The sequence below is a fragment of the Pristiophorus japonicus genome, unplaced genomic scaffold (genome assembly GCF_044704955.1).
Source record: "Pristiophorus japonicus isolate sPriJap1 unplaced genomic scaffold, sPriJap1.hap1 HAP1_SCAFFOLD_61, whole genome shotgun sequence".
In the NCBI taxonomy this organism is placed as follows: domain Eukaryota; kingdom Metazoa; phylum Chordata; class Chondrichthyes; family Pristiophoridae; genus Pristiophorus; species Pristiophorus japonicus.
In genome coordinates this window covers 1,298,007-1,359,769 of record NW_027254520.1, presented here as the reverse complement: position 1 = coordinate 1,359,769, position 61,763 = coordinate 1,298,007, and the positions used below count along the sequence as shown (strand labels likewise).

The window sequence follows — 61,763 nt, the reverse complement described above, 5'->3', positions numbered from 1 at the left end:
TGCATTAACCTCCTCTTTAAACATTAAAGCTAACCCACATACTTTTCCTTTCTGGCTATCCTTCCTGAATATTGCATACCCCTGGATGTTATGTTCCCAGCTTTGGTTACTCTGGAGCCATGTCGCTGTAATCCCAATTACATCATATCCGTTAACAGCTATCTGTGCAGTTAATTCGTCCACCTTATTAAGAATGCTTCTCGCTTTGAGAATCAGAGCCTTCAGGCTTGTTTTTTTTAACACTCTTTGTCCTTTTAGAATTATGTTGTAATGTGGCCCTTTTTGATACAGAATGAAACCCACAGGCAATTACCAGAAATTGACAGGTACAGGATAAATTCCACCTCTCGTATCAGAAACTACAGAGTAAAACATACAGAGTAAAACCCTCATCCACATACCAGAGGTGGACAGATCCAGTCAAATCCACACTCCCGTGCCAGACACCTACTATATAAGAAAATAAGAACATAAGAAATAGGATCAGGAGTAGGCCATACGGCCCCTCAAGAGTGCTCAGCCATTTAATACAATCGTGGCTGATCCGGTCATGGACTCAGCTTCACTTCCCTTGCCCGTTCCCCATAACCCCTTATTCCCTTATCGGTTAAGACATTGTCTATCTCTGTCTTAAATATATTCAATTCCCAGCTGACACAGGTCTCTGAAGCAGCGGATTCCACAGGTTTACAACCCTCTGAGAGATTAAATTCCTCCTCCTCTCAGTTTTAAATGGGGGGGGGGCCTTATTCTAAGATTATGCCCCCGAGTTCTTGTCTCCCCTATCAGTGAAATCATCCTCTCTGCGACTACCTTGTCAAGCACCCTCATAATCTTATACGTTTCGATAAATCACCTTTCATTCATTCTTCTGACTTCAATGAGAAGAGGCCCAACCTCCTCAACCTTTTCTCACAAGTCAACCCCTCATCTCTGGAATCAACCGAGTGAACCTTCTCTCAACTTCCTCCAAAGCAAGTATATCCTTTCATAAATATGGAAACCAAAACTGCATGCAGTATTCCAGGTGCGGCCTCACCAATAACCAGTATAATTGTAGCAAGCTCTCTCTGCTTTTATACTTCAGCCCCTTTGCAATAAAGGAAAATATTGCATTGGCATTCCTGATCACGTGCTGTACCTGCATTCTAACCTTTTGTCTTTCATGCACAAGTACCCCCAAGTCCCGTTGTACTGCAGCACTTTGCAATCTTTCTCCATTCAAATAATAACTTGATCTTTGATTTTTTTTTTCTGCCATCGTGCATCACTTCACACTTTCGAACATTATACTCCATCTGCCAAAATATTGCACACTTACTTAGCCTGTCTATGTCCTTTTGCAGATTTTTTGTGTCCTCCTCACACATTGCTTTTACTCCCATCATGGTATCATCAACAAACTTGGTTACGTTACATAGAAACATAGGAAATAGGTGCAGGAGCAGGCCATTCGGCCCTTCTAACCTGCACCACCTTTCAATGAGCTCATTGCTGAACATGCAACTTCAGTACCCCATTCCTGCTTTCTCGCCATATAGCTTGATTCCCCTCGTAGTAAGGACATCATCTAACTCCTTTTTGAATATATTTAGTGAATTGGCCTCAACTATTTTCTGTGGTAGAGAATTCCACAGGTTCACCACTCTCTGGGTGAAGAGGTTTCTCCTCATCTCGGTCCTAAATGGCTTACCCCTTATCCTTAGACTGTGACCCCTGGTTCTGGACTTCCCCAACATTGGGAACATTCTTCCTGCATCTAACCTGTCTAAACCCATCAGAATTTTAAACATTTCTATGAGGTCCCCTCTCATTCTTCTGAAATCCAGTGAATACAAGCCCAGTTGATCCAGTTTTTCTTGATAGGTCAGTCCCGCCATCCCCGGAATCAGTCTGGTGAACATTCGCTGCACTCCCTCAATAGCAAGAATGTCCTTCCTCAGGTTAGGAGACCAAAACTGTACACAATACTCCAGCTGTGGCCTCACCAAGGCCTTCTACAACTGTAGCAACTCCTCCCTGCCCCTATACTCAAATCCCCTCGCTATGAAGTCCAACATGCCATTTGCTTTCTTAACCGCCTGTCTACCTGCATGCCAACCTTCAAATACTGATGTACCATGACACCCAAGTCTCGTTGCACCTCGCATTTTCCTAATCTGTCACCATTCAGATAATAGTCTGTCTCTCTTTGTTACTACCAAAGTGGTTTTCCTCACATTTATCCTCATTATACTTCATCTGCCATGCATTTTCCCACTCACCTAACATATCCAAGTCACTTTACAGCCTCATAGCATCCTCCTCGCAGCTCACACTGCCACGCAACTTAGTGTCATCCGCAAATTTGGAGATGCTACATTTAATCCTCTCGTCTAAATCATTAATGTACAGTGTAAACAGCTGGGGCCCCAGCAGAGAACCTTGCGGTACCCCACTAGTCACTGCCTGCCATTCTGAAAAGTACCCATTTACTTCTACTCTTTGCTTCCTGTCTTACAACCAGTTCTCACTCCACGTCAGCACATTACCTGCAATCCCATGTGCTTTAACTTTGCACATTAATCTCTTGTGTGGGACCTTGACGAAAGCCTTCTGAAAGTCCAAATATACCACATCAACTGGTTCTCCCTTGTCCACTCGACTGGAAACATCCTCAAAGAATTCCAGAAGATTTGTCAAGCATGATTTTCCTTTCACAAATCGAAGTTTATTTGGACCTATCGTGTCACCTCTTTCCAAATGCGCTGCTATGACATCCTTAATAATTGATTTCATCAATTTACCCACTACTGAGGTCAGGCTGACCTGTCTATAATTCCCTGTTTTCTCTCTCCCTCCTTTTTTAAAAAGTGGGGTTAAATTGGCTACCCTCCACTCGGTTGGAACTGATCCAGAGTCTATGGAATGTTGGAAAATGACTGTCAATGCATCCGCTATTTCCAGGGCCTCCTTAAGTACTCTGGGATGCAGTCCATCAGGCCCTGGGGATTTATCGGCCATCAATCCCACCAATTTCTCCAACACAATTTCCCGAATAATAATGATTTCCCTCAGTTCCATCTTCTTACTAGACCCTCTGAGCCCGTTTATATCCGGAAGGTTGTTTGTGTCCTCCTTCATGAATACCGAACCAAAGTACTTGTTCAATTGTTCTGCCATTTCTTTGTTCCCCATTATGACTTCCCCTGATTCTGACTGCAGGGGACCTACGTTTGTCTTTACTAACCTTTTTCTCTTTACATATCTAACGAAACTTTTGCAAGTCCGTCTTAATGTTCCCTGCAAGCATACTTCTCGTACTCCATTTTCCCTGCCCTTATCAAACCCTTTGACCTCCTCTGCTGTGTTCTAAATTTCTCCCAGTCCCCAGGGTCACTGCTATTTCTGGCCAATTTGTATGCCACTTCCTTGGCTTTAATACTTTCCCTGATTTCCCTTGATAGCCACGGTTGAGCCACCATTCCCTTTAATATTATTTTTACGCCAGACAGGAATGTACAATTATTGTAGTTCATGCATGCGGTCTCTTAATGTCTGCCATTGCCCATCCACAGTCAACCCCTTATGTATCATTCGCCAATCTATCCCAGCCAATTCACGCCTCATATCTTCAAAGTTACCCTTCTTTAAGTTCTGGACCATGGTCTCTGAAATTACTGTTTCATTCTCCATCCGAATGCAGAATTCCACCATATTATGGTCACTCTTCCCCAAGGGCCCTCGCAAAACGAGATTGCTAATTAATACTCTCTCATTTCACAATACCCAGTCTAATATGGCCTCCCCCTAGTTGGTTACTCGACATATTGGTCTAGAAAACCATCCCTTATGCACTCCAGGAAATCCTCCTCGACCTTATTGCTTCCAGTTTGGTTAGCCCAATCTATATGCATTTTAAAGTCACCCATTATTACTGCTGAAGCTTTATTGCATGCACCCCTAATTTCCTGTTTGATGCCCTCCCCAACATCACTATTACTGTTTGGAGGTCTGTCCACAACACCCACTAACGTTTTTTGCCCTTTGCTGTTCCGCAGCTCTACCCATTTAGATTCCACATCATCCGAGCTAATGTCCTTCCTAACTATTGCATTAATCTCTTCTTTAACCAGCAATGCTACCCCACCTCCTTTTCCTTTCATTCTATCATTCCTGAATGTTGCATACCCATGAATGTTGAGTTCCCAGCCCTGATCATCCTGGAGCCACGTCTCTGTAATCCCAATCACATCATATCTGTTAACATCTTTTTGCACAGTTAATTCATACACTTTATTACGGATACACCTTGCATTAAGACACAAAGCCTTCAGGCTTGTTTTTTTAACAGCCTTTGTCCTTTTAGAATTTTGCTGTACAGTGGCCCCTCGGTCCCTTCTTCCAAGCTGTTAATATAGATTGTCAATAGTTGAGTTCCCAGCACTGATGCCTGCGGCACCCCACGCATTACTGATTGCCAACCCGAGAATGAACCATTTACCTAGACTCTCTGTTGTCTGTCAGTTAGCCAATTCTCTATCCATGCTAATATGTTACCGCCAGCCTCGTGAAATTTTATCTTGTGCAGTAACCTTTTATATGGCACCTTGTCAAATGCCTTCTGGAAGTGCAAATACACCACACCCACTTAATCCACCCTGGCCCATGATGTGAAGTGGAACATAATTCATCGAAAGCACCTCTGACAGTGTTGAGGAGAAAATGACCGACCAAATGTGAAAAATGAATTCCTGAATGTTTGGTATTGTGCAAGACACAAATGGAAAAAATGCATTTCTTCCAAATGTCCAGGCCTGGTCTGAATGATGGATTCGTGATTTTGAGATGAGATAAAATTATAAATTTTGCATACTGTTTAAAAATAGACTGATATTTGAGGATAAAATTATTTAATTTCAGACTATTTTTCAACATGGTACAAACAGAGAAGGATTTTGATGATGTATGCCATTGGCTAATAGAGAACTGATTTAGTTGTCTACTATTGCATATTTTCACTAATTTTTTTAAGTTTTGATTTGCTGTGTATTTCCACCTGTTTTCAAAAACACCAAAAATGAAAATAATCATTGCATTTAGGATAAGTGGTAGGCCATTTAGGACTGAGATGAGGAGAAACTTCTTCACTCAAGAGTGTTGTTAACTTGTGGAATTCCCTGCCGCAGAGAGCTTTGATGCCAGTTCACTGGATATATTCAAGAGGGAGTTAGATATGGCTCTTAAAGTTAAGGGGATCAAGAGGTATGGAGAGGAAGCAGGAAAGGGATACTGAAGGAATGACCAGCCATGATATTGAATCGTGGTGCAGGCTCGAAGGGCCGAATGGCCTACTCCTGCACCTATTTTTCTATGTTTCTATGTTCGTTGCATGCTCAAACAATTATAGCAAATTTGTTAAACTTAACTTCCCCTTCATAAATCCATGCTGCCTCTGCCTGACCGAATTATGTTTTTCCAAAACTCGTGCTAATGCTTCTTTAAGAATGAACTTTTAAAAATTTTCCCAACGACAGATGTTTGGCTACACTGGTCCACAGTTTCGTGCTTTTTGTCTGCCTCCCTTATAACCGAATATGGCTCTCAGTCCCCGGGCAACCCCGAGTGCGGCTCTCAGTCCCCGGGTAGCACCGAGTGCGGCTCTCTGGCCCCGGGCAGCACCGAGTGCGGCACTCCGGCCCCGGGCAGCACCGAGTGTGGCTCTCGGGCCCCGGGCAGCACCGAGTGTGGCTCTCAGTCCCCGGGTAGCACCGAGCGTGGCTCTTGGGCCTAGGGCAGCACCGAGTGCGGCTCTCTGGCCCTGAGTCAGAGCCACCGGGCCCAGCCCCTCCCACACACCAGGAAAAAAACAACTTACATTTATACAGCAGGCCCAGCCCTCTGTATCAGAGTGGGCGCTGGATGTGGATGTTACTCCCTAGCCTTCTGTTTGGGTTTGTTTGTTACATCAGTTTGAGCTGGATGGAGTGGGGGAGAAGCTGCTGGGTTTCACACCCAGTACTTCTGGGCGCAGTGGGACCAACAATTTCCCATGTGGGCCTGTCGAGGGAGGTGGGTTCCCTTCACCGAAGGACAGCAGTGACCCAGACGTGTTTTTTTACGAAAATCCGGCAGCTTTCATGTTCACTTTTTTCGCGTGTCGGCCCCACAAATGACCAGATTCATTAAGCTCAATATCACAACCTGCCTTTGTGTTTTTGTGGGTTCTCTCTCTCACTCCCATTTCCTGTTTGAAATTCACTTTATAGGGTGTTGCAAGGGGAGGATTTGTAGACTGGAAGCTCAAACCAAACATCACCTCAAGATCTGACAGTCACTCGCTACATCATGACTGGAATATGATCAGCTTTTGAACATGGAAGCAGAAGGCAGCGGTCACAGCGGGGAGAAACGGTACACGTGCTCTGTGTGTGGACAAGGCTTCAGCCGATCATCCAACCTGGAGAGACACAAGTGCAGTCACACTGGGGAGAAACCGTGTAAATGTGGGGATTGTGGGAAACGTTTCAACTACCCATCCCAGCTGGAAACACATCGGTGAGTTCACACTGGGGAGAGACCGTTCACCTGCTCCAACTGTGGGAAGGGATTCATTCGATCATCCGACCTGCTGACACACCAGCGAGTTCACACTGGGGAGAGACCGTTCATCTGCTCCGAGTGTGGGAAGGGATTCACTCGGTCATCCCACCTGCTGCAACACCAGCGAGTTCATAATGAGGAGAGACCTTGTAAATGTTCTGACTGTGAGAAGAATTTTAAAAGCAAAGAGCAACTGATGAGACACAAGCGAGTTCACACCGGGGAGAGGCCGTTCACCTGCTCTGAATGTGGGAAGGGATTGACGACATCATCCCAACTGCTGAGACACCAGCGAGGTCACACTGGGGAGAGACGGTTTACCTGCTCTGAGTGTGGGAAGGGATTCACGCGGTCATCCAACCTCCTAACACACAGCGAGTTCACACTGGGGAGAGGCCGTTCACCTGCTCTGAGTGTGGCAAAGGATTATCTCTGTCAGGCAACCTGTTGAGACACCAGCGAGTTCACAAGTGACTGCAGGGGTTGGATTCTGCTGTTAATCACATCCCGGACTGAATCGTGTTCTTTCTGACAGTTGGGGTTTACAATTCCTGTAACACTGATGGTAATATCTCCTGAAATCGACTGGAGTTTAATATTTAGGATATAGAGAGATAAATTAATTTTGCTTTCAACACATTGCTGTGGATCACCTGCGTGTTTAGCATCACCTGGCTGGAGCTGAGAAAGGACATTCTGTGGGGAGGATCTTACAGGAGGAACAGAACTTCAGCCTGGACACAGTCCTTCAGGGCCACACTTAGATCTCATTCTTCTCAACTTCAATGTGTATAGGCCCAACCTACTCAACCTGCTCAACCATAAGTCAATGAACTCATCTCTGGAATCAACTCTGGAATCTGCAGCAGACATGAGCAAGGACCTGAGGCTTATTAAAATGCACATATTTCATTACAGACAAGGTTAGACTGGGAGAAATGTTCAGTTAGATCATAAGAAATAGTAGCAAGAGTAGGCCATTTGGCCCCTCGGGCCTGACCCGCCATTCAATAAGATCATGGCTGATCTGATCATGGACTCAATTCCACTTCACTGCCCACTCCCCATAACCCTTTACTCTCTTATCACTCAAAAATCTGTCTATCTCCGCCTTAAATATATTCGAAGACCCAGCCTCCACAACTCTCATAGGCAGAGAATTCCACAGATTTACAACCCTCAGAAAATAAATTCCTCATCTCAGTTTTAATTGGGTGGCCCCTTATTCTAAGACTATGTCCCCTAGTTTTAGTTTCCCGTGTAAGTGATAATATCCTCTCTGCCTCCACCTTCTCGAACCCACTCATTATCTTATGTTTCGATAAAATCATCTCTCATTCTTCTGAACTCCAACGTGTTTTGGCCCAGCCGACTCAAGCTATCTTCATAATTAAATCCCCTCATCTCCAGAATCAACCTCGTGAACATTCTCTGAACTGCCTCCAATGCAGGTATATCCTTCCTTAAATACGAAGACCAAAATACGGAGCCAATCAAAGGCAGAATTCCAAGCAACCAGCAGCACACTGGTACCTTAACAGTGTCTCAATGGCCGACATGTTTTTCTTAAATAGATTTGCTGAGTGGATATAAACTTAAACCAGGTTTACAGGCGTGATGCTCTATTCACATATTGAAGGTAGAAGAGATGCTGTGAGACACATGCTAAGTCCAGTAGCTGAAAGTGATTAACAGACTGGGTTTTGTGTTTAGTGATTCCAGGCGTGTTACCAATACCAGCAAAATCGAAGCCCATGGAATAACGGGGACAGTGGCAGCATGGATATGAAAGTGGCTAAGTGATACAAACAGAGTAGTGGTGAACGGTTGTTTTTCAGACTGGAGGAAGTGGTGTTCCCCAGGGGTCGGTATTGGGGCCCCTGCTTATTTGATCGATATTAATGACCTAGACTTGGGTGTACAGGGCACAATTTCCAAATCTACAGCTCACACAAAACTTGGAAGTGCAGTGAACAGTGATGAGGTAGTGATAGACTTCAGAAAGTCAGACAGACTGGTGGAATGGGCAGACATGTGGCAGATGAAACGTAACGTAGAAAGGTTCAAAAGTGATACATTTTGGTAGGAAGAAAGAGGAGAGGAAATATAAACTAAAGGGTACAATTGTAAAGGGGCGTGTGAACAGAGAGACCTGGGAGTATATGTGCACCAATCACTGAAGTTGGCAGCACAGGTTGAGAAAGTGGTTACACAAACTAACGGGACCCTAGGCTTCATGAATAGAGGTATAGAGTACAGAATTGTGGATATTCTGTTGAACCCACGTAAAACTCTGGTTCGGCCTCAACTGGAGTCATGTGTCCAATTCCGGGTCATCATCATCATCATAGGCACTCCCTCGGTTCGAGGAAGACATGCTTCCACTCTAAAAATGAGTCCTGAGGTGGCTGAACATTCCAATACGAGAGCCACAGTCCCGATTACAGGTGGGACAGATAGCCGTTGAGGGATGGTGCGGGTGAGACTGGTTTGCTGCATGTTCTTTCCGCTGCCTGCGGTTGATTTCTGCATGCTCTCGGTGATGAGACTCGAGGTGCTCAGCGCCGTCCCGGATGAACTTCCTCCACTTAGGGCGGTCTTTAGCCAGGGACTGCCAGGTGTCAGTGCGGATGTTGTACTTTATCAGGGAGGCTTTGACGGTGTCCCTGTAACGTTTCCTCTGCCACACCTTTGGCTCGTTTGCTGTGAAGAAGTTCTGAGTAGAGTCCTTGCTTTGGGAATCGCGTGTCTGGCATGCGAACAATGTGGCCTGTGCAGCGGAGATGTTCAAATGTGGTCCGTGCTTCAATGCTGGGGATGTTGGCCTGGCTGACGACGCAATCGTTGGTGTGTCTGTCCTCCCAGGGAATTTGTAGAATCTTGCAGAGACCTCGTTGTTGTTATTCCTCCATCAACTTGAGGTGTCTACTGTACATAGTCCATGTCTCTGAGGGTGGGTATTACTGCAGCCCTGGAGACCATGTGCTTAGTGGTAGATTTGAGGGCGTGGTCTTCAAACACTCTTTTCATCACACGGCCGAAGGCTGCACTGGAGGTGGTGTTGAATCTTGTCGTCAATGTCTGGTCTTGTTGATAAGAGGTTCCCGAGGTATGAGAAATGGTCCACGTTGTCCAGGGCCGTGCCATGGAGCTTGATGACTATGGGGGGGTGGCTGGAGGGAGTTCTGTGTGGCGAGGACAGGCTGGTGGAGGACCTCGGACTGACAGATGTTTAGTGTTAGGCCCATGCTTTGGTACGCCTCAGTAAATACGTTGATTATGACTTGAAGTTCAGCCTCTATATGTTCGCAGACGCAGGTTTTGTCCGCGTACGGTAGCTCGATGACAGAGATTGGGTGATCTTGGACATGGCCTCGAGACGACGACGGTTGAACAGGTTCCCACTGGTTCTGTAGTTTAGTTCCACTCTAGCGGGCAGATTGTTGACTGAGGTGGAGCAATTCTGGCTTCCGCATTTTAGTAAGTATACAAAGGCCTTTTTAAAGCGTGCAGAAAGATTCCAGGAATGAGGGACTTCAGTTACGTGGATAGTCTGGAGAAGTTGGGGTTGTTTTCAGAACAGAGAAGATTGAGAGGAGATTTGACAGAGGTGTTCAAAATCATGAGGGGTCAAAACAGAGTAGCGAGAGTGGGATTAGTAGAAGCTCTTGCAGATAGCCGGCATGGGCTCGACGGGCCAAATGGCCTCCTTCCATGTTGTAACCAGTCTCTGATTTTAAGATGTTGAAAAGTGTGCTGCCCAGGATGCTCCATCTCCCGGGCACTGGGATCCAGTTGGAAACAGACACCCTGAAGCCCCGCCTACTCTCTGTTCCCAAACCAAGATGGCCGCGCATGCGCCCTGATCCCGCCATGTGCAAGATGGCGGCCAGTGACCCCTCTCACCAGGGCCTGTCAGCACGGGACCTGTGGGCTCTAATTAGGGGCCTGAGATTTAATCTGTGTCAAAGCCGTGCTGTACCTGCCCTGGGCTTGTTTAATGAGATAGTGCAGAGGGAGCTTTACTCAGAATCTAATCAGTGCTGTCCCTGCTCTGGTAGTATTCGACAGGACAGTGTAGAGGAAACGTTTTAATACAAATGACCTACAGGTAAAGACCATCTGGTCCATCAAGCCTGTCCCACACAATTGCGATATATCACAGCGTATCCACTGCCCTCCAACCGAATCCATGCGATTTCCTGGGAGAGGCAAAAATACAAATTTAAAAAAAAAAACCTAGGACAATTTGGGAAAATAAATTCTATGAAATTCCTCTCCAAGCCATCTCAGTGATCGAAACTAGTTCAGGAGATCACTCTGGCCATTAAATGCCCTGCAGTGCCGACCTTCTGTAAGTGTTAATCTCCGCCGCAGCCAGAAACAAATCCAGCTTTTACTTGAAGGAATTCAGTGAGTCTGCATCCAGCACATGAGAGGGCAGCTTTTTCCAGAGGTCGACTGTTCTCTGGGAAAAGTACCATCTCCTGATGTCTAACCTAGATCTAGCCTTGTACATCTGAAATTTGTATTCCTGGTGCTGTCTAACCTATTTAATTGAAATAAACGGTCAGATGGAACACTCTCTTTCACCTTCATTATCTTATAAACCTCAATCATATCGCCCTAATTCTGCACTGCTCTAAGGTAAAGAGTCCCAACTCTTTCAACCTATCTTGGTAACTAAGATGCTTTAGACTTGGAATTAGTCTAGTGACCCTTTCCACAACCTCAATATCACCCACCATGTGAGGTGGACACAGTATTCCAAGTGTGGCCTGACTAAGGTCTTGTATAAAGACAAAACAGGATGCGTCGTCTTATACTCAATTGTCCTATGGATACACCCCAACACCCTATTTGCTTTAGCTGTCGCTATACTGCATTGCTCGTGTACCTTCAAGGATGTATTCATTAGAATGTCTAAATCTCTTTCTATCTCCACTATCTTTAATGCCTTTCCCTGGAGGGTATATGAATGTTGAGCATTTGCCCTGCCCATATGCATAACACTGAACTTTTCTCAGTTATACATTATTTTACAGTCATGAGGCCAGTGTCCCAACACATTCAGATCTGCCTGAATCAGACGTGCCTCTTCTACAGTTCGAGCACTCGCACAGATCTTGGTATAATTTCAAAATTTGCAAATTGTGCCCCGAAACCCAAAATCCATATCATAAATCAAAATAGTGAAAAGCAACGGTACCAAAACTGATCACTGCAGGACATCACTGGTGACCGATTTCCAAACAGGTCCAAATCCATCTATAACTGCTCTTTACCTGCATCCTGCAGCCAGTTCAGTATCCAGCTCAATATATTATCCGTACCAGAGGCTCCGATCTAATAGAGAAGCCTCTTGTGTGGTACCTTGTCAAAAGGTTTTTGGAAATCTAAGTAGACAATGTCTACTGCGCTTCCCTCATCCACCAACTTTGTACTTCTTCAAAAATTATAATTGGAGTTGAGAGACAAGAACTATTTATAATGGGTTGTGGTGTCCCTAACATGTTCCTCCCTATCCAAGTATTCATATATTGCATCCCTTATTATTCTTTCAATCATCTTACCTATATCTGATATTAATCTGATGGGCCTGTGGTTACCCGGGTCTGCCTTGTCACATTTTTATTAAAATGGGGACTTCATTAGCCTCATTCCAATCTGTAGGAACTATTTCAGAGTGAGCTATTAAACATACATGCCAGGGGCTCGCACAACACAAGTCCCATCGCCCAGAGGACCCTCAAACAGCACATGTCCCATCTCCCGAAGGGGCTCACACAGCACATGTCCCATCTCCCGGAGGACCCTCACACAGCACATGTCCCATCTCCCGGAGGACCCTCACACAGCACATGTCCATCTCCAGGAGGACCGTCACACAGCACATGTCCCATCTCCCGGAGGACCCTCACACAGCACTTGTCCCATCTCCCGGAGTGACTCTCAAAACACATGTCCCATCTCCCGGAGGACCCTCACACAGCACATGTCCCACCTCCCGGAGGACCGTCATACAGCACATGTCCCATCACCCGGAGGACCCTCACACAGCACATGTCCCATCTCCCGGAGGACTCTCACACTGCACATGTCCCATCTCCTGTAGGGGCTCACACAGCACATGTCCCATCTCGCGGAGAACACGTGCACAGCACATGTCCCATTTACCGGAGGACCATCACTCAGCACATGTCCCATCTCCCGGAGTACCCTCACACAGCACATGTCCCATCTCGCGGAGAACACTTGCACAGCACATGTCCCATCTCCCGGAGGACCATCACTCAGCACATGTCCCATCTCCCAGAGGGTCTCACGCAGCACATGTCCCATCTCCCAGAGGGGCTGACACAGCACATGTCCCATCTACCGGAGGACCCACACACAGCACATGTCCCATCTCCCGCAGGACCGTCACACAGCACATGTCCCATCTCCCGGAGGGCCCTCACACAGCACATGTCCGATCATCCGCAGGACCCTGGCACAGCACATGACCCATCTCCCAGAGGGGCTCACACAGCACATGTCCCATCTCCCGGAGGAACCTCACACAGCACATGTCCCAATTCCCGGAGGACCCTTGGATTGATATCCTCCAGTCCGGCTGCTCTATCTCTTTTTATGTTCTGAATGTTTTCTAAAACAATATGTTCATCTATGTTAATGTTACTGATAAAACTAGTATTATTAAATTCTAATATTTGAGCACGAATTTAAAGTGTGAAGACTGATGCAAAATACTTACTAATGTTCCCGCCATAATCAGTGAGTCCTGTGTAACCTGTCCTTGAACACCCTTCAGTGGCCCAATAACGACTTTGCTAGTTCTCGGACTCAGCACATAACTGAAAAAGCTCTGCCCATGACGGCCAGTTGTCTACAATCTTTTTATACCCAGAGACTTTTTGCTGATCAAATAGCAGCTTTCGTTTTCTTTAGTTGTACCTTGTATTCACCCTATTGATTAAAGTATGAAATGTATTTAATTTGTGAAAACTTTTCTGTTTACATCTTTGTACAGAGCCAGTCAGCCACCTCGGCTTTTTCCTCCCACATATCTATCTTTTGATTTTGACTATGTTTGTTACCACATTTTTAAACTTGTTCTTAAAACCTTTCCATTTATATCCAACATCGGTCACATCACCACCGAGGAGGGTTGACCAATTTACCTGTTACAATCCTCTGACAGTTTGGAGAATTTTGCCATGAAATGCGGTCCGTGTCACGGGGTCTCAGTCCCTTTGTTTCTCCCGGCCAATCGGGACGGTATAATGTGATCTGTGTTGCTCAGATTTTCCCCACACGGAGGCCTGATCCCAGGTCAGGCTCACTACTAAACACGAGATCCAATCTCTGGTTTTCACGTGTTAGTGCATTAACATGTTATGTCAGGAAACAGTGCTGTATATTGTCACTCAATCTTTCAGCTGCACTGCCCCCAGCAGCAGCTAAGGGCCCCTGGCCCTAAATGTCAGGCCAACGACAATGATCTTCCTCAGCTCCATTCTCTCTCTCCCCCCACACAACACTGCCTGAGCTTTCAGGCTGACTGTTCCCAGCACCTTCTCTCTTTATTCTCTCACATTGCAGCATTCCCGCTGCTGGGCTCAGGGGCTGTGTGGGCGGGGCCCTGAACTCACACACGGTGGGCGGGGCCATGTCCTGCACGTTGTGTGGGCGGGGCTGTGACCTCACACACGGTGGGCGGTCCCTCTCTCAGACAGGAATTGAGAGCGAGTTGAATGTCCATTGTTGTCTCTCCTGACACAGAGAGAGCCCCAGACAGTGGGAGGGAGAAAGCCCTTGTTAATCAGTGTCATTCAAGCTGGCCAATGCTCAAGGGAAGTTATGAGTGTCTGAGCAGAATATATTGTCTGTCAGCTCGCTCTCTGCCTGAGGTGTCACTGAGAGAAAGCAAAACACGAGGGAAAGACAGACAGGTGGAGACTGGGCGGATGTGTCCTGGATGGGCTTCAGCCAGGAATATAAAGGAATGGGCAGTGATTGTAGATAGCAGAGAAAGCATGCTGGCCTTCATAGCGAGATGATATGAGTATAGGAGCAGGAAAGTCTTCCTGCAGTTGTACAGGGCCTTGGTGTGACCACACCTGGAGTATTGTGTGCAGTTTTAGTCTCCTAATCTGAGGAAGTACATTCTTGCTATTGAGGGAGTGCAGCGAAGGTTCATCAGACTGAGTCCGGGGATGATAGGACTGACATATGAGGAAAGACTGGATCGGCTAGGCTTATACTCACTGAAATTTAGAAGAATGAGAGGCGATCTCATAGAAACATATAAAATTCTGAAGGGACTGGACAGCTTAGATGTAGGAAGAATGTTCCCGAGGTTGGGGAAGTCGAGAACTAGGGGACATATCTTAGGATAAGAAGTAAGCCAATTAGGACCGTGATGAACAGAAACTTCTTCACTCAGAGAATTGTGAACCTGTGGAATTCTCTGCCACAGAAAGTTGTTGAGGCCAGTTCATTGGATATATTCAAAATGGAGTTAGATGTGGCCCTTTGGGCCAAAGGGATGAAGCGGTATGGCGAGAAGGCAGGGGTGGGGTACTGTGGTTCAATGATCAGCCACGATCTTATTGAATGGCGGTGCAGGCTGGTACGGCCGAATGGCCTGCTCCTACACCTATTTTCTCTGTTTGTATCTTTAATAATTGACCTACTCCTGGAAAATGCACGGCCGGTATATGAGGCTCTCTAAACGCGGAATATTAAAAATTATTTTTACTTCAATGTTTTGTTTCGACCAGTAACTACAAGCTAGGTTCACATCGCACTCTATTTCACACCAATAATATTGTTCTCATTTTCTGTCCTGATTAGATGTCCCAGTGAATGCAGGAGTGCTTGAGAAAATACCAGCTGTGGACCTAACAGGGATTGTAGACTGAGGAACAACACCAGGTGAACCAGCCCAGGATTGTGAGAGCACCAAACAGAGAAAAGTATTGATTCAAAGAGCTTCCATACATCGATAGGGGCGAAAGCTAAGAGAGAGTCCCATTGATTCAGATACGACCTGGTCCTGGGGATGGACTGGGGAGAAAGGTCAGAGATGGTGTCCCATTGACTCAAATACACACTGGTCCAGGGCGACTGGGGAGAAAGGTCAGAGAGGGTCCCATTGAATCAGATACACACTGGTCCTGGGGGTCTGGCGAGAAATGTCAGGGAGTCCCATTGACTCAGATACACACTGGTCCTGGGGATAGACTGTGGACAAAGGTAAGCGAGCGTCCCGTTGATTTAGATACACACTGGTCCTGGGGGTCTGGTGAGAAGGGTCAAAGAGGGTCCCATTGACTCAGATACACACTGGTCCTGTCGGTCTGGGGAGAAAGGTCAGAGAGAGTCCCATTGACTCAGATACACACTGGTCCTGGGGGACTGGGGAGAAAGTTCAGAGAGAGTCCCATTGACTCAAAAACACACTGGTCCAGGGCGACTGGGGAGAAAGGTCAGAGAGGGTCCCATTGACTCAGATACACACTGGTCCTGGGGGTCGGGGGAGAAAGGTCAGGGAGTCCCATTGACTCAGATACACACTGGTCCTGGGGATAGACTGGGGAGAAAGGTCAGAGAGAGTCCCATTGACTCAGATACACACTTGTTCTGGGGGAGTGGGGAGAAAGTTCAGAGTGTCCCATTGACTCAGATACACACGTGTCCTGGGGGACTGGGGAGAAAGGTCAGAGAGAGTCCCATTGACTCAGATACACACTGGTCCTGGGGAATGGGGAGAAAGCTCAGAGAGAGTCCCATTGACTCAGATACACACTGGTCCTGGGGATAGACTGGGGAGAAAGGTCAGAGAGAGTCCCATTGACTCAGATACACACGTGTCCTGGGGGACTGGGGAGAAAGGTCAGAGAGAGTCCCAGTCCACGTCAATTTATCAATATTTATCGAATTTTCTGCCTCGCATAATTAGATCTCGTGTAAATGATGGTGTGATAGAGAAAGGTCTACAGCTGGAAGTGAACAGGGGTTGCAGACTGAGGAACAACAGCAGGTGAACCATCTTATGCTAAAAAACTTACCTCTGCCTTTGCTACCTCTGGACTTGAATATTCCATCATTCTCCTGGTCGGTGTCCCTTCTTACACCCCCCGTAAATTTGCACTCTTCCAAAACCCTGTTGTTCATTTCCTAACTCCTCACAAATTAATGCCAGAGAATAACTTCAACAACTTTTTGGAGAAATTCCTGATTCGAGACTGAATCGCTTGCATTTCCACAGTATGGAAAGGACGTTGACAGTTAACGTACATGAGAGTTTGTCTGAGAATTGTGATTGTAAAACAGCAGCTAAATCTACCAGTTATATATTTATGGTCTCTTGAGATTGTAAGACACCTAAAGAAAATGAAACAAATCAATGTTATGTCTCCCCTTACTTGGAAGGTACACAATTCATTCTACATTATGTTATCTGTGGGAAAGTGGGAAATGTCCTCACCCGCTAATGTGCTCATTCTTGATCATCGCAGGCAGTCTGTCAGAATCGAGGTAAACTTGCTTTCACTCTAAAAGCGAGTCCAATATGAGAACCACAATCTCTGTCACAGGTGGGACAGACTTTGGTTGAGGGAAGGGGTGGGTGGCGCTGTTTTGCCGCACGCTCCTTCCGCTCCTGAGCTTGATTTCTGCATGCTTTTCGCAACGAGACTCGAGGTGCTCAACGCCCTCCCGGATGCACTTCCGCCAATTAGGGCAGTTTTGGCCAGGGACACCCAGGTGTCGGTGGCGATGTTGCATTTCATCAAGGACGCTTTGAGGGTGTCCTTGAAAAGGTTCCTCCGTCCACCTTGGGCTCGTTTGCCGTGAAGGAGTTCCGAGTACAGCGCTTGCTTTGGGTGTCTTCTGTCAGGCATGTGAACAATGTGGCCCGCCCAGTGGAGTTCATTTGTCGGATGCTGACACCATGAGATATGGTCAATACATTCAAATAGAAGCAGCAACCAGTTCACATCTCCCTGAACACACGGACAATATAACTGCCCATAGAGACCAGAGAAATTACACCCAGCTATATGTTGTGTATGTGGATAGAATTAATATTCATAAAATGCCATAAATTAATACCCAACTCAAAAATATTAAACACAAATCTGTGAATAAAAATAATACAATACCGCCATTAAATGGCGGAGCAGGCTTGAGGGGTCAGATGGCCTACTCCTCCTATTTCTTATGTTCTTATGCCAGACTATGTACAACTGAGTAAAGGATCATTTAATTTATCAATGATCACCCGCTCCACATTTCACTGCTGAATATTCTCTACCTCGGCAATAATAGTTTGGGCCTGCAGTATGAGTAAATCTCACCAATGGTCGCTCCCAGTGCGGAGTCTCGGCCGACTGGAGCCCGTCTGGAACTGGGTTGTGGAGATCAGTGGGACTCACTGGATTTCATTGGGCAGCTGTCTGTGTCACACCTAATGTGGAGAGTTGATCGTAACACTCGGGAAATGCTCGATCACAGAGCTAACCGCTGTTGTACTGGTGGGGGAGGATGGACTGGGTATCATCTTTAACAAGGCAATGCCCTCATTCCCATTTTAATATTTCCCTCTGACCGTTCTATTAATATTATGTTTATTACAGAGCATCAGAACCAGGGAACGCCTGTCACCGCCATGGCTGAAGGTCCAAACAGGGGAGAAGATCCAACATCTTCAACAAGAATGAGAATGGACACAGCTCGGTTCACATCACCAATCCCAGAGCAGGTACAGCACGGGTTATATACGGAGTAAAGCTCCCTCTAAACTGTCCCATCAAACACTCCAAAGGCATGTACAGCACGGGTTAGATACAGATCAAAGCTCCCTCTACACTGTTCCATCGCACACTCTCGGGGCAGGTACAGCTCGGGTCATATACAGATTAAAGCTCTGTCGACAGTATCCCATTAGATTCTCTCAGCACAGGAACATCACGGGTTGGATGCACAGTAACGCACCCTCTACGCTGTCCCATCAAACATTCGGAGGACAGGTACAACATGGGTTAAATGCGGAGTAAAGCTCCCTCTGCACTGTTGCATCAAACAACCCCAGGGCAGGTACAGCACGGACTAGATGCAGGGTAAAGCTCACTCAATGCTGTCAAATCAACCAACCACAGGGTAGTTGCAGCCTGGGTTAGATGCAGAGTAAAGCTCCTTCTGCACAGTTTCATCAATCACTACCAGGGGCAAATATAGCACGGGGTTAAATACAGAGTAAAGCTCCCTCTACACAGTCCAATTCCAGGTACAGGTACAGTATGGGGTAGATACAGAGTAAAGTTCCCTCTACACTGTCTCATCAAACACCCCCAGGCATGTACAGCACAGGTTACATACAGAGTAAAGCTCGTTCTATACCTTCCCATCAAACACTCCCAGAGCAGTACAGCATGAGTTAGATACAGAGTATAGCTCCCTGAACACTGTGCCATCAAACACTCCCAGGCAGATGAAGCACCGGTTAGATACAGATTAAAGCTCCCTTTATACTGTCCCATCAGACACAGCCAGGGCAGCTGACGCATAGTAAGGCTCTATCTGCACTGTCCCATCAAAAACGTCCAGTACAGGTACAACATGGGTTAGATACAGAATAAAGCTCCCTCTAAACTTTCCCATCAAAAACTCCCACGGCAGGTACAGCAGGGGTTAGAAATAGAGTAAAGCTCCCTCCACACTGTCCAATCAAACACTCACATGGCAGGAACTGCTCGGGTTTGGTACATAGCTCTGTCTACACGTTACGATGAATCACTCCCAGACCAGGTATAGCATGGTTAAATACAGAGTAAAGCTCCCTCGACGCTGGCCCATCAAACAATCCTAGGGCACCTACCGCAAGGGTACCGTGCATAGTTAGGCTCCCTTTACACTGTCCCAGCGAATACTCCCAGTACAGGTACAACATGGGTTAGATACAGAGTATAGTTCCCTCTACATTATCCCAACAATCACCCCCAGGGCAGATACAGCACGGGTTAGATGCAGAGCAAAGCTTCCACTGCACTGTCCATCAATCACTCCCAGAGTAGGTACAGCACGCTTCATACAGAGTAAAGCTCCCTCGAAACTGTCCTGTCAAACATTCCCAGGACAGGAACAGCACGGATTAGATACACAGTTAAGTTCCCTCTGAACTGTACCATCCAACAGTCCCACGGCCGGTACAACACGGGTTAGATACAGAGTAAAACTCCTCTACACTGTCCCATCAAATACTTCCAGGGCAGGTACAGCGTTGGTTAGATACAGAGTAAAGTTCCCTCTACACTTTCTCATCAAACATTCCCAGGACAACTACAGCACGGGTTAGGAAGAGAATAAATCTCCCTCTACACTGTCCCATCAAACAGTCTCAGGGCAGATGCAGCAGCTGTTGGATACGGAGTAAAGTTCCCTCTACAGTGTCCCATTAAACACTCCCAGGGCAAGTACAGCACGTGTTAGATACAGAGTAAAGCTCTCTCTACAATGTCCCATCAAACACTCCCAGGCAGGTACAGCACGGGTTAGATATCGGGTAAAGCTCACTTAATGCTGTCAAACCAAACAACCCCATGATCGTTACAGCCGGGGATAGATACAGAGTAAAGCTCCCTCCATACTGCCCCATCAAACACTCAGGCAGTTACATCACACGTTGGATATAGAGCAAAGCTACTTCTGCACTGTCTCACTAAACACACTCAGAGGCAAATACAGCTCGGGTTGGATACAGAGTCAAGCTCCCTCTACACTGTCCAATTCCCAGGACAGTTACAGCAAGGGTTAGATACAGAGTAAAGCTCCCACTGCACTGTCCCATCAAACACTCCCAGGGCAGATACAGCACGGGTTAGGTGCAGAGTAAAGCTCCCTTTATACTGTCCCATCAAACATTCCCGAACACATACAGCAGAGGTTACATGCTGAGTGAAGCTCCCTCTACAATGCCCCATTAAACAATCTCGGGACACCTACCACATGGGTTACATAAATAGTAAGGCTCCCTCTTCAATAACCCATCAAATACTCCCAGTACAGGTACAACATGGGTTAGATACAGAACAAAGCTCCCTGAAAAGTAGCAATCTCAGGTTTGCTATCAGTGACACGTGCTCGTCAGAGTCTGAATCTCAGGATAGCTCAGATGAATACGTGGCTTGAGGAGTGGTCCAAAAGGGAGGGAATCATATTCCTGGGACATTGGAACCTGTTCTGGAGGAGTTGAGGCCAGTACAAACTGGTCGTTTGCACCTGGGCAGAACTGGAACCAATGTCATAGGGGGAGTGTTTGCTCTGCTGTTGGGGAGGAGTTAAACTAATATGGCAGGGGGATGGGAATCTATGCAGGGAGAAAGAGAGAAGCAGAATGGGGGCAGAAGCTAAAGATAGATAGGAAGAAGAAAAGTAAAAGTGGAGGGCAGAGAAACTGAAGGCAAAAAGGGCCACAATACAGCAAAATTCTAAAGGGGCAAAGTGTCTTAGAAAGACAAGACTAAAGGCTCTGTGCCTCAATGCGAGGAGTATTCGGAATAAGTTGGACGAATTAACTGCGCAGATAGCAATTAACTGGTATGATGTAATTGGCATCACGGAGACATGACTCGAGGGTGAGCAAGGCTTGAAACTCAACATCCAGGGGTGTTCAACATTTAGGAAGGGTAGACAGAAAGGAAAAGGAGGCAGGGCGGCATTGTTAGATAAAGAGGAAATTAAAGCAATAGTAATAAAAGGACATTTGCTTCGATGATGTGGAATCGGTATGGGTGGAGCTATGGAATATCAAAATGCAGAAAACGCTAGAGGGAGTTGTGTACAGTCCACCAAACAATAGTAGTGAGGTTGGGGACAGCATCAAACAAGAAATTAGGGATGCATGCAATAAAGGTACAGTAGTTATCATGGGCGACATTAATCTAAATATAGATTCGGCTAACCAAACTGGTAGCAATGCGGTGGGGGAGGATTTCCTGGAGTATATTAGGAATGGTTTTCGAGACCAATGTGTTGAGGAACCAATTAGGGAGCTGGCCATCCCAGACTGGGTGATATGTAATGAGAAGGGACTAATTAGCAATCTTGTTATGCGAGGCCCCTTGGGGATGAGTGACCATAACATGGTAGAATACTTTATTATGATGGAGAGTGACACACTTAATTCAGAAATTAAAGTCCCGAACTTAAGGAAAGGTAACTTCGATGGTTTGATGCGTGAATTGGTTCAAATAGACTACTTAAAGGATTGACGATGCATCGGCAATGGCAAACATTTAAAGATCACATGGATGAACTCCAGCAATTGTACATCCCTGTCTGGAGTAAAAATAAAACGGGAAAGGTGGCTCAACCGTGGCGAACAAAGGAAATTAAGGATAGTGTTAAATCCAAGGAAGCGGCATATAAATTGGCCAGAAAAAGCAGCAAACCTGAGGACTGGGAGAAGTTTAGAATTCCGCAGAGGAGGACAAAGGCTTTAATTAAGGGGGGAGGGGGGGAATTGAGCTTGCCGGGAACATTAAAAACTGACTGCAAAAGCTTATATAGCTATGTGAAGAGAAAACGATTAGTGAAGACAAACGCAGGTCCCTTGCAGTCGGATTCAGGTGAATTTATAATGGCGAACAAAGAAATGGCAAACCAATTGAACAAATACTTCGGTTCTGTCTTCACGAAGGAAGACACAAATAACCTTCTGGAAGCACTAGTGGACAGAGTGCCTCGTGAGAAGGAGGAACTGAAGAATATCCATATTAGGTTGGACATTGTGTTAGGGAAATTGATGGGATTTAAGTGCGATAAATCCCTAGGGCCTGATAGTCTGTATCACAGAGTATTTAAGGAAGTGGCCCTAAAAATAGTAGATGCATTGGTGATCATTTTCCAACAGAATATCGACGCTGGATCAGTTCCTATGGACTGGAGGGCAGTTAATGTAACACCACTTTTTAAAAGGGAGGGAGAGGGAAAGTGTATAAATATAGACGGGTAAGCCTGACATCAATAGTGGGGAAATTGTTGGAATCAATTATTAAAGATTAAATAGCAGCGCATTTGGAAAGCAGTGACAGGATCAGTCCAAGTCAGCATGGATTTATGAAGGGGAAATCATGCTTGACAAATCTTCTGCAATTTTTTGAGGATGCAACTAGTAGAGTGGACAAGGAGAACCAGTGGAAGTCGTGTATTTGGACTTTAAAAAGACTTTTGACAAGCCCCACACAAGAGATTGGTGCAAAATCAAAGCACATGGTATTGGGGGTAATATACTGACGTGGATAGAGAACTGGTTGGCAGACCGGAAGCAGAGAGTCGGGATACACGGGTCCTTTTCTAAATGGCAGGCAGACCAGTGGAATGCCGCAGGGCTCAGTGCTGGGACACCACGCTTTACAATATACATTAATGATTTAGATTAAGGAATTGAGTGTAATATCTCCAAGTTTGCAGATGACACTAAAGTGGGTGGCAGCGTTAGCGTTAAGGGGGATGTTAAAAGACTGCAGGTTGATTGGACAGGTTAGGTGAGTGGGCAAATGCATGGCAGATGCAGTATAATGTTATAAGAGGTTATCTATTTTGGGGGCAAAATCGCGAAGATAGAATATTATCTGAATGATGGCAGATTACGAAAAGTGGAGGTGCAACGGGACCCTGGATGTCATGGTTCATCAGTCATTGAAAGTTGGCATGCAGGTTCAGCAGGCGATGAAGAAGGCAAATGATATGTTGGCCTTCATAGCTAGGGGATTTGAGTACAGGAGCAGGGAGGTCTTACTGCAGTTATACAGGCCCTTGGTGAGGTCTCACCTGGAATATTGTGTTCAGCTTTGGTCTCATAATCTGAGGAAGGACGTTCTTGCTATTGCGGGAGTGCAGCGAAGATTCACCAGACTGATTGCCGGGATGGCAGGACTGACATATGAGGAGACATTGGATCACCTGGGCCTTTATACATTGGAATTTAGAAAGATGAGAGGAGATCTCATAGAAACATAAAATATTCTTACAGGACAGGATAGATGCGGATAGAATGTTCACAATGTTGAACCAGGGGACACAGTCTTAGGATAAGGCGTAGGCCATTTGGGACTGAGATGAGGAGAAACTTTTTCACTCAGTGAGTTGTTAACCTGTGGAATACCCTGCCGCAAAGAGTTGTTGATGCCAGTTCATTGGATATATTCAAGAGGGAGTTAGATATGGCCCTTACGGCTAAAGGGACCAAGGGGTATGGAGAGAAAGCAGGAAAGGGGTACTGAGGGCGTGATCAGCCATGATCATATTGAATGGGGGTGCAGGCTCGAACGACCGAATGGCCTACTCGTGCACCGATTTTCGATGTTACTATGAATGAGAGGTGATCTTACAGAAACATATAAGATTATGACAGGGCTTGACAAGGTGATTGCAGAGAGGATGTTTCCACTGATGGGGGAGACTATAACTAGATGGCTTGATCTTAGACTAAGGGGCCGCCCATTTAGAACTGAGAAGACGAGAAATTTCTGCTCTCAAAGGGTTGTGAATCTGTGGAATTCATTGCCTCAGAGAGCTATGGAAGTTGGGACATTAAGAGACTGTCTATTTCTGACTTCAATGTATTTAAACGATAAGGGGATAAGGGATTATGGGGAGCGGGCAGGGAAGTGGAGCTGAGTCCATGATCGGATCAGCCATGATCTTATTGATCGGCGGAGCAGGATCAAGGGCCTTATGGCCTACTCCTGCTCCTATTTCTTATGTTCTTATTTATTGAAAATATACAGGAATGTTTCCTGACTCAACATGTTAATGAAGGAACTTGGGAAAATTATATATTGGATGTGGTGTTTAGCAGTGAGCCTGGCCTCCTTTCAGCCCTCCTTTTGGAGGAACATCTGGGCAACAGTGATCACATTGTCGGGTACCAATTGGCCGGAAGAACCAAAGTGACTGAGAACTTGCAACTCGCAACGCATTTCATAAGGGCAAACTTCTCCAAAATGGCAGAGGACTTGCAACAGGTAAATTGGCTAACCCTACTCGGTGGTGATGTGATCGATGTTGAATATAAATGGAACGTATTTGAGAATTGAAATGTGGAAAACTACAATAGCCAAAATCTAATAATGCAAATGTGGTAAGAAAAAGCCAAATTGGCTGACTGGCTCTGTACAAAGACAAATAACATGTAAACAGAAATGTCTCTATAAATTAAAGAAATTTAACAATCAAATAAATAGCGTTGAATACAAAGATCTAAAGAAAACGGAAGCTGCTATTTGATCAGCAAAAAGGTTATTTTGAAAAAAGAATTGTAGGCAACTGTGGCATTCATGGGAAAAGCCTTTTTTATTTTTGTAAAGCGTCAGAGAACTATTAAAGACTGTTTTGGGTCACTGAAGGATGTTCAAGGACAGATTACAAAGGTCACACTGAGTATGCCGGGAATAGAAACATAGAAACATAGAAAATAGGTGCAGGAGCAGGCCATTCAGCCCTTCTCGCCTGCACCGCCATTCAATGAGTTCATGGCTGAACATGACACTTCAGTACCCGCTTCCTGCTTTCTCGCCATAACCCTTGATCCCCCGAGAAGTAAGGCCTTCATTTAACTCCCTTTTGTATATACTAAGTGAATTGGCCTCAACTACTTTCTGTTGTAGAGAATTCCACAGGTTCACCACTCTCTGGGTGAAGACGTTTCTCCTCATCACGGTCCTAAATGGCTTACCCCTTATCCTCAGAATGTGACCCCTGGTACTGGATTTCCCCAACTTTGGGAACATTCTTCCTGCATTTAATCTGTCCAAACCCGTCAGAATTTTAAACGTTTCTATGAGGTCCCCTCTCATTCTTCTGAACTCCAGTGAATACAAGCCCCGTTGATCCAGTCTTTCTTGATAGGTCAGTCCCGCCATCCCGGGAATCAGTCTGGTGAATCTTCGCTGAACTCCCTCAATAGCAAGAATGTCCTTCCTCAAGTTAGGAGACCAAAACTGTACACAATACTCCAGGTGTGGCCCCACCAATGCCCTGTACAACTGTAGCAACACCTCCCTGCCCCTGTATTCAAATCACCTCGCTATGAAGTCCAACATGCCATTTGCTTTCTTAACCGCCTGCTGTACCTGCATGCTAACCTTCAATGACTGATGTACCATGACACCCAGGTCTCGTTGCACCTTCCCTTTTCCTAATCTGTCACCATCCAGATAATAGTCTGTCTCTCTGTTTTTACCACTAAAATGGATAACCTCACATTTATCTACATTATACTTCATCTGCCATGCATTTGACCACTCACCCAACCAATCCAAGTCACTCTGCAAACTAATAGCATCCTCCTCGCAGCTCACACTGCCACCCAACTTAATGTCATCCGAAAATTTGGAGATACTGCATTTAATCCCCTCGTCTAAACCATTAATGTACAATGTAGACAGCTGGGGCCCCAGCAGAGAACCTTGCGGCACCCCACTAGTCACTGCCTGCCATTCTGAAAAGTACCCGTTTACTCCTACTCTTTGCTTCCTGTCTGACAACCAGTTCTCAATCCACGTCAGCTCACTACCCCCAATCCCATGTGCTTTAACTTTGCACATTAATCTCTTGTGTGGGATCTTGTCGAAAGCCTTCTGAAAGTCCAAATATGCCACATCAACTGGATCTCCTTTGTCCACTTTACTGGAAACATCCTCAAACAATTCTAGAAGATTTGTCAAGCATGATTTCCCTTTCACAAATCCATGCTTACTTGGACCTATCATGTCACCATTTTCCAGATGCACTGCTATGACATCCTTAATAATTGATTCCATCATTTTACCCACTACTGAAGTCAGGCTGACAGGTCTATAATTCCCTGTTTTCTCTCTCCCTCCTTTTTTAAAAAGTGGGGTTACATTGGCTACCCTCCACTCCATAGGAACTGATCCAGAGTCAATGGAATGTTGGAAAATGACTGTCAATGCATCCGCTATTTCCATGGCCACCTTCTTAAGTACTCTGGGATTCAGTCCATCAGGCCCTGGGGATGTTTCGGCCTTCAATCCATCAATTTCCCCAACACAATTTCGCGACTAATAAAGATTTCCCTCAGTTCCCCCTCATTACTAGACCCTCTGACCACTTTTATATCCGGAAGGTTGTTAGTATCCTCCTTATTGAATACCGAACCAAAGTACTTGTTCAATTGGTCTGCCATTTCTTTGTTCCCCGTTATGGCGTCACCTGATTCTGACTGCAGGGGACCAACGTTTGTCTTTACTAACCTTTTTCTCTTTACCTACCTATAGAAACTTTTGTAATCCACCTTAATGTTCCCTGCAAGCTTCTTCTCGTACTCCATTTTCCCTGCCCTAATCAAACCCTTTGTCCTCCTCTGCTGAGTTCTAAATTTCTCCCAGTCCCCAGGTTCGCTGCTATTTCTGGCCAATTTGTATGCCACTTCCTTGGCTTTAGTACTATCCCTGAATTCCCTTGATAACCACGGTTGAGCCACATTCCCTATTTTATTTTTACGCCAGCCAGGAATGTACAAATGTTGTAATTCATCCATGCGGTCTCTAAATGTCTGCCATTGCACATCCACAGTCAACCCCCTAAGCATCATTCGCCAATCTATCCTAGCCAATTCAAGCCTCATACCTTATTAGTGAGTACCTTGCATCAGCCTTTACCCTTGAAGAGCATGCTCAAATATTAGAATTTAACAATACTAGTTTTTCTCAGTAACATTAACATAGATATGAATATTGTTTAAGAAAAAATTAAGAACTTAAAAATATATAGAGCAGCCACCCGAAGGTCCTCCGAGAGATGGGACATGTGCTGTGTGAGGATCCTCCGGGAGATGGGATAAGTGCTATGTGAGGGTCCTCCGGGAGATGGGACATGTGCTGTGTGAGAGTCCTCCGGGAGATGGGACATGTGCTGTGTGAGCCTCTGGCATGTATGAATAATAGCTCACTGCACTCTGGAATGGTTCCTACAGATAAGAAGGAGGCTGGAGTCGTCCCCATTTTTAAAACAACGTGACAAGGCAGACCTGGGTAACTAGAGGCCCATCAGCTTAATATCAGTAATAGGTAAGTTGCTGCAAAGAATCATAAGGGATGCAATATATGAATAGTTGGATAGGGAGGGACATATTAGGGAAAGCCAACATGGCTTCATTAAAAAAAAGTTAATGTCTCACAACTCTAATTGTATTTTTTGAAGAAGATACAATGTTGGTGGATGAGGGAAGCCCAGTAGACGTTGTCTATTTAAATTTCCAAAAATCTTTTGACAAGGTACCGCACAAGAGGCTTCTCTATAAGATCGGAGCCTCTGGTATTATTGAAATATATTAAGCAGGATACAGAACTGTCTGGCAAGATGTAAGTAAAGAGCAGTTTTCGATGGATTTGGATCTGTTTGGAGACCGGTCACCAGTGGTGTCCGCAGGGATCAGTGTTGGGACTGTTGCGTTTTACTATTTTTATTAAAGATCTGGGTTTTGGGGTCGGGGCACAAATTTGAAATGAAACCAACATCTGTGCGAGTGCTCGAACTGTAGAAGAGGCTCGTTTGATTCAGGCAGATCTTACAGTGTTGGCACACTGGCCTCATGACTGGAAAATGATGTATAACTCAGATAAGTTTACTGTTATGTATGTGGACAGGGCGAATGCTCAACATTGATACACCCTCCAGGGAAAGGCATTAAAGATGGTGGAGATAGAAAGAGATTTAGACATTCTAGTGAATACATCCTTAAAGGTACACGAGCAATACAGTGTAGCGACAGTTAGAGCAAATAGGGTGTTGGGGTGTATCGAAAGGGCAATTGACTATAAGACGAGGAGTACTGTTTTATCATTATACAAGACCTTAGTCAGGTCACACTTGGAATACTGTGTCCAGTTTTGGTCGCCTCACATGGTGGGTGATATTGAGCTTCTGGAAAGGGTCACTCGACTAATTCCAAGTCTAAAGCATCTTAATTATGAAGATAGGTTAAAAGAGTTGGAACTCTTTACCTTCGAGCAGCGTAGACTTAGGGCGATATGATTGCGGTTTATAAGATAATGAAAGTGAAAGAGAGTGTTCCAGCTGACCGTTTATTTCAATTAAGTCGGTGAGGCAGGACCAGGGACCCAAATTTCAGTTTTACAAGGCTAGATCTAGGTTAGACATCAGGAGGTGGTTCTTTTCCCAGAGAACAGTAGGCCTCTGGAACAAGCTGCCCTCTAATATGGTGGATGCAGACTCACTGAATTCCTTCAAGAAAAAGCTGCATTTGTTTTTGGCTGTGGCGGAGATTAACACTTACAGAAGGTAGGTATGAAGGGAATTTAATGGCCAGATTGATCTCCTGGACTAGTTTCCATCGCTTAGATGGGTTGGTGAAAAATGTCCCAGATTTTATTTTCCCAAATTGTCCTAGGTTTTTTTTAAATCTGTTTTTTTTGCCTCTCCCAGGAGATCACATGGACTCGGGTGGAATAGAGTATAAACGATGTGATAAATCGCAATTGTGTGGGACAGGATTGATGAACCAGCTGGTCTTTACCTGTCCGTCATTTTTCGTATGTATTAAAACTCTTCATCAACACTGTCCGGTCGAACACCACCAGAGCAGGTACAGCACTGATTAGATTCAGAGTAAAGCTCCCTCTACACTATCTCATCAAACAATCCCAGGGCAGGTACAGCACGGCTTAGATACAGAAAAAATCTCAGGCCACGAATTAGATCCCACAGGCCCCGTGGTGACAGGCCCGGTGGAGCAGGGTCACAGGCCACTTTCTTGCACATGGCGGGATCAGGGCGCATGTACGGACATGGTTCAGAAACAGAGAGTGGGCTAGGCTTCAGAATCTCTGTTCCCAACTGTGTCTCAGCGCCCGGGAGATGGAGCATCCTCATAGAATCAGAGACTGGTTACAACATGGAAGAAGGCCATTTGGCACGTCGTGCCCATGCTGGCTATCTGCAAGAGCTTCGTCTAATACAACTCTATCTATTCTGTCCAGACCCCTCATGATTTTGAACACCTCTGTCAAATCTCCTCTCAATCTTCTTTTTTTTTTGACAACATTCCAACTTCTCGAGACTATCCACGTAACTGAAGTCCCTCATCCCTGGAATCATTCTCGTAAATCCTTTCTGCACGCTCTCAAAATGCCTTCGGATACTTACTAAAATGCGGAAGCCAGAATTGCTCCAGTTCAGTCAACAAGCTCCTCGCTGGAGTGGAACTAAACTACAGAACCAGTGGAAACTTGTCCAACCTTCGTCGTCTCCAGGCCAGGTCCAAGACCACCCCAATCTCTGTCGTTGAGCGACCATACACGGACAATACCTGCATCTGTGAACAGACAGACGCTGAACTCCCACTCATAGTCGACGTATTTACTGAGGCGTAGCAAAGCTTGGGCTTTACACTAAACATCTGTAAGTCCGAGGTCCTCCACCAGCCTGTCCTCGCCGCACAGCACTCCCTCCACTCACCCCCACACTGCAGTCACAAAAATCCATGGCGCAGCCCTGGACAACGTGGACCATTTTCCACAGCTCTGGAACCTCTTATCAACAAGAGCAGACATTGATGACAAGATTCAACACCGTCTCCAGTGCAGCCTTCGGACGCTTGAGGAAAAGAGTGTTTGAAGAACATACCCTCAAATCTACCAGCAAGCTTATGGTCTACAGGGCTGCAGTAATACCCATCCTCAGAGACATGGACTATGTACAATAGACACCTCAAGTTGCTGGAGAAATAACACCAACGAGGTCTCCGCAAGATCCAACAAATCCCCCGGGAGGACAGACGCACCAACGTCGTCGGCCAGGCCAACATCCCCAGCATTGAAGCACGGACCATATTTGATCAGCTCCACTGCACAGGCCACATTTTTCGCATGCCAGACACGAGACTCCCAAAGCAAGCACTCTACTCAGAACTCCTTCACATCAAACGAGCCAAAGGTGTGGCAGAGGAAACGTTACAAGGACACCCTCAATGCCTCCCTGATAAAGTGCAACATCCCCACTGATACCTGGCTAAAGTCCGCACGAAGTGGAGGAAGTGCATCCGGGAGGGCGCTGAGCACCTCGAGATTCACCGCCGAGAGCATGCAGAAATCAACCGCAGGCATCAGAAAGAATGTGCGGCAAAACTGTCCCACCCACCCCTTCCCTCAACGACTATCTGTTCCATCTGTGACAGGAACTGTGGCTCTCGTATTGGACAGTTCAGCCACCTAAGTACTATTTTTTAGAGTGGAAGCATGTCTTCTTCGATCCGAGGGACTGCCTATGATGATGATTACCCAGAACTGCACACAATACTCCAGTTGAGGCCGAACCAGACTTTTATGCAGATTCAACATAATATCCAAACTTCTGTACTCTATACCACTTTTCATGAAGCCTAGGATCCCGTAAGTTTTTGTAACCACTTTCTCAACCAGTGCTGCCACCTTCAGTGATTGGTGCCCATATCCTGGGTCTCTCTGTTCACGCACACCTTTACAATTGTACCCTTTAGTTCTATTTCCTCTCCTCTTTCTTCCTCCCAAAATGTATCACTTCTAAACCTTTCTATGTTAAGTTTCACTTCCTCCAGTCTGAAAACAAAACCATACTCCTGTTTGTGTCACTTAGCCACTTTCATATCCATGCTGCCACTGTCCCCGTTATTCCATGGGCTTCGATTTTGCTGGTATTGGTAACACGCCTGGGATCACTAAACACAAAACCCTGTCGGTTAATCAATTTCAGCTACTGGACTTAGCATGTGCCCCACAGCATCTCTTCTAACTTCAATATGTTAATAGAGCATCACGCCTGTAAACCTGGTTTAAGTTGATATCCACTCAGCAAATCTATTTAAGAAAAACATGTCGGCCATTGAGACACTGTTAAGATACCAGTGTGCTGCTGGTTTGCTTGGAATTTTGCCTGTAATGGACTCCGTATTTTGGTCTTCGTATTTAAGGAAGGATATACCTGCATTGAAGGCAGTTCAGCGAATGTTCATGAGGTTGATTCCGGTGATGAGGGGATTTACTTATGAAGATAGTTTGAGTAGGCTTGGCCGAAACACGTTGGAGTTCAGAAGAATGAGATATGATTTTATCGAAACATAATATAATGAGGGGGTTTGACAAGGTGGATTATGCGAGGATATTTCCATTTATATGGGAAACTAAAACTAGGGGACATAGTCTTAGAATAAGGGTCCACTCAATTAAAACTGAGACGAGGAATTTCTTCTCTGAGTGTTGCAAATCTATGGAAGTCTCAGCCCCGGAGAGCTATGGAGGCTGGGTCTTTGAATATATTTAAGGCGGAAATAGACAGATTTATGAGCGATAAGGGAATAAAGGATTATGGGGAGTGGGCAGGGAAGTGGAACTGAGTCCATGATCAGATCAGCCATGATCTTATTGAATGGCGGAGCAGGCCCAAGTGGCCAAATAGCCTACTTCGGCTCCTATTTCTTATATACTCATGTTCTAACTGAACATTGCACCTAGTGTAACCTTGTCTGTAATGAAATATGTATCGTTTAATAAGCCTCAGGTCCTTGTTCATGTCAGCTGCAGATTCCAGAGTTGATTCCGGAGATGAGGGGGTTGACTTATGACGATAGGTTGAGTAGTTTGGGCCTATACACATTGCAGTTCAGAAGAATGTGGTGATCTCAGTGTGGCCCTGAAGGACTGTGTCCAGGCTGATGTTTTGTTCCCCGTGTAAGAACCTCCATACAGATTGTCCTTTCTCAGCTCCAGCCCGGTAATGCTAAACACTCAGGTGTGAAAGACAAAAATCCACAGCAATGTGTTGGAAGCAACACTAATTTATGTGTCTGAATCCCAAATATTAAACTCCAGTCCAGTTACAGGAGATATTAACATCAGCGTTACAGGAGTTATAAACCCCAACTTTCAAAATGAAGACAATGCAGTTCAGTATGCGATTAACAACAGAATCCAACCCCTGCAGTCACTTGTGAACTCGCTGGTGTCTCAGCAGTTTGCCTGACAGAGAGAATCCCTTCCCACACTCAGAGCAGATGAACGGTCTCTCCTCAGTGTGAACTCGCTGGTGTCTCAGCATTTTGGATGATGTAGTGAATCCATTCCCACAGTCGGAGCAGGTGAACGGCCTCTCCCCACTGTGAACTCGCTGGTGTGTCAGCAGGTCGGATGACTGAATTAATCACTTCCCACAGTTGGAGCAGGTGAACGGTCTCTCCCCAGTGTGAACTCGTCGATGTGTTTCTAGCTGGGACGGGTAGTTGAAACGTTTCCCACAAGCCCCACATTTACACGGTTTATCCCCAGTGTGACTGCACTTGTGTCTTTCTAGTTTGGATGTTCGGCTGAAGCCTTGTCCACACACAGAGCACGTGTACCGTTTCTCCCCACTGTGAACGGTGCCTTCTGCTTCCATGGTCAAAAGCTGATGATATTCCTGTCCCGATGCAGCGGGTGACTGTCAGATCTTGAGGTGATATTTGGTTTGAGCTTCCAGTCTACAAATCCTTCCCTTTTAACACCATGTAAATCGAATTTCAAACAGGAAAAGGGGAGTGTGAGAGAGAACCCACAAAAACAGAAAGGCGGTTGTGAAATTGAGCTTAATGAATTTCGTCATTTGTGGGGCCGGCACTAGAAAAAATGACCATGAAAGCTGCCGGATTGTCGTAAAAACACATCTGGGTAACTGCTGTCCTTCAGGGAAGGGAACCCACCTCCCTCCACAGGCCCACATGGGAAATTGTTGGTCCCACTGGGCCCAGAAATACAAGGGGTGAAACCCAGCAGCTTCTCCCCCTCTCCATCCAGCTCAAACTGATGTAACAAACAGACCCACACAGGAGGCTAGGGAGCGACTTCCACATCCAGCGCCCACCTGATACAGAGCCGCTGGGAATTGCTGGGCTTGCTGTATAAATGTAAGTTGTTGTTTCCTGGTGTGGGGGAGGTGCTGCCCCGAAGGGTTGCTGGTGCCGGGCCCAGTGGCTCTGACTCATGGCCCGAGAGCCGAACTCGGTGTTGCCCGGCGCCCGAGAGCTGCACTCGGTGTTGCCCGGGGAATGAGAGCCGCACTCGGGTAAAAAGGAGGCAGACAAAAAGCAGGAAACTATAGACCAGTTAACCTAACATCTGTCGATAGGAAAATGTTGAAGAGTTCATTCTTAAAGAAGCATTAGCAAGACATTTGGAAAAACATAATTCGTTCAGGCAGAGTCAGCATGGCTTTATGAAGGGGAAGTCATGTTTGACAAATTTGCTGGAATTCTTTGAGCATGTAACGAACAGGGTGGATAAAGTAGATGTGGTGTATTTGGACTACCAGAAGGCATTTGACAAGGTGCCACAAAAAAGATTACTGTACAAGATAAAAGTTCACGGGGCTGGGGGTAATATATTAGCATTGATAAAGAATTGGCTAACTAACAGAAAACAGAGAGTTGGAGTAAATGGTTCATTCTTGTGTTGGCAATCAGTAACTAGTGGGGTGCCACAGGGATCAGTGCTGGGACCCCATCTATTTACAATCTACATTAATGACTTGGAAGAAGGGTCCGACTGTAAAGTAGCCAAGTTTGCTGGCAATATAAAGATGGGAGGGAAAGCAATGTGTGAGAAGGACACACATAATCTGCAAAAGGATACAGATAGACTAAGTGAGTGGGCAACAATTTGGCAGATGGAGTATAATGTTGGAAAGTGTGAGGTCATGCACTATGGCAGAAAATAAATCAAAGAGCAAGTTATTATTTAAATGGAGAAAGATTGAAAAGTGCTGCAGTGCAGCGGGACCTGGGGAACTTGTGCATGAAACACAAGGGTTTAGTATGCAGGTACAGCAAGTGATCAGGAAGGCCAATGCAATCTTGGCGTTTATTGCAAAGGGGTTGGAGTATAAAAGCAGGGAGGTCTAGCTACAGTTATGCAAGTTATTGGGGAGGCCACACCTGGAATTCTGCGTGCAGTTTTGGTTTCCATATTTATGAAGGGATACACTTGCTTTGGAGGAAGTTGAGAGAAGGTTCACCAGGTTGATTCCAGAGATGAGGGGCTGACTTATTAGAAAAGGTTGAGGGGGTTGGGCCTCTACTCATTGAATTCAGAAGAATGAATGAGAGGTGATTTATTGAAATGTATACGATTATGAGGGGGCTTGGCAAGGTGATAGCAGAGAGGATGTTTTCACTGATTGGGGAGACTAGAACTCGGGGGCATAATCTGAGATTAAGGGGGCATCCATTTAAAATTGAGGTGAGGAGGAATTTCTTCTCTCAGAGGGTTGTAAACCTGTGGAATTCGCTGCCTCAGAGAGCTGTGGAAGCTGGGACATTGAATATATTTAAGACATAGATCGACAGTTTAACTGATAAGGGAATCAGCGGTTATGGGGAATGGACAGGGAGGTGAACCTGAGTCCATGATCGGATCATCCATGATCGTATTAAATGGTGGAGCAGACTCGAGGGGCCGTATGGCCTACTCCTGCTCCTGTTTCTAAAGTTCTTATTTTCTTATATAGTGGTGTCTGGTAATGGAACGTGGATTTTATTCTAATCTGTCCATCTCTGGTAAGTGGATGAGGGTTTTAGTCAGTATGTTAGTTTCTGACACCAAAGCGTGGATTTTATCCTGTAACTGTCAATTTCTGGTAATGTTCTGTGGGTTTCATTTTGCATCAAAAAGGGCCACATTAAAACAAAATTCTAAAAGGACAGAATGTGGTAAAAAAAAAACAAGCCTGAAAGCTCTGAGTCTCAAAGCGAGAAGCATTCGTAATAAGGTGGACGAATTAACTGCACAGATAGCTATAAGATGTAATTGGGAATACTGAGACATGGCTCCAGGATAACCAAGGCTGGAAACAAAACATCCAGTGGTATTCAATATTCAGGAAGGATAGCCAAAAAGGAAAAAGAGGTGGGGTAGTGTTAAAAGTTGAAGAGGAGGTTAATACAATAGTAAGGAAGGACATTAGCTGGGATGATGTGCAATCTATATGGGAAGAGCTGAGAAAAACCAAAGGGAAGAAAATGTTAGTTGGGTTTTTGTACAGACCACCAAACAATAGTAGAGAGGTTGAGGATGGCATCAAACAGGAAATTAGGGATACATGCAATAAGAGAACAGCAGTTAACATGGATAACTTTTACCTAGATATTGATTAAGCTAACCAAACTGGTAGCAATATTGTGGAGGAGGATTTCCTGGATTGTATAAGGGATGGTTTCGAGACCAATATGTCGAGGAACCAACTAGAAAGCAGGCCATCCTAGAACTGGGTCTTGTGTAACGAGAGAGGATTAATTAGCAATCTAGTCGTGCGTGGCCCCTTGGGGAAGAGTGACCATAATATGGTAGAATTCTTCATTAAGATGGAGAGCGACAAAGTTAACTCAGAGACCAGGGTCCTGAACTTAAAAGAAACTTCAATAATATGAGACGTGGTTTGGCTAGGATAAACTGGCGAATGATACTTAAAGGGTTGATAGTGGATAGGCAATGGCAGACAATTAAAGATCACATGGATGAATTACAACTATTGTACATCCCTGTCTGGCGGAAAAATAAAACAGGAAAGGTGGCTCAACCGTAGCCAACAAGGGAAGTTAGGGACAGTGTTAAATCCAAGGAAGAGGCATATAAATTGGCCAGAAAAAGCAGCAAACTTGAGGACTGGGAGAAATTTAGAAATCAGCAGAGGAGGACTAAGCGTGTAATTAGGAGGAGGAAAATAGAATATGAGAGTAAGCGTGCAGGGAACATAACAAACTGACTGCAAAAGCTTCTTTAGATATGTGAAGAGAAAAATAAATGTAAAGTCTAATGTAGGCCCCTTGCAGTCAGAATCAGGTGAATTCATCATGGGAAATAAGGAAATGGCAGACCAATTGAACAAAAACTTTGGTTCTGTCTTCACTAAGGAAGATACAAATAACCTCCCGAAAATACTAGGGGACTGAGGGTCTAGCGGAAATGAGGAACTGAGGGAAATCCTTATTAGTCAGGAAATGGTGTTAGGGAAATTGAAGGGACTGCAGTCCAATAAATCCCCAGGGCATGGACGTTTGCATCCCAGAGTAGTTAAAGGAGTGGCCGGAGAAATAGTGGATGCATTGTTGGTCATTTTCCAGAATTCCATGGACTCTGGATCAGTAATATGGATTGGAGTGTAGGTAATGTAACCCCACTTTTTAAAATAGGATGGAGTGAGAAAACAGTGTAATATCGACCTGTTAGCCAGAATGGCAGGCAGTGACTAGTGGGGTGCCACAAGGTTCAGTGCTGGGACCCCAGCTATTTGCAATATACATCAATGATTTAGATGAAGGAATTGAGTGTAATATCTTCAAGTTTGCAGATGACACTAAGTTGGATGACGGTGTGAACTGTGAAGAGAATGCTAAGAGGCTGCAGGGTGACTTGGGCAGGTTAGGTGATTGGGCAATCGTATGGCTGATGCAGTATAGTGTGGATAAATGTGAGGTTATCCACTTTAATGGCAAAAACAGAAAGGCAGATTATTATCTGAATGGTGACAGATTAATAAAATGGGAGGTGCAAAGAAACCTGGGTGTCATGGTACATCAAGTCACTGAAGGTAGGCATGCAGGTACGCCAGGCAGCAAAGAAAGCAAATGGCATGCTGGCCTTCATAGCGAGGAGATTTGAGTATAGGAGCAGGGAGGTCTTACTGCAGTTGTACAGGGCCTTGGTGAGACCACACCTTGAGTATTCTGTGCAGTTTTGGTCTCTTAATCTGAGCAAGGAAGTGCGTGCTATTGAGGGAGTGCAGCGAAGGTTCACCATAGTGATTCCCGGGATGCAGGACTGACATATGAGGAAAGACTGGATCGGCTCGGCTTATACTCACTGGAATTTAGAAGAATGAGAGGGGATCTCATAGAAACATTTAAAATTATGACGGGACTGGACAAATTAGATGCAGGAAGAATGTTCCCGATGTAGCGAAAGTCAAGAACCTGGAGTAACAATCTAGTGATAAGGGATAAGCCATAAATGACTCATATGAGGAGAAACTTTTTCACCCAGAGAGTGTTAAACCTGTGCAATTCTCTACCACAGAAAGTTGTGGAGTCCAGTTCGTTGGATATACTCAAGAGGGAGTTAGGTGTGGTATTTACGGCAAAGGAGATCAGAGGGTATGGAGAGAAAGCGGGAGTGGAGTACTGAAGTTGCATAATCAGCCATGATCATATTGAATGGTGGTACAGGCTCGAAGGGCCGAATGCCGAACTCCTGCACCTTTTTTCTATGTTTCTATGTATATTTCCATTCCTGGTGTGTGATGTGTATTTTGCGCTACATCTGTCCATCTCTGTTATGTGAATGTGAGCTCTACTCCATACCCGGCATTCTCCAATTCCTGATCGTTAGAAAATAAAACGAATACTCTGTTAATTTGTGATATGGAGGTGAGTATTATGCTGAATCGGTCGGTCTCTTGTAAATGAGTTGAGTTTTATTCTGTATCTATCTGTCTCTGGTATGTGAGTGTGGGCCTTTCTCTGTATCTCTCCATTTCTGTTATGAGAGTCCAGATTGTAATATGTCAGCCTCGAATGTGAGTGTGGGTTTTATACTATATCTCTCAGTCTCTGATATGTGAGTGTGGGTTTTATACTGTATCTCTCAGTCTCTGATATGCAAGTCTGTGTATTGTTCTGTAACTGTCAGATTTTGGCGTATGTTGAGGTTTAATCTGTGCCTCTCAGTTTCTTCTATGTTGCACTGTACCTATTTGTTCCTGCTACTTGATTGTGTGTTTTAGACTGTACCTGTCATTTCCTGCTATGTGAGTGTAGAATTTATCTGTATCGGCTAGTCTCTGGTATGTGAACGTGAGAATCAATTTTACTTTTTACCTGTATTTCTCTGATATGTCAATGAAAATGTTGCCTTCTACGTGTCATTTTTCTGATGTGTATGTGTGTGCGTTTTACTCTGCCCCTATCAGTTCCTGCGATGCAAGTAACAATTTTACTTACTTCCGTTCAGTTTTCCGATATGTGCACATGGGATTTACAATTTACCTTTCACTCTCTGGCATGCAAGTGGGGATTTTATTCTGTTACTTTCACTTTCATATATGTGGGTGTGTGTTGTATACTGTATCTGTCAGTCTATGGTATGGGAATGTGGATTTTATTCTGCACCTGTCATCTTCTCGTATGTTCAGGGATTAAATACTGAATCCGTCAGATTTTGAAACATGAATATGGCTTTTGCTCTTTACCCATCAGCTTCTGATCTGCGAGTGTGGTTTATACGTTCTATTTGTCATTTTTTTCTGATAGATGATTGTCTTTTATTCTCTACCTGCCAGTTGCTGGGAAGTGAGTGTGGGTGTTTAATGTACCTGTCAGTGTGATCTGTTTCAATGGTGAAACAGCATCTGATTCTACTGCTCCATGTGGCTGTAAGATTCACAGTGTAACTCGGCCACTTTGGATCACTGTGGGACTGACTGCTGCTGCTGTATGTGACAATAGGATTGAGGCCAGTTCTGTGTGTGTGCAGTCTGTGAGTGATCATCTACTTATTGTGTGTGAGAAGGAGCTGCCTGCACTGTTCCTTGTGTTCCGGGTGGAGTAAAGATCACATTTGTTCAGGCTGGTTGAAGAATTTTGCTCTGAGAATTATAATACGAGAACATTATTAGTTTTAAGATATGGATGAGGGGAGAATATAATGTATCTGAAGGAGTGACAATGTAGCTGTCGATCATCAGCAACGCGGTTCTGCAGAACTCAGCTCACCAAAACAATATAACCCGTCTTTAAAATATCTTCTCCCACACTCTTCTCCTGCTGCCTGCAAAAGATGCACTTTGTGAAACTCCTCACATCCTCACTGTCAGGCTGTGTTTCCACTGCTCACTGTCCATGAAGAACAGACACGGTGAGATTGGAACTGAATCAGGAACATTCATTGCTGAATTGGGGAAAGAAAGCAGCAATGATTTGAAAGAGCGGGGTGGTTTACTTTCTCTGTTACCTTACACTGTCCACACACAGCCCGAGTATGGTATCTCCCTTCCCCCACTCACATCATGTTCAGGAACTAGTTCCTGTTCCACTCTGCCTCTTGCACACAGCCCCCAATGGAACTAAACCAGGAATGTTCACTACTGATTTGGAGAGAGAAAGCAGCAGATTGTAAATAGCTGATTCTGCCCATTCTGTCTCCCTTACAAAGAGTAGGAGTAAATGGGTACTTTTCAGAATGGCAGGCAGTGACTAGTGGGGTACCACAAGGTTCTGTGCTGGGACGAGGGGATTAAATGTAGTATCTCCAAATTTGCGAATGACACTAATTTGGTTGGCAGTGTGATCTGCGAGGAGGATGCTATGAGGCTGCAGAGTGACTTGGATAGGTTAGGTGAGTGGGCAAATGCACGGCAGATGAAGAAGAATGTGGATAAATGTGAGGTTATCCACTTTGGTGGTAAAAACAGAGAGACAGACTATTATCTGAATGTCGACATATTACGTAAAGGGAAGGTGCAACGAGACCTGGGTGTCATTGAAGGTTGGCATGCAGGGACAGCATGCGGTTAAGAAAGCAAATGGCATGTTGGCCTTCATAGCGAGGGGATTTGAGTACAGGGGCAGGGAGGTGTTGCGACAGTTGTATAGGGCCTTCGTGAGGCCACACATGCAGTATTGTGTACAGTTTTGGTCTCCTAATTTGAGGAAGGACATTCCTGCTATTGAGGGAGTGCAGCAAGATTCACCAGACTGATTCCCGGGATGGTGGGACTGACCTATCAAGAAAGACTGGATCAACTGGGCTTGTATTCATTGGAGTTCAGAAGAATGAGAGGGGACCTCATAGAAACGTTTAAAATTCTGACGGGTTTAGATAGGTTTGATCCAGGAAGAATGTTCCCAATGTTGGGGAAGTCCAGACCCAGGGGTAACAGTCTAAGGATAACGGGTAAGCCATTTAGGACCGAGATGAGGAGAAATATCTTCACCCAGAGAGTGGTGAACCTGTGGAATTCTCTACCACAGAAAGTAGTTGAGGCCAATTCACTAAATATATTCAAAAGGGAGTTAGATGAAGTCCTTACTACTCGGGGTATCAAGAGGTATGGCGATAAAGCAGGAAGGGGGTACTGAAGTTTCATGTTCAGCCATGTACTCATTGAATGGCGGAGCAGGCTAGAAGGGCTGAATGGCCTGTTCCTGCACCTTTTTTCTATGTTTCTATGTTACCCTGGACACACACTATTACACACAGCCCGAGAATGGCCTCTCCCTTCCCCCACTCACACCACACACTGAGACTGGTTCTTGCTCCACTCTGCCTCTTGCACACAGCCCCGACTCCCCCTGAACTCCCCCCGGACTTGGTGCCGATCTCTGAGCCCATCTGCGGACACGCTCCCAAAGCGCTGCACTGCTGTAAGGAGGCTGCTGCTCGCTGCCTTACCCCGGGGCCACGGTGTCTCCATAGAAACATAGAAACATAGAAAATAGGTGCAGGAGAATGCCATTTGGCCCTTCCAGCCTCACTGCTATTCAATAAGATCATGGCTGATCATTCCTTCAGTACCCCCTTCCTGCTTTCTCTCCAGACCCATTGATCCCCTTAACCGTAAGGGCCATATCCAACTCCCTCTTGAATATTTCCAATGAACTTGCATCAACAACTCTCTGCGGCAGGGAATTCCGCAGGTTAACAACTCTGAGTGAAGAAGTTTCTCCTCATCTCAGTCCTAATTGGCCTTATTCTAAGACTGTGTCCCCTGGTTCTGGACTTCCTCAACATCGGGAGCATTCTTCCTGCATCTAGCCTGTCTAGTCCAGTCAGAATCTTATATGTTTCTATGAGATCGCCTCTCATCCTTCAAAACTCCAGTGAATTAAGGTCCAGTTGATCCAGTCTCTCCTCATATGATAGCCCAGCCATCCCTGGAATCAGTCTGGTGAACCTTCACTGCAAACCCTCAATAGCCAGAACGTCCTTCCTCAGAATAGGAGACCAAAACTGAACACAATATTCCAGGTGGGACCTCACCAACGTCCTGTACAACCATCTTCTACCGCTCACTGAGTGAATGGCGATTACAGGCAGTGCTGGTGGAGGCGAGGGTGCATGCGCTCTTCTGTTCACTGGGATTTGACACAGCTCTCTTCAATAATTCAGCCAGTAAAAATCAAAGTGCACTTTTCCCAATTTACTTTTATCAGAATCTGAGCAAAGTAACGAGGCTTGGGGGGAAAGGACAGGGAATGATTAAAGCTGGGAGTGTTGTCCCTTGGACATTCTCAATGTGGGATCATTCCATGCAGAGTGTTTCTCTCCATGAGCCGTTCTTCACAAAGCAATTCTGCAGAAACATCGGAGTGACGAGGGAGTGGGAGTGTTTGCTGGCTCCGTGCAGGAGTTAGTATCTGAGAGAAAAAGTCCGAAATCAGTTTAATTGTAGTAAAACACTCGGTCACTGAGAATAATACCAAACTGGATAATCAAACGGCTATAGTGAGGCAGGAACTTAATACAATCACTATTCATAATGAAGTAGTACTCGGTAAAATAATGGGACTAAAAGCAGACAAGTCACGTTGCTCTGATGTCTTACATCCTAGGATGTTAAGGCTGCAGCGATAGTGGACACATTAGTTATCATCTACCAAAATTCCCTGGATTCTGGGGCGGTCCCACCAGATTGGAAAATAAAAATGTAACGCCTCTATTTAAAAAAGGAGGCAGACAAAAAGCAGTTAAGTATAGACCAGTTAGCCTAACATCTGTCATTGGGAAAATGCTGGAGACAATTATTAAGGAAGCAGCAGTGGGACATTTAGCAAAGCATTATTCAATCCAGCAGAGTCAGTATGGCTTTATGAAAGGGAAATCCTGTTTGACAAATTTGCTGGAGTTCTTTGAGGATGTAATGAGTAGGATGGATAAGGGGGAACCAGTGGATGTAGTGTATTGGGATATCCAGAAGGCATTTGATAAGTTGCCACATAAGAGGTTACTGCACAAGATAAAAGATCATATTGTTGGGATAAATAGTTATTTTTCTGGTTGGCAAATGGTGACTAGTGGGGTGCCGCAGGATCAGTGCTGGGTCCTCAACTGTATACAATCTATATTAATGACTTGGAAGAACGGACCGAGTATAACGTAGCCTAGTTTGCTGATGATACAAAAGTGGGTGAGAAAGCAAATTGAGGACACAAAAAATCTGCAAAGGGATATAGACAGGCTAAATGAGTGGGCAAACATTTGTCAGACATAGTTTGATATGGGAAAATGTGAGGTTCTCCACTTCGGCAGAAATCATAAAAAAGCAAATTGTAAGTTAAATGGAGAAAAATTGAAAAGTGCTGCAGGACAGAGAGACCTGAGGGTGTTTTTGCATAAAACACAAGTATGCAGGTACAGCAAGTAATCAGGAAGGCAAATGTAATATTGGCCTTTATTGCAAGGGGGATAGAGTATAAAAGCAGATAATTCCTGCTACAACTGTACAGTGTATTGGTGAGAGCACACTTGGAATACTGCATGCAGTTTTGGTCTGCATATTTAAAGAAGGATATACTTGCATTGGAGGCTATTCATAGGTTGATTCCATCGATGAGGGGGTTGTCTGATGAGGATAGGTTGAGTAGGTTGGGCCGATACACATTGGAGTTCAAAAGAATGAGATGTAATTTTATTGAAACATATGATAACGAGGGGATTCGACAAGTTGGATCCAGAGAGGATATTTCCACTCATCGAGTAAACGAAAACTAGCATCATCTCAGAATAAGGGGTCACCCATTTAAAACTGAAATGAGAAATGTCTTCGCTCAGAGGGTAAATCTATGGAATTCTCTGCCCCAGAGAGCTTTGGAGGCTGGGTCATGAATATAGATAAGGCAGAGATAGACAGATTTTTCAGCGATAAGGGAGAAATGGATTTGGGAAGTGGAGCTGAGTCCATGATCTTATTAAATGGCAGAGCAGGATCCAAGGGCCAAATGATCCACTCCTGCTCCTATTTATTATATTATTATGTTCTTATGAGATAATAACACTGGGACTGTACATTGGGACTCTCACCCTGGGACTCAACAGCTCTGGGGCTTTCCTGTTGCAATTGTCTGGAATGCAACCAGAAGCTTCGCACTGAGCAGCGCCTTTCGGAGATGGTGAGAAATCCGAGGTGTGAAGAGCGAGATTAACTTAGTTGTTACTTTACCAAGATGGCCACGCATGCGCTTTGCTGCTCCGTGAATCAAGATGCCAGAAGGCTTAATTTACCGTCCTGTACAAAGATGGCCGCCGTTGCCCTGGGCCTGTGACCGGGAGAAAGCCTCGACGCTGCAGTCGCCGCTATTCCGGTTATTATTCCGGGCTTCCGGCGGGCATCAGTTCTTTATGAATCATTCCCGTCTACCCGCTGGTCCATTATTCACCTCCGCCCCGCTGAAATGATCACTTTTGCGGAGCAGTGCACACCCTGTCCACTCCGCCATTACACGCAATGCGCATGCTCCAAACGCAGCCAGTCCCTGCGCATGCGCACTGGGCCCCTGAAGTCTGGGCTCGACACGGAACCCGTCGCGGGGAATGCTGGGTAAATACCAAAGACCACTTCAGTGAATGAAGCAGGAATTACTGGGCTCCCATTGGGCACTGAACCATGTTCATTCTGGCACTTCGACTTTGTTTCTGCTGCTCCGAATAACCCTTTCCCTGAGCTGGAGATTAATATTCTGTCTCAATATTGAATAAATAAGCTTGTTTCAAACACCGTGTGTCGAATATTTGATTTCTCAATAATAAGAGACTAATTAATTTTCCCTTCACTTCCGTTTTGGGCCTTTTCTTACTCTAGGTTATTTCACATCTCAGCCAGGTTATCGTTTAGCACAACAAATCCTAAACTTGTTTCGTTTGAGTATACAGCTTGTGGGAGTCTTACACTGAACCGGCGTGTATCACTTTACTCTCATTTGAAATTCTTTTAAACCAATGCTTGAAAGAACTATCTTGCATAAGAATGGAAATCTGTTATTTTCCGTATTGTTTAACGATTTTTCAATGAGCACAACAATTGTTTTCGTGCACACATACTGCTTGTGATCAATTTGAAATGTTTAAATCTTTGTATTTGTAATTGCCTTTGCTAATTTTGATGGATTAGTTGATCATAATTACTTGTTACAAACATACCTTGCAGTATTTTTTGCATCAATATAATTGTTTAAACACTTCCTTTATCAGGTATTTAACTCCCCCACTGAGCTCTTTTTCATATTGTGGGGGATCTCGAACTAGGGGGCACAGTCTGAGCACAAGGGGTCATCCATTTAAAACGGAAATGAGCAGGAATTTCTTCTCTCAGAGGGTCGTGAATCTTTGAAATTCTCTGCCCCAGAGAGCATTGGAGGTTGGGTCATTAAATATATTTAAGTTGCAGATAGACAGCTTTTTGAAAGATAGGGGATGCAAGGTTTATGGGGAGAAGGCAGGGAAGTAGATTTGAGGCCAAGATCATATGAGCCATGATCTTTTTGACGGGTGGAGTGGACTCAAGGGGCCAGATGGCCGACTTCTGCAACTATTTCTCATGTTCTTAGCCTTGGTTAGGTGCTGTGATTAGATGTAGGTTTAGGGGTTAGGGGTTAGGGATGTGTTTTGTGGTTAATTGTTAGGATTGTGATTAGTGATTGGGATAATCAGTAGGATATTCGGCTTCGGATATAATGAATAACTTAGAAAGCACTATTGGCAATATAAGTGTAACTGGACGTGCCCTTTTCCATTTCATGTTTTTAACCTCACAGAGACGAGTCACAAAACAGCCTCACAATGTGTTCATTCAAGGAACCTTCTTTCCTGTGCAAGCCTTGTTTCTTCCGTTCTTTCACATCTCTACATTTCTCACAGAGAAATATATCAGTGACATTAGATTTGGGGATTTTTATACAATAAAGGACGAATACAATTGTTGTGTTGGTTACATCTAATCATCAACCTGCCTGCAAAGGGCTTCTGACAATAATCTGTCACCAGGCCCCACCAGTCACCGTCTGATTCCACAATCATATCTTCATTCATTACCCACCTTTCACCCTAACGAGAGCTGGTTTCACCTGCAAAATCATTACCCATACTGAGGCTCTCTAATTCCCGAACCGAGCTAGAACAACCTCATGGACTGGTTGGTCCGAATGGTCCATTTCTGTGCCGTATATCGTATGTAATGTGGTAGTCTCAGTGTAATTGGTCCCTGGATTTGATGTCTCAGTGTAATTGGTCCCTGGATTTTTTGTCTCAGTGTAAGTGGTCCCTGGATTTGATGTCTCAGTGTATGTGGTCCCTGGATTTTTTGTCACGGTATTAGTAATCCCTGCATTTGATGTCACGTTGTAATTCATCTTGGATTTGTTGTCTCATTGTTACTGGTCCCTCAGTGTAAGGATTCCCTGGATTTGATGCATCAGTGTAAGTCGTCCTTGGATTTGATGCCTCAATGTAAGTAGTCCCTGGATTTAAAGTGACAATGTATGTGGTCCCTGGATTTGGTGTCAAGATGAAACGGTCACTGGATTTGGTGCCAACAGCACCTCGTCAGTGGGACTGAGGGAAAACCCACAGCCCAGCATCGCATTCAGCACAGAATGTTCCCACTCAAATCTATTCCCACTGCCTGCATTAATTCAACAGAAACAGTTCCGTGCCTACAAGGAACTGCAGCTCCAAGTCGAACTTCAGTGAAACACACTATACAAAACATTTTAAAGGAAAGACACACCCCACCATAGTTCAACAGAGGCAAGTAATGGGCCGTAAATCCCCCTCACTTATACACCTTCTTCAGCGCTACTCTCCAACCCCTCACCCCAACTCCTCAATCACCCCATTTCTCTCACACCAATTCCTCTTTCAATACTTCTCTCCAAACGCCTTCCCCCAACTCCTCTTTCACCCCTACTCCCCAAACACCACTCACCCAACTCCTCTTTTACCCCTACAATTTCATTTTTAAAATCACTTACACAAGTCATCCACACTGGAGGTAAATCTAGGATCTTCTGTGTGATGGTGAGGTGATCACTGGACAATAAAGTTCAGAGACTGATGGGTGGTTGCTCATTTCCCTCCGTGAAATTTAATCTCCTTTCCCACTGAATACTGCGGACAGACGATCACCTTGGCAACCGAATGGTCAGTGTGACATCACTTTCTAAACAAGAGCACACAAGACAATGGGTCATCAATAAATGGTAAAGGGATTAAACAAACTGCAATTACATTGTAAATAATAGGAAATAAAATGCTGGATAATAACTGGTGAAGATAATGGCTTATCTCTGTGGAATTGACAAGCAAACATTAAGGATGATGTGTTTTGTTTACACACACACACACACATATCAACGACTCTGTGTGCATTCTTTTCAGTTGATCTACTTAATCTGATGCATTAAATTATTAGTTTCTTAGGACCCAGCGGGAACCAACCGGCGGCGCTTCTTATGTCAGGATTTCAAAAGATCGCGCACCGTTGCTCCTCCCACTGCCCTTGGACATTGGATATTTAAAGGGACAGGGATGCCCTTTTCTTTGCCTCTTTATACTTAAAGAAACAGTCCTGTTTATCTCTAAGTTTCGCAGGACTTCACGAACCGAGCTCCCATTAACAATCGTTCCCTTCTGTACTGTGCTGTGATTTTAAAGCTCTCTATTTCAGTGATTTGAGCCTTTCTAAAATGTCAGATTGTTTTTATAATGCATTTGACTTGCTTGTCCAATTTGGAAAGATTTCAGAATTGTGCAGTTTTGTTTAAAGGTGGAGTAAAATTTGTTTCAAAATAATTTTTCTTACCCTCCCTCACCCCCACTCCCCAAAATTTTAGAACACTCTGCAATACTGAATGGGAAGGTGCCAAGTTCAGTCCTTGATCAGGGCTGTTAGTTGATCTCAGCCAAGGCAGCAGTTCAGGGGTTATAATTGTCCTCAGTACCACTGGGCGAAATATGAGTAAAAATTAGCAGTGCAATTGCTCTTGATACTGATCCAGTGACATCAATTGGGAAGTGTATGGATGTCTTTGAGGGTAGGATTGGACTCGGCTTTGATGCCTACCATGGTGGAAATGCTGCTGACACTCTTTGAGTCGACTGATGATGAGGCACCAGAGGTTAACAAATGTCTGTGGAATTGCACTCAGCCAGATTTAGCACATCCTGGAGAAAGTAACTCGCAGTTGATTTTAGACAGTAAACATGGAGGGAGAGTGTCAAGAATAAGGAATTTACAGCTTTGGAGGGACAGGAGGGGACAGAATGTCCTCTCGAATCTAGACTTGTCTGTTCTGAATTTCTATCCTGTACTTAAAGTAACAACGTTTGTAACCTACATTTGCAGGGTATTAAATGGGGAGGATCTGCAGCTTGGTAACTCAAACCAAACATCATGTCAAGATTTGAGAGAATCACTGGATTCATCAGGATCACCTTATCATCAGTGGAAAAACACCAATCACAGAGGTGAGAAACAGGACACATGTTCTGTGTGTGGATGCAACTTCAACCATTCGTCAACCTCTGAGACTCGTGTGCCCAGCTGACTGAACACTGTAAATGTGGGGACAGTGGGAATGGATGCAGATGCGCGTTGGGTGGAAACACATCAGGGAGAGGCCATTTACCAGCTGAGTGTGGAAAGAGATTCAGTCACTCATCTCACCAACTGACATTCGAGGACATAAATAGCAGACTTTCTCCTGTGAATATAGAGCTGTGTTATTGGGCCGCGATGTTTTTACTTGTTCATCTAGTAGACTGTAAACCTTTGTCAAATAGTTGATGTGATCGGTTTACTTGTAGATGTTTAAAAAAAATACATTTACTGAGTGGATTCAAATTTAAATTGAAACCAGCTTTGCAGGTGTGATACTCTATTCACACATTGAAGGTGAGAGAGATGCTGTGGACACACGAACATTCCAGTATGTGTAAGTGATTAACACATTGGATTTTGTGTTTAGTGATCCCGGGCGTGATAGCTATCCCTACCCTGGACATCAAGGCACTCTGGACGGTATGGGGAACTGCGACTTGTCCTGAGAGTAACCAAAGGTCTGAGAACTGAAACAATCTAGAGTTCGAAAGGAGTAAAGGCGCAAAATGAAGCAGTCAGTAACAGGACATCAATGTGTCTCCTCTTATCATGGAGACATCAAGTATCGACACATTCTGATATTTGAAATATCAAAATAGTAAACTCCACCCCGGTTTTATGGGTGATTAACATCAGCAGAAACAAATCCCAACTCGCAGAATGAACACGATTCAGTCAGGGTGTGATTAACAGCAGTAATAGCAGTAGAATCCAACCTCTGCAGTAACTTGCAAACTAGCAATTCAAATGACTGAGTAAACCCCTTCCCACACTTCCCCAGTGTGAAGTCGCTGGAGTTTCAGCAGATCAGATGAATGAGTGAAACCTTGGTCACATACAGAGCAGGTGAACGGTCTCTCCCCAGTGTGACTGCGACGATGGATTTCTGGATCAGTCGGGGAACTGAATCCCTTCCCACAGTCTCCACATTCCCATGATTTCGCCATGGAGAAGGTGTCCTTGTGTCTCTCCAGGTTGGATGATCAGTTGAAGTTTCGTCCACACACAGAACACGTGTAGTTTCTCACCGCTGTGAACGTTGCGATGTTTTTCAGGTTATGTAACTGGTTGAAGCTCTTTCCACAGTCGGTGCACTGGAACATTCTCACTCGGGTCGGGTATATGTGTGTCGCTGCTTTTCCAGTCACACTGATGTTTGAAATATTTTCCTACAGACAGAACAAAAAAATGTTTCTGCTTCCACATTCAAAGGCCGATGGTATTCATCATTTCCAGCTAACATGGTTGGATACAGTGCGCAGAGTGAGAATAAAATCAATGAGCTGCTAATTTTCTCTGCTGGTCACTGGGCCTTTTTCTGCTGGCCCAATAGGGTGGACCCGTGCTGGCCCAAAAGTGTTAACCCGGGCTGGCCCAATAGGGTGAGCCTGGGCAGGCCCAATACGGTTAGCTTGGGCTGGGTTGGCCCAATAGGGTGAGGCGTGCTGCCCAAGGTCACCAGACAACTATCAGAACAACAAAGCTCCGTTTCAGGGGCCACGGAGCTCTCGGGCCCCGGGCAGCACCGAGTGCGGCTCTCTGGCCCTGAGTCAGAGCCACCGGGCCCAGCCCCTCCCCCACACCAGGAAAAAAACAACTTACATTTATACAGCAGGCCCAGAAATTCGCAGCCCTCTGTATCAGAGTGGGCGCTGGATGTGGATGTTACTCCCTGGCCTTCTGTTTGGGTTTGTTTGTTACATCAGTTTGAGCTCGATGGAGAGGGGGAGAAGCTGCTGGGTTTCACACCCAGTATTTCTGGGCGCAGTGGGACCAACAATTTCCCATGTGGGCCTGTCGAGGGAGGTGGGTTCCCTTCACCGAAGGACAGCAGTGACCCAGAAGTGTTTTTTACGACAATCCGGCAGTTTTCATGGTCACTTTTTTCTCATACCGGTCCCACAAATGACCAGATTCATTAAGTTCAATATCACAACCTGCCTTTGTGTTTTTGTGGGTTCTCTCTCTCACTCCCATTTCCTGTTTGATATTCACTTTACAGGATGTTAAATGGGGAGGATTTGTAGACTGGAAGCTCAAACCAAACATCACCTCAAGATCTGACAGTCACTCGCTACATCATGACTGGAATATCATCAGCTTTTGACCATGGAAGCAGAAGGCACCGTTCACAGCGGGGAGAAACGGTACACGTGCTCTGTGTGTGGACAATGCTTCAGCCGATCATCCAACTTGGAGAGACACAAGTGCAGTCACACTGGGGAGAAACTGTGTAAATGTGGGGATTGTGGGAAACGTTTCAACTACCCGTCCCATCTGGAAACACATCGGCGAGTTCACACTGGGGAGAGACCGTTCACCTGCTCCGACTGTTGGAAGGGATTCACTCGATCATCCGACCTGCTGACACACCAGCGAGTTCACACTGGGGAGAGACCGTTCATCTGCTCCGAGTGTGGGAAGGGATTCACTCGGTCATCCCACCTGCTGCAACACCAGCGAGTTCATAATGAGGAGAGACCTTGTAAATGTACTGACTGTGAGAAGAATTTTAAAAGTAAAGAGCAACTGATGAGACACAAGCGAGTTCACACCAGGGAGAGGCCGTTCACCTGCTCTGAATGTGGGAAGGGATTGACGACATCATCCCAACTGCAGAGACACCAGCGAGGTCACACTGGGGAGAGACCGTTTACCTGCTCTGAGTGTGGAAATGGATTCACCCGTTCATCCAACCTCCTAACACACCAGCGAATTCACACTGGGGAGAGGCCGTTCACCTGCTCTGAGTGTGGCAAAGGATTATCTCTGTCAGGCAACCTGTTGAGACACCAGCGAGTTCACAAGTGACTGCAGGGGTTGGATTCTGCTGTTAATCACATCCCGGACTGAATCGTGTTCATTCTGACAGTTGGGGTTTACAGCTCCTGTAACACTGATGGTAATATCTCCTGAAATCGACTGGAGTTTAATACTTAGGATATAGACAGATAAATTAATTTTGCTTTCAACACATTGCTGTGGATCACCTGCGTGTTTAGCATCACCTGGCTGGAGCTGAGAAAGGACATTCTGTGGGGAGGATCTTACAGGAGGAACAGAACTTCAGCCTGGACACAGTCCTTCAGGGCCACACTTAGATCTCATTCTTCTCAACTTCAATGTGTATAGGCCCAACCTACTCAACCTGCTCAACCATAAGTCAATCCACTCGTCTCTGGAATCAACTCTGGAATCTGCAGCAGACATGAGCAAGGACCTGAGGCTTATTAAAAGGCACATATTTCATTACAGACAAGGTTAGACTGGGAGAAATGTTCAGTTAGATCATAAGAAATAGTAGCAGGAGTAGGCCATTTGGCCCCTCGGGCCTGATCCGCCATTCAATAAGATCATGGCGGATCTGATCATGGACTCAGTTCCACTTCACTGCCCACTCCCCATAACCCTTTACTCTCTTATCACTCAAAAATCTGTCTATCTCCGCCTTAAATATATTCGAAGACCCAGCCTCCACAGCTCTCATAGGCAGAGAATTCCACAGATTTACAACCCTCAGAAAATAAATTCCTCATCTCAGTTTTAATTGGGTGGCCCCTTATTCTAACACTATGTCCCCTAGTTTTAGTTTCCCGTGTAAGTGGAAATATCCTCTCTGCATCCACCTTCTCGAACCCCCTCACTATCTTATGTTTCGATAAAATCATCTCTCATTCTTCTGAACTCCAACGTGTTTTGGCCCAGCCGACTCAAGCTATCTTCATAAGTAAATCCCCACATCTCCGCAATCAACCTCGTGAATATTCTCTGAACTGCCTCCAATGCAGGTATATCCTTCCTTAAATACGAAGACCAAAATACGGAGTCCATTAAAGGCAGAATTCCAAGCAAACCAGCAGCACACTGGTACCTTAACAGTGTCTCAATGGCCGACATGTTTTTCTTAAATAGATTTGCTGAGTGGATATAAACTTAAACCTGGTTTACAGGCGTGATGCTCTATTAACATATTGAAGGCAGAAGAGAGAGATGCTGTGGGGCACATGCTAAGTCCAGTAGCTGAATGTGATTAACAGACAGGGTTTTGTGTTTAGTGATCCCAGGCGTGTTGCCAATACCAGCAAAATCGAAGCCCATGGAATAACGGGGACAGTGACAGCATGGATATGAAAGTGGCTAAGTGATACAAACAGAGTAGTGGTGAACGGTTGTTTTTCAGACTGGAGGAAGTAGTGTTCCCCAGAGGTCGGTATTGGGACCACTGCTTATTTGATCGATATTAATGACCTAGACTTGGGTGTACAGGGCATAATTTCCAAATCTACAGCTCAAACAAAACTTGGAAGTGCAGTGAACAGTGATGAGGTAGTGATAGACTTCAGAAAGTCAGACAGGCTGGTGGAATGGGCAGACATGTGGCAGATGAAACGTAACGTAGAAAAGTTCAAAAGTGATACATTTTGGTAGGAAGAAAGAGGAGAGGATATATAAACTAAAGGGTACAATTGTAAAGGGGCGTGTGAACAGAGAGACCTGGGAGTATATGTGCACCAATCACTGAAGTTGGCAGCACAGGTTGAGAAAGTGGTTACACAAACTAACGGGACCCTCGGCTTCATGAATAGAGGTATAGAGTACAGAATTGTGGATATTCTGTTGAACCCACGTAAAACTCTGGTTCGGCCTCAACTGGAGTCATGTGTCCAATTCTGGATCATCATCATCATCATCATAGGCAGTCCCTCGGTTCGAGGAAGACATGCTTCCACTCTAAAAATGAGTCCTGAGGTGGCTGAACATTCCAATACGAGAGCCACAGTCCCGATTACAGGTGGGACAGATAGTCGTTGAGGGATGGTGCGGGTGAGACTGGCTTGCCGCATGTTCTTTCCGCTGCCTGCGGTTGATTTCTGCATGCTCTCGGCGATGAGACTCGAGGTGCTCAGCGCCGTCCCGGATGCACTTCCTCCACTTAGGGCGATCTTTAGCCAAGGACTCCCAGGTGTCAGTGCGGATGTTGTACTTTATCAGGGAGGCTTTGACGGAGTCCATGTAACGTTTTCTCTGCCACACCTTTGGCTCGTTTGCTGTGAAGAAGTTCTGAGTAGAGTCCTTGCATTGGGAATCTCGTGTCTGGCATGCGAACAATGTGGTCTGTGCAGCGGAGATGTTCAAATGTGGTCCGTGCTTCAATGCTGGGGATGTTGGCCTGGCCGACGACGCCAACGTTGGTGTGTCTGTCCTCCCAGGGAATTTGTAGAATCTTGCAGAGACCTCGTTGTTGTTATTCCTCCAGCAACTTGAGGTGTCTACTGTACATAGTCCATGTCTCTGAGGGTGGGTATTACTACAGCCCTGTAGACCATGAGCTTAGTGGTAGATTTGAGGGCGTGGTCTTCAAACACTCTTTTCCTCATGCGGCCGAAGGCTGCACTGGAGGCGGTGTTGAATCTTGTCGTCAATGTCTGGTCTTGTTGATAAGAGGTTCCCGAGGTATGGGAAATGGTCCACGTCGTCCAGGGCCGTGCCATGGAGCTTGATGACTATGGGGGGTGGGTGGAGGGAGTTCTGTGCGGCGAGGACAGGCTGGTGGAGGAACTCGGACTGACAGATGTTTAGTGTTAGGCACATGCTTTGGTACGCCTCAGTAAATACGTTGATTATGACTTGAAGTTCAGCCTCTGTATGTTCGCAGACGCAGGTATTGTCCGCATACGGTAGCTCGATGACTGAGATTGGGTGGTCTTGGACCTGGCCTCGAGACGACGACGGTTGAACAGGTTCCCACTGGTTCTGTAGTTTAGTTCCACTCTAGCGGGCAGATTGTTGACTGAGGTGGAGCAATTCTGGCTTCCGCATTTTAGTAAGTATACAAAGGCCTTTTGAGAGCGTGCAGAAAGATTCCAGGGATGAGGGACTTCAGTTACGTGGATAGTCTGGAGAAGTTGGAGTTGTTCTCAGCACAGAAAAGATTGAGAGGAGATTTGACAGAGGTGTTCAAAATCATGAGGGGTCAAAAAAGAGTAGCGAGAGTGGGATTAGTAGAAGCTCTTGCAGATAGCCGGCATGGGCTCGACGAGCTAAATGGCCTCCTTCCATGTTGTAACCAGTCTCTGATTTTAAGATGTTGAAAAGTGTGCTGCCCAGGATGCTCCATCTCCCGGGCACTGGGATCCAGTTGGGAACAGACACCCTGAAGCCCCGCCCACTCTCTGTTCCCAAACCAAGATGGCCGCGCATGCGCCCTGACCGCCATGTGCAAGATGGCGGCCAGTGACCACGCTCACCCGTGCCTGTCAGCACGGGACCTGTGGGCTCGAATTCGGGGCCTGAGATTTAATCTGTGTCAAAGCCGTGCTGTAACTGCCCTGGGATTGTTTAATGAGATAGTGCAGAGGGAGCTTTACTCAGAATCTAATCAGTGCTGTCCCTGCTCTGGTAGTATTCGACAGGACAGGGTAGAGGAAACGTTTTAATACAAATGACGGACAGGTAAAGACCATCTGGTACATCAAGCCTGTCCCACACAATTGCGATATATCAAAGCGTATCCACTGCCCTCCAACCGAATCCATGCGATTTCCTGTGAGAGTCAAAAATACAGATTTAAAAAAAAACCTAGCGCAATTTGGGAAAATAAAGTCTATGAAATTCCTCTCAGTGATCGAAACTAGTCCAGGAGACCACTCTTGCCATTAAACTCCCTGCAGTACCGACCTTCTGTAAGTGTTAATCTCCGCCGCAGCCAGAAACAAATCCAGCTTTTACTTGAAGGAATTCAGTGAGTCTGCATCCACCACATGAGAGGGCAGCTTGTTCCAGAGGTCGACTGTTCTCTGGGAAAAGAACCATCTCTTGATATCTAACCGAGATCTAGCCTTGTACATCTGAAATTTGTATTCCTGGTGCTGTCTAACCTATTTAATTGAAATAAACGGTCAGCTGGAACACTCTCTTTCAGCTTCATTATCTTATAAACCTCAATCATATCGCCCTAATTCTGCACTGCTCTAAGGTAAAGAGTCCCAACTCTTTCAACCTATCTTGGTAACTAAGATGCTTTAGACTTGGAATTAGTCTAGTGACCCTTTCCAGAACCTCAATATCACCCACCATGTGAGGTGGACACAGTATTCCAAGTGTGGCCTGACTAAGGTCTTGTATAAAGACAAAACAGGACGCGTCGTCTTATACTTAATTGTCCTATGGATACACGCCAACACTCTATTTGCTTTAACTGTCGCTATACTGCATTGCTCGTGTACCTTTAAGGATTTGTTCATTAGAATGTCTAAATCTCTTTCTATCTCCAATATCTTTAATGCCTTTCCCTGGAGGGTGTATGAATGTTGAGCATTTGCCCTGCCCATATGCATAACACTGAACTTTTCTAAGTTATACATTATTTTACATTCATGAGGCCAGTGTCCCAACACATTCAGATCTGCCTGAATCAGACGAGCCTCTTCTACAGTTCGAGCACTCGCACAGATCTTGGTATAATTTTAAAATTTGCAAATTGTGCCCCGAACCCCAAAATCCAGATCATAAATCAAAATAGTGAAAAGCAACGGACCCAAAACTAATCACTGCAGGACACCACTGGTGACCGATCTGCAAACAGGTCCAAATCCATCTATAACTGCTCTTTACCTGCATCCTCCAGCCAGTTCAGTATCCAGCTCAATATATTATCAGTACCAGAGGCTCCGATCTAATAGAGAAGCCTCTTGTGCGGTACCTTGTCAAAAGGTTTTTGGAATACAAAGTAGACAATGTCTACTGCGCTTCCCTCATCCACCAACTTTGTAACTTCTTCAAAAATTATAATTGGAGTTGAGAGACAAGAACTATTTATAATGGGTTGTGGTGTCCCTAACATGTTCCTCCCTATCCAAGTATTCATATATTGCATCCCTTATGATTCTTTCAAACATCTTACCTATTACTGATATTAATCTGATGGGCCTGTGGTTACCCGGGTCTGCCTTGTCACATCTTTATTAAAATAGGGACTTCATTAGCCTCATTCCAATCTGTAGGAACTATTTCAGAGTGAGCTATTAAACATACATGCCAGGGGCTCGCACAACACAAGTCCCATCGCCGAGAGGACCCTCAAACAGGACATGTCCCATCTGCCGAAGGGGCTCACACAGAACATGTCCCATCTCCCGGAGGACCCTCACACAGCACATGTCCCATCTCCCGGAGGACCCTCACACAGCACATGTCCATCTCCAGGAGGACCGTCACACAGCACATGTCCCATCTCCCGGAGGACCCTCACACTGCACTTGTCCCATCTCCCGGACTGACTCTCACAGCACATGTCCCATCTACCGGAGGACCCTCACACAGCACATGTCCCACCTCCCGGAGGACCGTCACACAACACATGTCCCATCTCCCGGAGGACCCTCACACAGCACATGTCCCATCTCGCGGAGAACACTTGCACAGCACATGTCCCATCTCCCGGAGGACCATCACTCAGCATATGTCCCATCTCCCAGAGTGTCTCACACAGCACATGTCCCATCTCCTGGAGGGGCTGACACAGCACATGTCCCATCTCCCGGAGGACCCACACTCAGCACATGTCCCATCTCCCGCAGGACCATCACACAGCACATGTCCCATCTCCCGGAGGGCCCTCACACAGCACATGTCCGATCTTCTGCAGGACCCTGGCACAGCACATGACCCATCTCCCAGAGGGGCTCACACAGCACATGTCCCATCTCCCGGAGGAACCTCACACAGCACATGTCCCATCGCCCGGAGGACCCTTGGATTGATATCCTCCAGTCCGGCTGCTCTATCTCTTTTTAAGTTCTGAATGTTTTCTAAAACAATATGTTTATCTATGTTAATGTTACTGATAAACTAGTATTATTAAATTCTAATATTTGAGCACGATGTTAAAGTGTGAAGACTGATGCAAAGTACTTACTAATGTTCCCGCCGTACTCAGTGAGTCCTGTGTACCCTGTCCTTGACACCCTTCAGTGGCCCAATACCGACTTTGATAGTTCTCGGACTCAGCACACAACTGAAAAAGCTCTGACCATGACGGCCAGTTGTCTACAATCCTTTTATCCCCAGAGACTTTTTGCTGATCAAATAGCAGCTTTCGTTTTCTTTAGTTGTATCTTGTATTCACCCTATTGATTAAAGTGTGAAATGTATTTAATTTGTGAAAACTTTTTTGTTTACATCTTTGTACAGAGCCAGTCGGCCACCTCGGCTTTTTCCTCCCACATATCTATCTTTTGATTTTGACTACGTTTGTTTACCACATTTTTAAACTTGTTCTTAAAACCTTTCCATTTATATCCAACATCGGTCACATCACCACCGAGGAGTGTTGACCAATTTACCTGTTACAATCCTCTGCCAGTTCGGAGAAGTTTGCCCTGAAATGCGGTCCGTGTCACAGGGTCTCAGTCCCTTTGTTTCTCCCGGCCAATCGGGACGGTAAATGTGATCTGTGTTGCTCAGATTTTCCGCCCACGGAGGCCTGATCCCAGGTCAGGCTCACGACTAAACACCAGATTCAATCTCTGATTTTCCCCAGTTAGTGCATTAACATGTTGTGTCAGGAAACAGTGCTGTATATTGTCACTCAATCTTTCAGCTGCACTGCCCCCAGCAGCAGGTAAAGACCCCTGGCCCTGAATGTCAGGCCAATGACAATGATCTTCCTGAGCTCCATTCTCTCTCTCCCCCCACGCACACTGCCTGAGCTTTCAGGCTGACTGTTCCCAGCACCTTCTCTCTTTATTCTCTCACATTGCAGCATTCCCGCTGCTGGGCTCAGGGTCTGTGTGGGCGGGACCCTGAACTCACACACGGAGGGCGGGGCAATGTCCTGCACGTTGTGTGGGCGGGGCTGAGACCTCACACGCGGTGGGCGGGGCTGTGACCTCACACACGGTGGGCGGTCCCTCTCTCAGACAGGAATTGAGAGCGAGTTGAATGACCATTGTTGTCTCTCCTGACACAGAGAGAGCCCCAGACAGTGGGAGGGAGAAAGCCCTTGTTAATCATTGTCATTAAATCTGGCCAATGCTCCAGGGAAGTTGCTGAGTGTCTGAGCAGAATATATTGACTGTCAGCTCTGTCTCTGCCTGAGGTGTCACTGAGAGAAAGCAAAACACGAGGGAAAGACAGACAGGTGGAGACTGGGCGGGTGTGCCCTGGATGGGCTTCAGCCAGGAATATAAAGGAATGGGCAGTGATTGTAGATAGCAGAGAAAGCATGCTGGCCTTCATAGCGAGATGATTTGAGTATAGGAGCAGGATAGTCTTCCTGCAGTTGTACAGGGCCTTGGTGTGACCACATCTGGAGTATTGTGTGCAGTTTTAGTCTCCTAATCTAAGGAAGGACATTCTTGCTATTGAGGGAGTGCAGCGAAGGTTCATCAGACTGAGTCCGGGGATGGTAGGACTGACATATGAGGAAAGACTGGATCGGCTAGGCTTATACTCACTGAAATTTAGAAGAATGAGAGGCGATCTCATAGAAACATATACAATTCTGAAGGGACTGGACAGGTTAGATGCAGAAAGAATGTTCCCGAGATTGGGGAAGTCGAGAACTAGGGAACATATCTTAGGAGAAGGGGTAAGCCAATTAGGACCGAGATGAAGAGAAACTTCTTCACTCAGAGAATTGTGAACCTGTGGAATTCTCTGCCACAGAAAGTTGTTGAGGCCAGTTCATTGGATATATTCAAAATGGAGTTATATGTGGCCCTTTGGGCCAAAGGGATGAAGCGGTATGGCGAGAAGGCAGGGGTGGGGTACTGTGGTTCAATGATCAGCCATGATCTTATTGAATGGCGGTGCAGGCTGGTACGGCTGAATGGCCTGCTCCTACACCTATTTTCTCTGTTTGTATCTTTAATAATTGACCTACTCCTGGAAAATGCACGGCCGGTATATGAGGCTCTCTAAACGCGGAATATTAAGAATTATTTTTACTTCAATGTTTTGTTTCGACCAGTAACTACAAGCTAGGTTCACATCGCACTCTATTTCACACCGATAATATTGTTCTCATTTTCTGTCCTGATTAGATGTCCCAGTGAATGCAGGAGTGCTTGAGAAAATTCCAGCTGTGGACCTAACAGGGATTGTAGACTGAGGAACAACACCAGGTGAACCAGCCCAGGATTGTGAGAGCACCAAACAGAGAAAACTATTGATTCAAAGAGCTTCCATACATCGATAGGGGCGAAAGGTAAGAGAGAGTCCCATTGATTCAGATACGACCTGGTCCTGGGGATGGACTGAGGAGAAAGGTCAGAGAGAGTTCCATTGACTCAAATACACACTGGTCCAGGGCGACTGGGGAGAAAGGTCAGAGAGGGTCCCATTGAATCAGATACACACTGGTCCTGGGGGTCTGGGGAGAAAGGTCAGGGAGTCCCATTGACTCAGATATACACTGGTCCTGGGGATAGACTGTGGACAAAGGTCAGCGAGAGTCCCGTTGATTTAGATACACACTGGTCCTGGGGGTCTGGGGAGAAGTGTCAAAGAGGGTCCCATTGACTCAGATACACACTGGTCCTGTTGGTCTGGGGAGAAAGGTCAGAGAGAGTCCCATTGACTCAGATACACACTGGTCCTGGGGGACTGGGGAGAAAGGTCAGAGAGAGTCCCATTGACTCAAAGACACACTGGTCCAGGGCGACTGGGGAGACATGTCAGAGAGGGTCCCATTGACTTAGATACACACTGGTCCTGGGGACTGGGGAGAAAGATCAGAGAGAGTCCCATTGATTCAGATACACATTGGTCCTGGCGATACAATGGGGAGAAAGGTCAGAGAGAGTCCCATTGACTCAGATACACACTTGTCCTGGGGGACTGGGGAGAAAGGTCAGAGAGAGTCCCAGTCCACGTCACTTTATCAATATTTATCGAATTTTCTGTCTCGCATAATTAGATCTCGTGTAAATGATGGTGTGACAGTGAAAGGTCTACAGCTGGAAGTGAACACGGGTTGCAGACTGAGGAACAACAGCAGGTGAACCATCTATTGCTAAAAACCTTACCTCTGCCTTTGCTACCTCTGGACTTGAATATTCCATCATTCTACTGGTCGGTGTCCCTTCTTACACCCCGTAAATTTGCACTCTTCCAAAACCATGTTGTTCATTTCCTAACTCCTCACAAATTAATGCCAGAGAATAACTTCAACAACTTTTTGGAGAAATCCCTGATTCGAGACTGAATCGCTTGCATTTCCACAATATGGAAAGGACGTTGACAGTTAACGTGCATGAGCGTGTGTCTGAGAATTGTGATTGTAAAACAGCAGCTAAATCTACCAGTTATATATTTATGGTGTCTTGAGATTGTAAGGCACCTAAAGAAAATGAAACAAATCAATGTTATGTCTCCCCTTACTTGGAAGGTACACAATTCAATTCTACATTATGTTATCAGTGGGAAAGTGGAAAATGTCCTCACCCCCTAGCCAGGAATATAAAGGAATGGGCAGTGATTGTAGATAGCAGAGAAAGCATGCTGGCCTTCATAGCGAGATGATGTGAGTATAGGAGCAGGAAAGTCTTCCTGCAGTTGTACAGTGCCTTGGTGTGACCACACCTGGAGTATTGTGTGCAAGTTTAGTCTCCTAATCTGAGGTGGACATTCTTGCTATTGAGGGAGTGCAGCGAAGGTTCATCAGACTGAGTCCGGGGATGGTAGGACTGACATATGAGGAAAGACTGGATCGGCTAGGCTTATACTCACTGAAATTTAGAAGAATGAGAGGCGATCTCATAGAAACATATAAAATTCTGAAGGGACTGGACAGGTTAGATGTAGGAAGAATGTTCCCGAGGTTGGGGAAGTCGAGAACTAGGGGACATATCTTAGGATAAGAGGTAAGCCAATTAGGACCGTGATGAAGAGAAACTTCTTCACTCAGAGAATTGTGAATCTGTGGAATTCTCTGCCACAGAAAGTTGTTGAGGCCAGTTCATTGGATATATTCAAAATGGAGTTAGATGTGGCCCTTTGCGCCAAAGGGATGAAGCGGTATGGCGAGAAGGCAGGGGTGGGGTACTGTGGTTCAATGATCAGCCGTGATCTTATTGAATGGCGGTGCAGGCTGGTACGGCCGAATGGCCTGCTCCTACACCTATTTTCTCTGTTTGTATCTTTAATAATTGACCTACTCCTGGAAAATGCACGGCCGGTATATGAGGCTCTCTAAACGCGGAATATTAAGAATTATTTTTACTTCAATGTTTTGTTTCGACCAGTAACTACAAGCTAGGTTAACATCGCACTCTATTTCACACCGATAATACTGTTCTCATTTTCTGTCCTGATTAGATGTCCCAGTGAATGCAGGAGTGCTTGAGAAAATTCCAGCTGTGGACCTAACAGGGATTGTAGAATGAGGAACAACACCGGGTGAACCAGCCATGGATTGTGAGAGCACCAAACAGAGAATACTATTGATTCAAAGAGCTTCCATACATCGATAGGGGCGA

At 45.5% G+C, this 61,763-nt stretch overlaps 1 protein-coding gene across 1 annotated transcript; it reads left to right on the top strand.

Annotated features, from left to right (window-relative positions):
* Positions 1-6,547: 6,547 nt before the first annotated feature.
* Positions 6,548-51,093, top strand: LOC139255449 (zinc finger protein 239-like; the record flags this gene model as incomplete). The annotated part of the gene is made up of 2 exons (XM_070873929.1): positions 6,548-6,664; positions 50,665-51,093. Coding segments are annotated over 2 exons (546 nt in total), but the record flags the coding sequence as incomplete, so codon positions are not given.
* Positions 51,094-61,763: the final 10,670 nt, after the last annotated feature.